Here is a 69,541-nt window from a genome sequence, read left to right as displayed (position 1 = left end):
CGGTTCAAGAAGTTGCCATTATCAAGGAGCACTCACGGACGTGCTCCTCTTCAGGAAGATCTTTCCGAAGGCAGTGGGACCACCTGCTCCTGTGCCACCCTGTAACCGAGAAGCTAAAGGTGGTGTTTTCATGGCCACCTCTTTCCATCAGCCATCTGAAGAAATAAAGCTGGAGCAGAACAAAGATGAATTAATTTGGCTGGCACCCCAAGGAGGGTGGTGCACCCCCGCCCGCTCCCCTGAGGTCTAGCGGTGGTGGAGGTGAGTGGGCATGTCAGCACCCGAGTCAGGGTCCCCTCCGCGCACCCTCACTGCGGGCACGGCAGGGCGGCACCGGCACGGCGCGGCTGGGGCTGTGCCGGGGGCCACGCGGCAGCGAGGACTGTGTCCAGCAAACCTTGCCGCTGCCTCTTGCCACCGTGAATGCAGGCAGCCGAGCCAGGGTGGGCACTGGCCAAAACACCGGGGATCACGCTGGGGACAAAAACTGGGGAGAGCTGGCCTGAGCAATCCGGCCAGGCGAGTAGAGCCGGGGGTGGCGAGGAGCCGGAGAGACAGGTTTGGGAGAGGGACAGCACCTCCCCAGAGCTTCCTCCAAACACCCTGCACAGCCTGGGCCCGTCCCTCCATGGCCACATCGCCCAGACGCTCGTCCGCGCCGTGGCCATTGAACCCACCGGTGCCCTGCGGCTGCGTGGGGGGAGCAGCAAAGCAAGAGGTGCAGCGGGGGGGGAGCAGAGCAGGGGACCCCCAGGGTCTGTCCGTCTGTCCTCCCTGCCACGTCGCCCAGCACAGCCCCAACCTGCTGTTTGCAGCGGGTGGGAAGAGTCCGTGGGCGTGCGGGCGGGAGGACACACGGGTGCCGGGCTGGTGGGGGCAGAGCCCAGCTGGCACTCGCCCTCCCTGGGCCCCTGGCAAGCCAGCGTGGCTACTGTGGCAGACATGCCGGCGATCTCTGGAGCACGGCACAGCATGCCTGGCACGCAGGTAGCAGCGGAGCGAGGGCGGCACCAACACAGTCTGGAACAACCCCCCCACCTGGGGAGGGCTGCGAGCCCCAGCCCCGCGGGTGCTGAGGCTCCGCTCCTGCGCCCTGGGGTCCCTCCCCGTGAGGACAGGAATAGCCCTCACAGGTAGAGCAGGCAGGGGGTGCACCCCAACGGGACAGGGTCCATCCCAGCGGGAGATGGTGCACCCCAGCGGGACAGGGTGCACCCCAGTGCTCTCATCCTTCACCAGGCAGGACACAGGGACACGGCAGCTCCAGGTGCAGGGATGCTCCGGCATGGCGGCGATGGGGAGGACACGGTTTTCCAAACGTTGGCCAGAAACGCGCCATTGCTTCCCCAGAGCTCACAGCTCAGGGACAGGGAGCCCCCGACGCAGTCAGAGACCCCCAACGCTTCCTTCATCCAGCGCACAACGGCAGGGGCTTGCGCCCAGGGTGATCAGCCTCCTCTTGAGAGGCAGCAGCAAAACCTTCTGCCCTGCTGAGCACCCCAGGGCCTGCATGGGGTGAGCATGGGGCTGTGGTCGGCAGCTCCGGCAACGTGTGACGGGCACGAGGGAAGGGTCCCCGGGGCGGCCGGCAGCCGAGTCACGCACCACAGGACAGGCTGGCTGTGGACTTCAAAGAACCAGGTCCCACAGTTCAAAACAGCCGGGGGGTGACTCCTCTCGGAGGGCGAGTCACCAGGCTGAGCACCCAGCAGCCATGCTGATCATCCGGAGCGGTGATGAGTCCTGGCCAGGCAAGTCATGTATCACGAAGGCTTCACGCATGATGGTGAATGGCCCCAGGCTCAGGCCTGGGGAGGCAGGAGGCCCAGCCGTCACCGGCTGAGTCACCGGCAGGTCTGAGCACCGTGGTCCTCAGCACCAGCCACCGGCTCCCCAAAGCATTGCCCAGTGCCTCCCGCCAGCACCGTCCCACCTTGACCAAACTTCTGCCTTCTCCCTGGGAATGCCTGTCCCCCTCCTCTTCATCCTGACACCCCCCATCAGTGACAGGAGGCTCCATCCCCACCGCGCTGGTGCCACGGGGAGGCTCGGGGCTGGGGTGCCGGGTGCCCGGGCAGGATCACCCTCAGCCCTGCAAGGAGCCAGCCCTCAGTGCTCGCCTGGCACCAGGAGAGTGAGCTGGGAGCCCTCTGCTCGGAGGGCCCACCTCACCCACGCTGCTGCCTCCCTCTCCCAGCCCACCCGGGGCCAGCGGGGACGCGCAGCCGTGGCAGGGCTGGCGTCAGACACCGGCACCTCCGGCCCCCGCTCAGCCCGCGTACGGGCTATGCTGGGCCAACCAGTCCCAGGTGGTTCCCTGAGCTGGTTTGCTCATGGAAACCACCTCGACCCAGGGCTGGAGGAGGGCAAAGAGCTTTTTTTTTAACCCTAAAATCCTGGGAGCAGCTGGAGGAGGCCTTGGGGAAGCCTGGCTGATGCAACCCAGGCCAGCGGGAAGGGAGCTCCTGGCAGCCCGGCAGCACTGCACAGACCACGGTCCCAAACGAGTACCCACAGAACTGATGGAGTAGGAAGAAGAGTACTTCTAGGTGTCATCCAGGGTTACCAAACGACGGAAGGGACAAGCCTGCGCTTCCCAGGGCTCGTATTGGTTTTGCTGCATTGGTTTGGACCAGGATCAAGCTGTCCACAAGTTTGGTTGATGTTTTGTGGAGGAGGTTGCAACTCACCTGACTTTAAATCTTTTATGTCGTCATTTAGCCTCTTCCCTCCCGTCCCTTCTGAGGATTAGCTGGAAAAATATCGATCCAGCCTCTTAGCTGGTATCAGCTTCGCACTGGCTTTCCAGGTTCACACTGGCTGCTCCCTGCTCTAAGGACAGCACTGCTGTCCCCTGTTACACAGCAGGGACGGACACAAAACTTGTCACGGGATGAATTAGCAATTCCATGACTTCAAACCAAGAAATACGTTCATTGTAACTAAAACTGCACACAACGAGGTGGATTCTGTATCCCTGCTGCCTTTATTTCCAAGGAATACAGAATCTAAATTCATACTGCAGTGGTTTAAAACAACATTGAGCTCCTACCATGCAAAAGGATCAGCAAGATTTGGCACACGAGCGCCCGCAGGCTCTGCCACTCCACTTCCCATGCCCCGCAGCCACCTCCACCGTCTGCAATAGCCCACATAGTAGGAATCCTCCGTGGCCTCTGTAGCGTGCAGCACTATACACCTGCCCTTCTCCCACATTCCTGGGGAGGGACAAGGGGAAAGACAGAACAAACCCTCAGGCACCTCCACTGCGGTGCCCCGGGCTGGGTCGGGGTGAGGGGCTGATGCCAGGAGAGGACAGGTCTGGGGTGGACCTGATGCTGCAGGGAAGCTCCGCAGCCGGGAAGGTGATACGCAGAGCTGCTCTTCATAACCCACTTTGCCTTTCAGCCTCTCCTTGCTCCAGCTGTTACAGACCTGCCTGTTTTTCTTTTGCTTGAAAAGGAGGAAGGAGACGGGGCTGCCAGCTGCAAATGCTTGGCCTGTGTCCTTGGGATCCTGGACCTGACCCAGCCTTTTGGTATAAAGGACTTGAAAGCCAATATTCTACTTGATCAGAACAAACACCACGTGTTTGTTATAAATGAGTGAATCTAGAAGATCCACAAGTACATTCAGTTGCAAATACTGTCTAGAATACTGCAGATCTGGCTGTAAATTTGCTGCCACATTAAAATTGCTATTAGGCTCTTTGATGTATTAAAATCACAGAGATATGCAGAAGCCAAAGCGCTGAATGCACTTAGCAGAGCAAAGACAAAGCGATTGCCTCCAGCAAGGAGAGGGGAGGGAATCGATAGCAACATGTTTGATTACTCTTTCGTTAGCCAGGTTCATCTGCCACCAGGGTGCAACCAATGTCGTGTCCCAATGTGTGATCCCGTTGTCTGGGAAAGCATTAACAGCTTCAGGCCTTCCCTAAATACAACAGTTACAGCAGCAACCTAAAAAAAATGTTAAAGTGACAGTTAATCAAGAAATCTGTGAACACCAGAGAGCTCTTGAAAGGTCAGTTCCTAATCAAGGTTGGCTCAGTCACTGCAGAGCTGCTGGCTACGAGAGCGAAGGGCCTCCGGTGAGGGGTGGCAAGGGGCCGGGGCTGCACTGACCCCCCTGCTTTGCTCAAAAGCTTTTCCAACAGCCTCACTGCTGGCTCCCGCAGTCACCGGCACCCACAGCAGTCAGACTCCTTTTATTCCTTTTTAAATCTTTGGTTTTCTTCTTTTTTAATTACAACAAGATGTTGTATATCTTCAGGCAGCCCAGCTCCTTGCTCCCCTCTGAACAGGCAGTTCTGGCCAGAATTTGTCTTAAATCTTGAAAGAAAGGGTTTGAGCTGTCCTTGGCTAGATTCTCTCTGCATCTGGGGCTCCTGACGACATGTGGGGGTTGTGTTTGGACTAATCCCTCTATACCGAGAGCTTCAGCTGGTCTCAGCTCCAGGCTGTGGTTATGGCAATGACACATTAACCAAACCTTGTTCCAAACACAGCTTTGTCGAGACTGGATCACTAAATCTCAGTTGCTTTTATTTTTGGCTGCAGTCTGAGAATTTTGAAGCCTGAGCCTCTTCAGTTTGGGTTCTGTGAACAGTGAGCATTTGAAGGAGTAATCAGTGAAGGTGGTTGTGTGGTTCGGAGCTGCTGACCGGCGAGTAGATGACCTGGACTTACGCCAGTAGCTGGTGGGCAGCTGGAGGTGGAAAAGCTTCGTACCGTCTTTATTGACTTCTTAGTCAGTGCCTCCACGCAAAGGAGGGGAGACAGAAATAATTCCATGTCACCGATGGGTTTCTCACTGCTAACCCCCATCCCCCGGCCTGGACGGTGTGAGCATCGTGGTACCATGACATCTTGGCCCACTGAAATTCCCCACTAGAGAAGCATCCATTTTTTCCCCCGAACCGCAAGGTTCAGCGGGGAACGCTCAGTATCCCCACCGCTGTTTTAGGAGCCCTGGTCTGCCCCTGTTACCTTCACCTAGACTTCAAGATTGAGGCAGAGGTTAAGTGAAGGATTTGAGAGGTGCTATGTGAAATGGGCCCCTGCATAGCAAGATCTTTGCTAGCTAGGGAGACAAAAGAGGTGAGATTTGTGGGCTCAGCACTTTTACACTGGTTGTTTAAAAGAAAACCTTTAATTGCTGGGATTTTTGTGCAAATGTCATTGTTTGAATGCCTCCGCTTCACGGTTACACAACCTCTGGTTGTGATGACTGGCGCAGCAGTCATCTAGACCGTACCTAGAGCAGTGCAGTCCCGCGTATTACCTATTGCTCAAGGCCTCGGATGGCTCTGCACGAAACGGAGGATGTGAGACCGCTCCAGACAGGCAGCCTGGGAGCAGAGAGCCCGCTGCTCTGGGCTCCCTCCAGCGCCTTGCTTTCTGTAACGGCTCACATCTTGTCCCCGGCCTCTGGGACAGGTCCCTGCTGAAGCACACGCTCCTCAGGCGGCTCTCCGTGAACACACCTCTCTGGGAAGGCAGAGGTCCAGTGCGCTGGCGAGACCTGCCAGCCTCACCGGTTAATGGTGCAGACAACCCACTGCAGCAAACAGCCGAATTTTAAACACTTGCATTCTCTTTCCCGACGCTTAACGATTTCCTTCTGGCTGGACTGTTCCCAAAGCTGAAAAGAGACAGAACAACTACACATAATTCATCCAAACCTTGCCGACAGCAGCAAACACCCTACCTGGGATTCCCCATTGCAGTGGGGATGTTTGTGCTCCAGCATATTACTGCGGTTGGAAAAGGTGAACTAGGTACCGTGGCACGGGTCTGGCAGGGGAAAAGACACTGCTCCTGCAACCAGCAACGCACCCTGGAAGCGGTCAAGTGAGAACACAAGAGAAACACAGAGGAGGGTGGAGGGCAGCGACCTGGGCAAGGGCTGGTTTGCAGAGTCTCGGTAATGCACGGATAGATCCCTCTTCACTTCTTTCCCATCTGATTGTACCGCAGATCCCAGATGGAGGTAAACAAGTTGGGTTAGATCTAACTGGGAAAAGCTGACAAGCGTCCAGGTGCACAGCGTGTTCTCTGAGTTCCCTGATCTGCCTGTTCCCGTTCCTCGAGTTGAGTGAACAACGCAAAGGAAAAAGAACATCCAGTTTTAACAACTGCTTTTCCATCCATCACACCCCGTTGGCTTCAGTTCTTTCACCGAGTTCCTCACAAATGAAGAAAATCACGTTGATTTGGAAATCTCTATTGTCAACTGGGCAGCGCGCACACACGCCCCGTACGTTCCCCCCTCTCCCCTTTCTGCTCCTCCTTTTCTTGAGCCCAGCCGGCGGGCGCGCCTCCACGGCCGTGGGGGGCTCTGCACCTGGGGCTGTGGCCTCGGTAGGCTCCGCACCTGTACCAGACCGTAACGCCGGTTGTGACAAACCGCGCGCAGCCCTGAGCGGCTCTGCCAGCCGGTGTTGCAGACCGTCCTCAAACCCTCTGAATGAGCAATACTTGGAAAAGTAAAGCACTGCTGAAATGCTGGTACGGAAGTACTCTGAACTGTTAAACCTGTGACCTATGAACTCATCACACCTGAAGTGCGTTTCATCGTATAAAAAAAGACGTAAAGCACCCACTGGTCTGCAAGCCCAGAGTAACCTCCGGTCATTCCTCAGACTTGCCAAGAGAGGTGCGAAGCAGACGGCTCTGTCAGGCAGCCGCCAGGATGAGAAGTGAACCCCACAACCAAATCCAGACGCCTGCACAAGTCTGACACGAACAACCATCGCTGCGACCCGGCAAGGGACTGTGACCAGGGCCCTCCCCAGAAGAAGGGCGCCAGGTCCATCACGATGTTATTGCTGGGAGCTGATGGCACGCCCCGGCGGCGCAGCCCTGAGTCGGCTGAGGGGAGCGACGGCAAAGCCAACGCCAGCTGATGAGACAGCCCGTTTTTTCAGATGCTGCTGTCAAGGTAAGCAGTTTGTAACGCTCTGTTTAGACAAAGCCCAGAAGCTGAACAGCGCTGCTTGTCAGACCCTTTAGATTCATCTGTCTAACTTCAGCTGTCCAGAGTTTCGGTGTTGAGTTCAGGTAATCAGCTTGGCCCTTCCCCACCCAGGAGAGGCGTCTGAAGTAGGCTTTTAGCTCTCTGGACAAGCCCATCCCTCCCTCGTGTAGATGACGAGCTTCCACTAGATGATTAGTTGGCTTCGGTTAGCTGGCAGGAATTACAGCTTTCCTCTTTGGGTATTTTTATTTTTTTAACATTGCCATTTAAAACTCACTCTGGAAACTGTTCAATGTGGCACCAGAAATGCAGTCTTTCTGGGGGCTGAGAAAAGCTGATTTCCTTTCTTACAAAGAGATCTGTCTTTCAGGTGAAGGAAGTTCCTGGCACATGAGGCCACTCAGGGAAATCTGAATTGCAATTTATTCACTCCTCTCTCCGAAGCCAAAGAAGAAGAGCTGATCACTCGGGCTCCATTTTTGAGACAGACCGCTGCTAACCTCCACAAAAGACCATAAAGCCCATGCTGTTTTCTGGCAGCCAGCAGCAGAAAGACTGGGAGATACCTACAGTACCGCTATTCCAGCCTGCTAGGAAAATCTGTTGTTTTCCAAGCTAGTAAATAAAAGGCAAGGACCTTTCTCCCAGTGATTTATAAAAACAGCAATACCCTTCAATTTAACAGCAGTTTTAACTCAAGAATCCTGAAGAAAAGTAATGAGAACTCATTTTGCCCACACAAATTAAACGCATATGCACTGGGAAGGGGGTGTTTTTTCAGTGGCAAACCCAAAAGCTGGCAGGTGTTCTAGCCAATAAACTCCAACAGGAGACGACTTGAAAAAGACGAGGCAAAAGCAACTGAAGTGTTTTGTCAATAAAGGGTCCTGGTATGTAAGATAGAGTACGTAGAGTGGACTTCACAGGAAAACCAAAACCACCGAGGAACAGTAATGACTGCATGGCAGCTATTGCTGTGTAAGGTCCGTGGTAGGGAAGGCAGAAGAAGAGAACATGGTGTAGCACTGAAGTGGTTGTCTCTAAGGAAATAAAACGTGACAGCTTGGCCAAAATAAACGGTGGGTGAAGATTATCCCTCTGGGACACGGGGATGGGGTGGAATAGATCCCACTGGAAGAGAAAGCATCTCTGAACTATGAATGCCATCGCACAGGGCCCTAATGAGATCTCAGTTAGAATAATACATATAGTTGTGGTCTCCCAAGTGCAAAAAGATTGAATTAGATTGGAAGAGCTGCCAGGAAGGGCTGTAGGGTGCCTAAGGAATCAGAACACCTATTTTATGCTATGAAACTAGAAAAGGAGTGGCTTGTTTACCAAGAAAAATGTCACCATTGCGTAATTCCAACAGGGCACACAAAAAGTGCCCAAACCAGCATCTGTTTGCAGGAACAAAGATGAATCATCCCTGAATTGGCTGTCTTAAAGAGAGTGTTTTATGAAAGTTCTGTGATGCAACATCACCAGGTTGTATTCATCACCTCAACGATCAGCATGGGTGCCCCATGTGGGCAATGCGATCAATGAAGTGAAGAAGCTTCCAACAGCAGCTCTCATTTCCTTTTTGGCTCCACCTGGATCTGCGCTTTCTTGTTAGCAACAGAAGCTGGAGGCTTCAGGGCAGGCAGTGAGAGTAAGCCCCCTTCCGAGCTGCGCTCGCTGCTGCCTGCGTGGACCAACAACCCTTCACCGTCCCATTGCAGTGCTGCTGGTGGTACGGCAGTAGGAGATACCCAGACGTCAGACGGTCAAACTGCTCCCACGCGTCGCTATACCAAGCCCTCTGGTAGTACCGGCTCGCTTGCATAGCAGGGAATTTCAGGAAGAAAGGGTAGCACGTGAAACCCCTGGTGCTGCAAAAACCACCATCGGTTTGGGGTGAACACCAGGACACAGGAGATCAGATTTATGCCTCCGCTGAAAAAAACCAAATTGTTGCACGAATCAAGCAAGCCCTTATTTCTCAGCGTTTTCTGTTTGGTATCCTTACAGCCCTTTGCTGCAAGTCTCAGTTCAGCTCTGTATCAATCTCCGGTAGCCCCTGAGACCTCTTCTCTCTTGCTTCCGCGATCGTCGCTCCCCACCTCTTCGCCGCCGCCTGGGGAAGCGGCCGTCCGTGCTGTGCTGGCTTGGAGCCACACAGCGCTGCTCGGCTGCACGGTGCACGCTGCCAGATGACCTCAGACTGTCGCCTTTCCCGAACCCACACCAGTTTGGGTCTCTTTAACCTCTTCCTGATTTTCACAAAGCTTGTAGGAACCCCAAGGTTTTTAGAGGTCTCATTTGGCTAAAAGTGGGTTCAAAAGTTACTGCCAGACAAAAGGCAGCGCCACGCAGTGTGTGTGCGCTTATCGCAACTCCCTGCAGACCCAGGTCTAACCCCCCAGGTTAGTGTCAGTCTGTGGACAGATACCAAGACTTAACCCACTTATACCCACTTAACCCACTCATATTTGCCTTACATATTTGATACTTTGAGGGGGCCGAACATGTGAACTCAGCTTATGAACTTGACTCCATTGCTAGCCTCAGGATCTCCTACTGGAGAGACATTTGAGCAAACCTATGCTCCAGAAATAATTGCTGCATTTGTCATGAATTATTCTTTTGGCCTTTCTTTTTAGTTGGCTTTTGACTCCCATTAAACACCGAACAACTGTAGTGGCATGATTTCACATCCGATTCCTGGTGCCCTCGGAGGTTATGAATTTCCCCAGGGCTTCCATTTCCCTGTGCTGCATCCGATGGTGCTGGAAGGCATACGGCCCAGATCAGACTAGCGAAACCAGCACCTCGGAGCAGTGCAGCTTTAACCACACAACTGTGTCCCAATTATGCAGCAAAGTAGCGCTCCCAGGCAACTGCTGTCAATTACATTGGATCAGAACTGTCACTTGGGGAGCAATCAGAGCATTTCTGATCAGAAAACTCGGGAGGGCATTGTTAACAGCTGCAAAGAAGAAGAATCAGCATTTCTGGCTTCTTTTTTTACAGATGTCACACAAATAAATTAACTTGAACAAATCCCCTCGGATTAATCAGAGGATGTGCCAAGCCCAGCCAGTGCCCATGCGAACAGGACACCAGTTTTACCACCGCAACCCGTGCCTCCATGCCAGCGGCCTGAGAGCAGGAGGTGCCACACGACGGACGGGGCGCCGAAGCTCCCCTTGTTGCTTCAGGACCAATTTGCTGTCCCGTGGCAGCGGGCAGGACCACACTTGAGGAAACCCCTGCAAAGGCAGCAGCTGAACAGATGTGCTGCCCGCCCGGCGAGGGGGTGAGCGCAGCAGGACGCTCTGCTTGGATCATCTGAAGCTTGTTTCGTAGCATGCAGGGACTAACGCTGTTCGAAGTAGCTATGGTCTTGGTCCGGAAAGTGCATGTGATTTACCAGCTAAAGCCCAGTCTCTCCAGGCCTGGGGGGAGCACAGCTGTGCCATCTGGGCCCTCAGGGGCCACGTCCCAGAGGCACTCAGCCTTTCTCCATTCCTGCAGGTGGGTGCAAGTCTACACCATGGCTCTGAAGCTGCATAAACCCAGTGTAAATGTTGTGACCTGGACATTATCCAGCTCTTTTAGACGGCAACCCCAGTGCCGTCAGCAAATCCTATCAGCTGCTTACATGAAAATCAGTGTTGTCTTCACATACCATGATATGAAGTGCGTGTTTTCACTCTGTCCCTCAGTTTTTTAAGAGACTACCAGGTCTTCCTCCCATTTGCCTCCACTCCAGAGGAAGTGTTGTAAAGGCCGCTTTTGTGGGGGTTTGTGTGAATGGGCTGTACAGGTACCTACGGACGTGGATGGAGAAACTGCTATCGGAAAACAGCAGGAAAGCATGTGCTGGGAAGGTAGCGCGTGAAAGCCTCCTGGAACTTGTAAGCTCTGGAGACTGATGGTCCTGTTGAAACCACACAGCCTGACAATCCCCTTGCCGAGAGCCTGCTGAAATGGTACAAGGCCACCAGCACTCGCTGCCATCAACAACAGCTGTGTAGCTCTGACCATAGCCAAAGGGTGGTGGCAGCCACGTGGAGGCGGTGATTTCAGGGGTATATACACCTGATGAAACAAAGAACAGCCCGAGGGACTTTCCCAGCACCTGCCCAGAAGCCGCTGACCCTCCGCTTCCGAGGGCACGGCTGGGCTCAGCCCGCCAGCCTCTGCTCCGGCCGGGCAACCCGGCGAGCGAAGAGGCGAGCAGCTGGTGCGCGGGGGCAGAGCTGCGCCCCGGGGGCGCGCCGCAGCCCGGCGGAGCGGGGCCAGAGGAGCCCGGCGAGCCCGCGCGCGGCGTCCCGCAGCCGAGGAGCGGGCGCCGCAGGCCGCAGCCCTGCCCGAGATCGGCGCGGGGCCGCCACGACGCTCGGCTGCTGGAGCACCGGCTCCACCGAGAGGCCGAGGCACCGGGGCGGCGCAGGGCCGGGGGCGCCTTCGTGGGCAGCGCAGCGGAGGCGGAGGGCCCCGGCGCGGCCCGGCGGGCGCTGGGACGGGCCCCGGGCCCCGGCCCTGCCGCGCCGCCCGGCCGAGGCGAGCGAGGCTGACGGGGAGGGGCGGCGCGGCGGGCGGACGGCCGCCGCGGCAGAGCGGGCCCGGCCTCCCCGCCCTCGCCCGGCGGGCCAGGGAAGGCAGCCCCGCGCCTTCGCGCTCCGGCGAAGTTCGCCCCTCCGCGCCCGCCGTAGCTCCCGGGCGGCGTCGGGGCGCGGGGCCCGCTGGGATGTGCGGTCCTGCCGGCCGCGCCGCGGCACTGGCGCCGCGTTCTCCGGCGCCGCCCGGGAACTACAGGCGGCGGCAGCCGGCGCCCGCCCGCGAGGATGGCGGCTCCCTTGGTGCTGGTGGTCCTGGTGGCCGTCACCGTCCGGGCCGTGCTCTACCGCTCCACCCTCGCCGCTTTCATCTCCGAGCGGGTCGAGGTGGCGTCCCCGTTAAACGCCTGGAAGCGAGGTGAGGCCCGGCGAGCCCGGGCCGGGGCTCCGCTCCGCGGCGCGGCTGAACGGGCCGAGGCCCGCGGGGGCGGCCCGGGGCCGGGGACCCCGGGGGCCGGGAGCGCAGCTGCGGGCGGGCAGCGCCGGGCAGGGGCAGGGCCCCGCGGGGGGAGGCCGGGTGCGGGCCCGGGGCGGGGGCCGGGCCGCGCCGCTCCCGGGCCCGGCGGCGAGGCCGGTGGCGGTGGTCGCCGAGGCTGGCGGTGCGGCTGGCGTGGTTCGCTCGTACACCCCGGTCGTGTCACGGGCGTCTGTAACGTGGGGCAACGGCGGAGTCTGGCGCGGGATGCGCAGCTTCAGCAGCCTGGCTGAGTCGCTCTCCTTACGCTTTAGCTGCGCCAGCGCTGCCCGTGGGGCGAGCACGACCGCCTGGTCCCCAGCTCACGCGGGGCCGTTTGCTGTTTCATTTTCCTTGTCCAGTTTGTGGCCCCGCACGTTGTTACCAACGTGGTTCAAATTCTCTTCTGAAGGCTGAGGCACGGTTTAATCAAGGCTTTTTTGGTGGCGTTCATCTCTATAGCATCTGAGCCCGTTAGGAACCTTAACTTATTTTAAAGACAGCCCTTTGGGAAAATAATACCCAGTTATTATGCAGGTTAAATGATTTGCAATTTTGGGGTGGAAGACAGTGGCACAGAGAAACGAAGGTCAAACGCTTCAATGCGTTTGATGACCTAAGGCCTCTGCTCCACAGCATGTAGCCCTTCACGCTTCATAGTTTCAAAATACAGCTCCCAAAAATTCCCTTGCAGCAATGGACACTTTCTAAACTTTACCTTAGAGCGTCAGGGCAGGCACCTAGAGAGTAAGGAGCACAATTAGGATCACCTCAAAGTCTGGGCTGTCAGCATACAGGACCTTTGTGGCAGGGACAGAATCTGCTTCTCAGCCCATCGCGGAGCTGAGAGCCTCTTGTTGCTTCCTGCAGTCTCCTGCCCGTTTCCCTCTGCGCAGACGGACCTGTTCCCCATAGCGTCTCCCGCTGCGTACGCTGCTCAGTCCCCAGGGACCCTTTGTGCTCAGTAAGGCGGAGATCCTATGGAGAAACATGTGCGTGCGTTGCAGTGCAAGTTGTAATTACGTGATTGCAAAGGATCTGAATTAAGGCTACAAAATGTCAGGAAGTTTCAACAACGGATAAAGTTTTTAGCTTTTCCTGGTAATATGTATTCATTTCTTCTCTTTTATTGTGGTTTTGGACATTTCAGGTCTCCCTATATCTAGTTAAGCAAAATAGTTCATATTGTATATTATGTCATGATTTGTCCTCTTAGAATTAAGCATTTCTCCAGCATAGATACCATGTATCACATAATAGGTGACTTAAAATTTGTAAATATCATACATGTGAGTTATACATAGTTAAATGCAAACCATTTCAGCTATAACATTTTTAGCTGAAACAAATAAATAGATGACAACTGACCATTCTGTTACTAAAGAAATTTGCGTGGCAGAAGTAAGAAAACAATCAATTCTAGCTGGTTGTTGGCTTTGTGAGATTTTTGCGTCACCCATTCAGATGGCGATTCAATGTGAGGCTCTTATGAGCATGGGTGTTTTAAAAACTGTGGTTTTACCATCATGAGATTTTTGTCTTCCCACATTACAGATTCTAATGCGGGTGTTTTGTACGTTTCAGTGGTCGAAGGATTAGCTCTGCTGGATTTAGGAGTCTCGCCATATTCTGGAGCTATTTTTCACGAGGTCGGTATGCATGCTTTGTTTTAAACATGATATTCAAGTGGCACGTTCCTTAGCCTGACCGCGCACGGACTGGCAAAGGCTGGGGACCTGCCTTGTCCCAAAGACTGCGGAGAACTTGGAGTCGTGCAGTTGTCTGTGCAGTAGTTGTATATGTAGTGAGTAGCACAGTGAGGAAAGGCAGTTCGTCACGCAATAACTCATTGCTGCGCAGATGTTAGACATCGTAATATTTATTACTGCATAAGGAGAGTCTGAAATAGGGGAAAGGTGTAACAAGTAAAATACTCTGTTCACATCCAGATGTTTCTGTCAGCAGAGGCCAGAGCAGGGAGAGGCAGTGTCATTGTGAGTCGGAAGACAATTTTACTGGATAGCAGCATCTTGTGTTTCTGCATTTGCAGAAATATTAATGTTAGCACAAGAATGCAGTACACTTATTCCTCATCTCGAAAACACCGCATTCCTCCAAGCACTTAAGCACCTGTGGAGTTTTTGTGCCCTTAAGTGGTCTCACTGATATGAAGGTGCACTCATGCATAGTGTCACCTAGGGGTGAGGCAGATGCTTTGTATACCTCTGAAAACTTGTTTCTCTTCAATGAATTCTCCTTTAAACACCGTTTTCTCCCAGACTGTGAAATATTTTCCCGTGCCTATTTATACCATCATATTATTTTAAAAGTATTTCAAAAGAAATATTATTTTTCTCACAGTGAAGACTGAATTTATACCATGTAAAATAAATATAGTACTTCAGATTAAGCTTTTCTGTCAAAGGAATAATTCGGAAACATGCTCTTCCTCTTACCCTAGAAGGGAAAAGCTGGGGGAGTAAAAGGATGATAGGACTGTAGTCCTACTGCTTTATGTTTTTAACATGCTTTCTTCTTTTTGCTTTATAAGAGACTCGCCTAAGCAACAGGCTAAACAACGAAACCAGCTATGTAGGAAATACTTTCGAAAGTACCTGCAAACAACCTGAAAAAATAGATTGTCTAGAAAAAATCCTTTTCTAAAGCTGTTCTTCATATACTTTCCATTGTAACCCTGCCACTACACTAGTAGAATTGAGAAGTTGGAAGAGAATGTAATTTTCAAAGGTGATGGTGTCTTTTATAAAGTGTATTGAGAACTTTGCAAGGGAAAAGACCAGTAAGTGTGCTTTGTTTAATCACTTCACTCTGAAGTAACAGCGTTGTAGAAGAGGCTGAGGAACACTGCCTTTCGCAGTCTCTCATAGTACTGCTCTAATTTTCTCATCAAATCGCCAGCTGTTTTATGTGGACAGTATTTGACGAGGATTTCCCTTCTCTCTTCTAGACCCCGCTGATAATCTATCTCTTCCACTTCCTGATTGAATACGCTGAACTGGTGTTCATGGTAAGCGCTCCTGGAAAGCTCCCCTAGAAAGGTCCCATTCTGTGCAATGCTGAGTATGACTTTCCTTTTACTCCTGCAAGAATCGGGGACCTTCAGCCTCCCCGTAGTTCAGATTCCTGCTGAGCTCGCAGTTCAATTAGAAAGGCAGCTTTGCCTGTACAAACCCACGTTTGGGCTTTTCCCTTGTTGTGCATATTCCATCCTCTTTCTGAGTTCTTGGTTAGATAAGTATTCCCGCAGAGGGACAGGAAGTTGGCGTTTGTTTTCATATTTCAAAGGTTGCCTCTTTAGGGTCGGAATATTTTGTCCCCCAGCCTAATCCCTACACTTTAGTGGTTCTCACTAAAACCCACGGCCAAACCCCAGGCCTGCAAAGAGAGCACAAATGGGTTAGTCCTCCAGCTGTCTTGTAAACTATTCTCCGAGTTCTGCATAATTGAGAAGGACAGAAATCGTACAGCTGGCTGCACATGCCGCCTGTGGAGCCGCTCTCCCCAGGTCCCTGCTGGGCAGGTCTCGTGCAGAGCTAACGGCCACCTGCGCCGTGCTTGTGCCGAGGGTTTGGGTGACTGTACTGCTGCCTGCTGAGCTTGGGACGGCTCAAGGTGCTGGCATGCTGGATTATGGACAGGTGAATTTAGCCAGCTGGGCACTGCCCCAGTGTTGCCTGCACTCTAATTAGACCAGTGATTCTGTTACCCTCGCATGCTTCTTTCCCCTTTATTCCCCATTCTTTTGTTTTGTAAATATTAATATCTTCGATACAGCCCGTGGCTTCAAGGTTAAGCGGTGTTGTGTGAGCACAGTGTACAAATCGGCAATCTTGTGTTTTTAAAGCTTGTTTTTTCTTCTTGTGAGCTGAGTCAGATCAGACTCCTTATTCAGCATTGCAATACTGTACAATATCTTTTTCTCCATTTGTTTATTTTGCTTACAGTTAAGTCTGTCTATGCCTTGCTTTTTTAGATAACTGATGTGCTAACTGCTGTTGCCCTTTACTTGGCCATTCAGGACTTCAACAAAGTTGTGGTAAGCTGACTTGCCAGCGTTGCTGATCCTCTTCTCCCAGCAAGTATAAATGTCTTGTACCAAAGAAAACACATGCCAGAGGATGCGGTATCAACCAGTCCTTGTTGCAGTAAATCTGATCGTATCTGGATGATCAGTAAACATGGGGACTGAATGTGGTAAACAGCGGAGGTATTTTAAGTTTTGTTGTGGCAGTATTATGGTATGAAACAATTTAGTGCCCGCAGCTACCACGCTGCACTTGAATGATGATCGCAGCAGCGTAGATTCTTTAATCCAAAAGGAGTATACAGGATTTGAGAGATTTGTGAGAATGCAATAGCCAACGAAATGCAGACAAGTCTAGGGTCACGGTACGCAAGATGGGATGTCGGATTTTAAAACGTGTGCTGAAAACCCACCTTCAGTTGTTGTGGCAGTTTGCAATATGCGGAATTTAATTACTGGACTATGGATTTGGGAAGGCTTTTGGCAAGACTTGAGCACTCCCTTTTCTCACCTCTGCTCCTGCTGCAGTCTTCTGTACGTTTTGTAGCTAGAGCCTGGAATGTTTCATCCTGAACGTGGCTTGTGTTTGCACACAGCCTGAGTTAACACACAGACTGGAAATGTGTAAAGGAAGGAATAAACCTTCCAAGGATGCTGAGGTGGCATAAATCACTCTACTGAGCAAGGTGCAAGGACACCAAATATTATTTGTTCCCTTCAAATGAATTATAAGTAGATGTATTTCAAGGTGAGTGGTTCTTCCCAGCTCTCTCTCATAAGTAGCTCAAAGAACATTGTGTGTAAGCAGTGCTGTGCGCTCTGCGATCCTAGAGGGGCCGTGATTCAGTATCAGCATGAATAGGGAGGCTGCATTTTCTACAGCATCTGTGGTGGTCTCCCACCCAGCAAATACTTGCTCCTTGTCCTCTGACTTTGAGGTTGAAGAAATAACTCGTGATAGAACTGCAGACGTGTAAAAATCCTGTGAGTTACTTTGCTTGTTGAGAATTTATTGCCAGCATCTCTGTCCTTCTGTCTCACTGTGATGTAGTTCAGTAGGTTCATAATTCAGATTTCTCTTTTGTCTCCATAGAGGGCATCATAGAACAAAATAGATTAAAGAGAGGGGTCTTGGGTCCCTAAAGGAGATTTGGCATAGAGGTATCCATCTTCGAAGTAGCAAACACCACATACTTCTGTGACTTGGTTTCTTAGGGGCCTGTATGTTGAAGAGTGAATGTATAAATTCAACTTTTCATTGGAAATCCAGCTAAACTTTAGGAAGATTGAAAGTATTAAACTCTAGTGTGGTGAATTCACTGTCAGCTGTGTCGAGAGTTAGACACAGGTAATTAAGGAAGTTCAAATAAGTAGATTATCCGCTTTCTCATGACTTCTGCCTCAGTTGTTAAGTATTTAGGAAAAGAAAGGGGTTTTTTGTTCTGTTTGTACAACACCTCACATAACATGAGTTTTGGCTCACGCCTGGGGCTCGTATGTACTGTTGCACAGTAATGGAAATCCTGAGTGATAAGGAATAATGACTTTCCTCATCTGACAGTCTTTGGTCATTCTCCCTTGTTCAGTTCAAAAAGCAAAAGCTCCTAATAGAACTGGATAAATACGCACCAGATGTGGCTGAACTCATCCGGACACCCATGGAAATGCACTACATCCCCCTCAAGGTAGCACTATTGTAAGTATTGCTTCTTGTAGGCTGCTTTGGTTCCTCAGCTCCCGCTGGGTTTTATTTGTCTGATTTGGGGCTTCAGCATTTGTTGAAGATTCCCCTCCCCTGAAATGCTGAATTTCCTATTATACATAAAAATCCCCCCTGCTCTGAATACTCGGTTTGAAACGAAAAGCAGATGCTTTTCCAAACGTTTGTTGCTAACAAGTAAGTTCACTCAGTCCCTCTAAGACAGGCTCAACAGCATAAGGTCATTAATTTGGTAGCGAGAATACTGTATCTGCACAGATCACATTCCCATTTATTTTGCCTGTATGCTAATGTCATCAAACCTGGTTTTATGCCGCCCAAGTGTCTCGGGTGTCTTTTCTGAAAAGTTAGAAGAATTTTTGAGCAGTTGAACAAAATGCTTGCTGAATATCACAGCTTGAACATCCTAGAATTGCTCATAATAATTCAAAGATACTTTCAGGTTGTCATCTTAATAATGCATGTCTTGGTGTTCCTCTGTATCCTAAACTTTTTTTTATTTCAGAAAGCTTCAACTAAAATAAATAATATACAAGCAAGGTACTTAATGTCAAAGAATTATTTTTTATTGGGGTTTTGTTGTGAATAAATTATCTGAATTATTCTGTGTGAGAGTTTTCCATAGGGGAAGCTGTTATTTTTTCTTATTTTTGTATGAATTTTGTAAAATGGTGAATTCCCCAGGGCAAGAAGGGTAGACTCTGTAAATTGCAGACTGTTTTGTATTTAACATTGTCGCACATTACCGCAGCGAAGTTGGCATGAAGTTGTACCTATCCTGCTGTAGGCTGTCTCTCTGGAAACGCAGAAAAAAGCCAGACTGGGACTCGGAGAAGTAGGAAAAATCTTTCTGTAAAGAGATAATTAGGAAATCGTCAGCCCTGTCTACTCACTCTGATGATTTGATTTAGTTATTAGCAGGCTGATTGATACATTGTCTTGCTTATTGTATTGGTGATCCTTCCAAACATTTTTCTGTGCTTTTGAGGTTATTGTAATTCTCATTTCCAAAAGGAGCTGGCATCCTTACTAACTAAGGTGTGGCTGCATTCGGGAAGGTAAAGGCCTTCAGAGTTTGCTGTCTTTCCAGAATTCCAGTTAAAATACGCCAGATTTTCCTAGCTGGCAGATTTTGTGCTCAGGTCGTGTCATGGTGAACGTGAACAATTGCTCTGCCGTAGCAGGAGTGCGCGGGTGCAATTGGGTTGGAGGAAACTCTGCTAATGTCTCAGGATTTGTTTCCATCTTGCTATCTTCTTATTTTTATTACTTTCTCAGAGTCAGTAGGTGTGAGTAGCAGAAAGTTTATTTTGGACCCAATATTCCTAGGTCTGACTAAATTCACAATGTTTCTGCAAAGCAAGGAATGTTTTTAGTAGTCATTTTCTAGACTAGAACTTGCATTTTAGACGTCTTCCCAACTGTCTCCTTTTCTCCAGCGTGCCCTGTGGCCGCTGTGTCCAAGGCTACAATCCAAGGATCTGTTTTTTGCTCCAGACTAAAGAATCTGTTCAGCTGAATTAATTCGATGATGAGAAGATCCCATGAAATATAAATAAACAAAAAGAAATGGCAAATTGTATCTGTTTTTCCTGCGAATGTCTCTCTGATTAATGGTATCTCCTTTGAATGCCATGGATGTAACTCGAGCTTTGCTCTTTTTCAGCTATCTGTTAAACCCCTACACTGTGATGTCTTGTGTGGCAAAGTCCACCTGCGCCATCAACAATACTGTCATTGCATTCTTCATTTTAGCGACAATAAAAGGTAATGCAATGAAGAAAAAATGGTTCATTATGTCTTTCTATAAAGATTAGAAAATTAGCAGAAATTAAATCAAGGTGGAACTTTACAAATACGATTGCTACAAAGATCTCGGTGAAACACATCAGAAACGGGGAGTGGAGCAAGGTCAAAGTCCTACCTGAAAGCACAAGAGATCAAGGGACTTTATAGTCAAGTCAAAACTTGCTTGCATCTCAGTGTACGTAGGAGTTTAGCCTCTAACTGATTCCTTCTCCTGGATGACTTTGAATAGTTTTCTGTTTATAAAGAAATGCATGTCTGTGTGTAGGAGGAATAATGCTCTGCTGCTCTTTCTTTTGTACATGAATATGCACTTTGAGTGTTGTAGACAATTTATTTTCAAAGTGTATCTTTGAACTTTTATTCAAAAGCAAGCAGTTGCCTGCAGCTGTTATTTGGCTTTCGCTCACAGTTGTAACCTTGGTTTGAAATTAGCTAATTGAGCTTTGGGGAAGCAGAAACCGTAACCAAAGACCCATACTGGCACAGTTGAATAGATTATGACAGAATAGCTGTTTCATTCATTTTGTGCATAAGGCCAGGTTTCTGTTTCTTTTATGACTCCCCAGTGCTAAAGTCTTTTAGCGTATGTGATTTGTACTAGTTGCGTAAGCTTTAGGAGTCCTGGGCTGGATTAGAGGAAGGGTCAGTCTGATCTCTTGTCTCCAGCAGTGGCCAGGCCCTGACATTGTGAAGAAAGCTGATACAGATTCTTTCTATTAGTGTTTCCAAAAGAAAGTTTTCCTCCAATTATTGACTAATTGAGGCAGGAGGAGTTTTGATTCAAAAGCATTTGCAAAAGCAAACGAGTGGGGTCTGTTTGGTTAAACTGCTTTTTAACTGTTCACTGATACCAAGACGAATAGCTCAGTCACGGACAAAACCGTAGTGGCTGTCCCCTGTGTTTTCTCCCTGGCTGGGAGCGGGGCAGCCTCTAGGTTTTAAAGTGGGCAAAGAGAGGATATCCTATTATGCCTATGATTTCTGGGTACCAGTTCTTTAGATCTGTGCAGAAGGATAGGGAGGTTTGTGTCTAGCAGAGTGTAGCTGAAGAGTGGAGAAGGCTCATCACCAGGTAGCCCTGTATTTTTCCCTTTCAAAAGGTGGAAGCAGAGAGAAGCTCACCGAGTGTTTGGTGTCGGTAGGCTGACAACTAGTCCAGCGCACTGAGTCAGGATCCTTGCTGTCTAAGCTGGATTTTTACAGATGACTTCCCTCAAGTGACAGCAGACTGAAAGCTGTAACCAGGCTACTGCACTGGGTGCTTGTGTTTTTATTGTTTCACCTGGGACCTTTTGGACTTGATTTCTGGTGCTGGTAGCTGGGCAATGTGAGTACTCAGCACTTAGCTCAGCCTGAGACACCAAATAAAGCTTCCTCAATAAAGGCATTCATATTTTTAACACCAGTTGAAAAGATGTGCTAATCCTTTCTATGCCTCAGTTTTGGTATCTGTAAAGTAGGGCTAATGCCACTTCATTCCTTCAGCTGCAGGCTTCCCCTTGCTCTCTTTCACAGAGCTTTGCTGAGGGCCCTGGCACGTCTGGTGACGAGGTTATCCAGCATGCCCCGTCCCGGTGTAACCGCTGTTTCATGCGGATATGACTGAAGTGAATGCATTCCCATGCATAAACAGCAGCCAGCATGGTCTATGTATAGACTGAATTACATGCATCTCTCTCTGTAGTGAGTGATGGGAGATATAAACCAGTCAGCAGTTCTTTCTTGTGGGTATGAGTCATTCTCTGTTCAAAATGTAGTTAAGAAAAGGACACTCTCCAGACACATTCTGCTAAAAACACCTTTAAGTGGTGTTCTCATGTTTGTAAAGCCCCTGCAGAGGGTTATGCGTGCCTTCCCGTTTGGACTTCTGCCTGTAAGGCTGTTTATATTAAGTGTTCCTTACAAATGAACATTTTTTTTTTTTCTTTGCAGGTAGTGCCTTCCTCAGTGCTGTGTTCCTGGCCTTAGCAACATACCAGTCACTCTACCCTCTCACCTTGTTTGCTCCAGCACTCCTTTACCTTCTACAGGTAGATGATTTCTAACTGTTTGTACCTGTCGTCATCTTGTAGCTGTGCAGGGACAGTCCTCAGCTCAGAGAGGGGAGTTGGGCAAGTCCGGAGTTTCAGAAAAAGTGACTCCTCAAGCCATGGGAAGTTTGAAGCCTTAATGGGGATGCCTGCGCATAGAGAGAAGGGAGCAGAAAGTCATCTGGCTGGTGTTTAGCTTGCCTGAAATAAGTGCTAGTCTTTGTGTCGTGTGAAGAGCAATGAGGATTTTGGACCTGGAGAGGAGGAATGAGGAGCTGTATGTTTGAATCCCTCAAACTCGGAAATGCCGATTTGGAGTTTGATGGCAAAAGGCAGGCGCTTGTGAAAGTGGCTGGTTGCCCTTGTCTTTTCTCCCTCCCCAGTAACAGGACCCCTGAATTCCGGCAGGGCTGAACTTGGTCGTTCATGGGTACACAGTGCCTCAACAGACAGGCGCTGCTCCAGGCGAAACGAGCCCAGCAGGAGGCTGGTAGGCAGATCTGCGGGCAGCAGTAGGGTTTACTAGTCTTTGCTAGTGAGTGGATTCACCGCTGGTTTGCCTGCACGCTTCCTGCTGGTCTCTCTCTTAGCTCTTCTGCTGATACTGTAAACAGTGACTTAACTGAGAGTCTGGATTATAATGCGCTTAATGAAAACTGATCATTTGCTAGTCTTATTCTGATACAGGAGCAAGGTGAGGCTGTGACCGCTAGCAGAGGACTCTTGTCCCAGTTCACAGATCACTTGGTGATCGTTTTTATTATTTTTGCCATTCTGAAAGTCCTGCTGTTGAGTGTTTCACTGGTCTTTCTTGGTTGCTTCCGTCTTGTCTCCTTCATAATTCTTATAACTAATCCTAACTATGGGTTCATTACAGCCTATTCTCAAATCTCTGAGCTTCAAAAGAGAAGGCAGAGTCAGTTCTAGTCCATTTTCTTTCCCTGACTATCTGACATGAATGTCTCTTACTTTTTTCCAGAAATTTTATTATTATTATTACTCTTTGCAAGACAAGGACTTCTGCAGAGTCAGTGTTGCTTTTTCAGTTTGATAGTTTTTAGGAGTATTTACTTTATATATTTTCGTCTCGTTTGTTCTCTTTTAACTTTAGTCAAAGTAAAGTGGCAGTAAAGTACAAGCATTGTGTTCACAAGCAACAATAAGCGCTTTGATATGTGAATGCCTAATTTGCAACTTTTAAAGGGGATCATGCTAGTGTGTGTTCTTTTATCCAGGTTTGTAAATGAACTTTCCTGCATTCTTTCTACAGAATTAAATAGCTTTTCTCCAGCACTTTCCAATCTGTCCTGCCAAAAATCCCTGGTAAACTTGCTTACGTTCTTCCAGCAAGTGGCGTTAACACCCTATGACTGAGAAAACAGAGCATGCTTTACGCAGAGCCCACATCAGTTCGAGCTGGCTCTCTGTACGTCTCCTGCCAGTGTAAACCCTAGCACCAAATGGAAGAGCTGCATTGCTGACTTGGAGCTGCAGAACTCTGAGCAGTTTCCAGAGGCGTTTGCCCCTGTGTGTGTATTTGTCTTTACAAATGCAGACAGGGGACCTCTTGGAGTGAGATACCCGTATGTCGTGTTACGTGACAAGGGCTTGTGGCTGACCTGTCAGGACACGTGGCAGTGGCAGGACTGCAGCAGTTGTCTTTGTCTGAGGAGGCAACCTTTCAGAGGGGCTTCTTTGTGCTTAGGAGCCCACGGTATGTCCTGTGTCCCTGGTTTCAGCAGAGCATGAGTGCCAGTCCAAGTGGTGGAGACCTGGCGTCACAGGGTGGTGGGTCATGGAGCAGGGCTCTTGGTCACCCAGTTGGTGTGGACTCCTGCAGTAGAAGGCAGGCAGCAGTACCGTATCACAAACATCTAAGATACCAGTGTAGCTGTGAGGAGGTATGTGTAAATCTTAAATGGAGCACATGAGACTTGACTTGGTGCGAGCAGAAATGCCCAGTGTAGCTACTGTATTTTCAGGCACAGTTCTGGAAATATGTGCAATGTGTATAACTTAATTGGCCAGAGTGAAGAACATCAAGCAAATTGTGCTTGAGAGCTGCTCCTTCCAGTGCCATAGTGCCAGTGTTTGATGCTTGCTTTCATCAATTTAAAATGATGCACTGAACACTCAGGCTTTCTTGTGGCTTTTGGCCTGATGAGGGATATCTGCCTGCTTGTATTTCATTTTCAGCGTCAGTTCATACCAATAAAACTGAAAAGTAAAAGCTTCTGGCTCTACACCATGCAGTATGCAGCCCTGTACCTGTGCAGCCTGGTGGTGATCATCTGCCTCTCCTTCTTCCTCCTCAACTCCTGGGATTTTATCCCATCTGTTTACGGGTTTATGTAAGTATAAAGATTCTTACTGTTTTTTTTGTCTACACCCCCCCCCCCCGTTGTTTCTTGTGCATCACACACAGGTGCCTCGCTCCCTGTCCTAAGGAGTGCATGATCAGTGATTTTACTGCCAATGCAAGAAAAGAGTGTGTGGAGGAGAGCAGGCATTTAGCCAACTTCTGTTAATTAAGTAATAGCAAGAATTAGAGAAGATGGGAGATGTTTTCCACTGAGTTGATTGGAAATGGATTTGATCATTCAGCTACTGTGGCTGTGAAATTTTCTTCTCTGGAGAAATGTCTGCTTGGGAAAGGTTTAAATCCTGCTGGGGCATAGGGAAAGATTAGTCCCTTTTCTCTCCAGGTTTTCACTCTTTTGGTTTCTCTTCCATGGATTTAAAATATAGGTCCTCCATCCAGTAACACACAATGATTAACTAATGTAACAGAAGCAGGGCAGTTAAAAACAACCATTTAAAAATGTTACCTTGACCTTTCTTTTCAAATTTCAGCCTTTCCGTTCCAGATCTGACACCCAATATTGGCCTTTTCTGGTACTTCTTTGCAGAGATGTTTGAACACTTTAGTCTTTTCTTCGTATGCGTGTTTCAAATCAATGTGTTCTTCTACACCATTCCCTTGGCAATAAAGCTAAAGTAAGTATGTTTCTCTGCTAGTATTTTTATTCTCAGTTGTCTGGTGGAAGCTTATAATGCTGGCGTCAGATGTCTGGATCTACAAGCCTGAAAAAGATAGGCTGTGTTAAAAAACCTATCTTCCTCATTTCCCAAAGTTTCAGTCTTTATTACTCTTAAACAGAGTGAGCTGGGCTCTGCAACAGATACAACAGGCATCAAAAGAGGGAGCAGGAGTTTAGGCTATAGAGGTGCCGGCTCCCTGCCAGCATAAGCCAGTGTAGTCAGAAAGCAAGAACTCTTGGCTGGAACTTCAAGTTCTTTATTGTCAGAAAACAAGTGAAAACTTGGGGGCATTCCTAGTGGACTGCACTGACAACGTTACCCTTCTTTCTGATAAAAACACCCGCTAACACGCCTGGATTCTCAGTGAGCTTATGCTGTTGACTTGGAATGGGTACAGACATCATGGCATACCAGAGGGATAACTATGGGCTTCTCCAAATGACCTTCAGAGAGGAGGTGCTGCTGCTTTTTGGTGAATAAGGCAGAGCTGGGGAGGAGCAGCCCCGGTGACCAACTGCATGAATGTACGTTGAGCTGAGGCACAAAGGTTCCGTGTGAGGGCAGTGAGCAGATCTGCATCCCCTTACGCCGCTTCGCGGCGGAGCAGCTCAGTCTGCCCCACCTGGCACTCAGAGGCTTGTTTGGAGGGAACAGGGGTACGAGAGCCTCTGTGAGCCTATCCCACAGTACATTTGTGCCCTTCCTAATTTTTATTTCCAGTTTCCAGAGACCCTACTGCGTCCTCTTATCCTTTGTGTCTTATCCTTTCTAGGGAACACCCTGTGTTCTTCATGTTTGTCCAGATTGCAATCATTTCTATCTTCAAGTCCTATCCCACTGTGGGAGACATTGCACTGTACATGGCCTTCCTTCCAGTCTGGAGCCACCTTTACAGATGTAAGTTCTTTGTGTTTGATTGTTCCTTATCCAGAATGGGAAAGGGCCCGTCCAATAATTGTCATCCCTAAACCAAACCAGGCCCATGTCCGCAGGCTCTTGTGGCCTCCTTGGGGTGTCTGGAAGGAGGCTTGATTTTTCTGATGATACAGTCTCTAACGTGTCTTTAGGACTAGGGTTGAAATTGGTCGAGGAGGGAATTTTCACTTGTAGAGGGAGTGGGAAGATAGAGTACAAGTTGTTCTGAAGATGAACTTTTCTGTAAGAACCTTTTACAGTCCTGCACAAGGGGTGTGGCTTATTTAAAGTACATCCATCCTTCAAATGCTTCGCTCCCAGTTCAGGCTGTGTAATTTGAACACTGCTTCTGCAACTGGTGAGTCCCCCAGCCTTAAAATCCTGCACCTCACGGTGGTTCTTTGCTTTGCATCTGCTTGTTTGCTTAGAGTGAAAGTTACTGAATCACTCCAAGCAGTTGTCCAGTTTTTCTTAAATGCTTCATAAAGAACCTCTTTAACTCTTCAAATCTTCAAACTCAGTCTCTAGCACCTGCTACACTGGGGGGATTTGGAAGCACTGGGTTTCTCCTGGTGTTTCTTGCTTAAACCAACTGCTCTGACCAACCCTGCCAGGTTGTCCCGGACTTTTACTGCAGCCTTCTCTAGCCCAGGCTGTGTTTATGGACAGCTAGCCTGCCTGATGTCAGGAGACAGAATCAGGAGGCAAGAGACTCGGAGACTATATCTGCTCTGTTAGTTTCAGACTGAGGAAAGCTAAGGCCAAAGCAGCTGTGATAAAACAGGGCAGAAGCCCCAGGCTTGCAGCCGTAGCGGGTGATGTACTTCTGAACTCCTGACCCAGCGTAGTTCAGTTGCACGTTCCAAGCATGCAGCTAAGGGGACCGTGACCAGTGAGAGGGACAGCTGTCTGTCGCATGCTCCCACCCCACAGCGAGTGAATAGACCTGCTGAACAAGAAGTTTTAAAAGATAGGGGTGAACAGGTTTGGATGTGACAGTGCTCTTAAAATGCCAGATAGCTTCCTCCAGCTGCAGAATGATCAGGAGCCTTTTGGTTACCTTCAGGGACATGGACTGAGCTACAGCCAAGCACAGCAGCACGGGTGCTGGGGTGGATATAATCCTGCTGCCAAAGGACAGGCATAAATAGTTCATAAAAACAAAATCTCTTCTGGCCTAGTGGCTGCTAGCTCTCTTAGACAAAGTTGTGCTTGGTTTTTGTCCATCTGACACACACTCATGCAGGCTAATGGATTCTGGCTACACTGGCACCTCTCGAGGGCATGTGTTTGTCAACGCATTTGGCCTAGATGAGCTTCCTCCTTTTATGGTGCTTTCATTTCCTTACCACCTCCCGAGAAAGTCTCTCTTTGGCCCACAGGTTCAATTTTTTCCTTTGTTGTCAGCTTGACGAGGCTAGGAAATCGTGATGCTGGTGGAAAGGCCCTTCTCAAAACAGCTAGTTTCTGCAGTGTAGACACCAAAAAGCCAAAGTCCTCCGAGGAAGAGTGTTTGGAAGCAGGACCTAGAAGGAAAGAGCTGCAAATGAGGATTTCACACTCAAGCAAAGACGGAAGTATTTATTTTAAAGGGAAATATAGTGTATTTCTTATGAAAGCTAGCCAGGAAATTATTAAAGCAAACTGTGAAAGATTATCGGAGAGAAGTGTGTACTGGCAAGTGCCTCTCCCCCACTGCACATACCCTAAATACCATTGCTGGTTGCGTGATCACGGCTGCTCAATAATGCATCATTTTAACAGCTTGGTTTTCTTTTGCAGTCCTCCGGAACGTCTTCATCCTGTCGTGTGTGCTCATTGTCTGCTCCCTCCTGTTCCCCGTTCTGTGGCATCTATGGATTTATGCAGGAAGTGCCAACTCCAATTTTTATTACGCCATCACGTTGACTTTCAACATAGGGCAGGTTAGTAGAGCAAGGAAGACAAGGCGGCACTTTGGGTAGGTTGCTGGCTCGGGTGTCCTGTCAGCAGCGGTGAATTCTGCGGGATGTGTCTGGCTCTCTGCATCCTGCGTAGTCCTGCATAGCTGTTCCTGCCTCTCCTTGCTCCAGCTGAGATCTGCCTAGGCCTCACCTTCTGGCGCACTAATGGGAAAGAGTTCTGGTCATATTTGAGCTATAGCTTAACAATCCAACTAGACTGCACTGCAGGTTACATCGTCTGTTGCTTGATAGCAGAGGAAAAGCATCTTGGTATGGCAGGAGTATGGAGAAGGGGAGCTAAGAGGGGAAACAGAGAAAGACATGGGGCAGCAGCAGTGGGGCCAGACAACAGGCAAGTGAGAACTGCCCGTACACGGGGACACGGCACCGCTTTTTCTGAGCGTTATACCTCACTGAAATGTAGGGTTGTGGGCACGTGCAGGGTCCCAGTCGTGCCAGGGCTTGCTCTCCCTGCTTCTCCACTCTAGTCTTTTCCACTCCAGTTATGCGATGCTGTTTCCAGATGGAGGAGGTCAGCATTCCTGGGGAAGGGTGGCACTACAAGAGGCTAAATGACGAAAGGCACTACTGAGGCAGCAGGTCGCTGCCTGCGCTTGCAGCAGCTCAGCTGCCCGGCAGAGGCAGCTTGCCGGAGGTGACTGCTTAGAAAAAGCCCTGAGACCCACTCCTGCGTTCTCAGTGCCCCAGGCGAGGGAGCAGTCACGCTGTGGTGCCTCAGTACAGCCACGGCGGGGCTGAGGAGGGGAGGCACCTTGTGATTTCCATGTCACGTTCCCGCGTTCACTGTGGTTCTCTGCAAGGCACTTCAGTTGTGATTTCACACTGCAACGCAGCCGGTGGCCGTACCCACCTAGGGTATGCCCATCTCCCGAGCAACATGGGACGGTGCCAACATCGGGGTGTGTGGCAGCGTGCGCGGACCCGGGCCAGGGGAAAACCTGGGGGAAGCCAGCTCTGTTCACCTCTTAAAGGGAGACAGCGTGCAAACGTATACGCGGGGCTGGCTGCCCCACAGAGAGGGCATGGCAGCCAGGGGCAGGAGGAAGAGCAGAAGTGATGGGAGTGGCAGAAGTGCTTTTTAGCTGGTGTGGCTCCTGCGCGTTGCACTGTGAAGCCACAGCCTTGATATTGCAGCTCTTCTCTTCACCCCGTAGCCTGGTAAGTATTATTTTGTTCAACTGCTCAAGCTTCTGTTTGCTAAGGCTGACCTGGGGAGCTGTGGTATTCCTGCCGCTGCCTGCAAGCTTCTTACCCTTTCTGAGTAGAAAAGGCAGTTGAAAAACAATCACAACTGAAAAGTGCTTAATAGCAGTCAGCAGCAGGCGACTGTCGGCATTTGGGTTGAGCTGCATGACAGCGTTTGCGTGGAGGGGGTCCTGTGGGTGAGGCTGAGGTGGTCTGTAAAGCTGTGGCACAGATGGACCTGCCGTTGTCTTATATTTTGGCCAGTTTCTGGAGCTACGGTCTCCTTAGCGGAGAGGTCTGTGAGAACACACCGGTAGCACAACAAATAGATGAGTTTAAGGCTCACTTGGCTCAATGGTGCAAGGCAAAGGACAAGGAGCGTTCACAGGGTCACAGTGTCTCCTCTCACAAAGTGTGATGAACAGCCTAAGAACTTAAACCCCTTCAGGGTCCATCACAGACACATGTCCCTTTTTATTCCTTGTTCTGAAGCATCACTGATGTGTCTGAACATCTCACTTCTGCAGATCCTGCTCATCTCGGATTATTTCTATGCCTTCCTCCGGCGGGAGTACTACCTCACTCACGGACTGCATTTGACAAGGCAGGATGGGACAGAGGCCATGCTTGTTTTGAAATAAGGATTGTGCCCACCATTCCCTGGGACATGGACCACTAAGGAACGTGCAAAGCTTGGGGTATGCGGGGTGGGTGGGGAAGGTTCCCTGAGTGAGGTCTGACTTTGGGAATGTTACCTACTGAAAGAAAGGGCTGAGGTTCTTCTGGGAATACCCTCCTGAGCTGTGGGCTCAGTGCAGAGACTGTATGAGCTACAAGTAGGAGCTGCAGTGCCTCTGTTGGAGCATCTCCCTCCTTTCCTCAGCTGTGCTTTTCACTGCAACCTCCACCATTAACTCTGGGCAGTCCAGCAGGAACTGGAGGTGTCTGAGCTAAAACCAGGGCTGAATCTCTGGCCCAGAAAGAGCTCAGACCAAAAACTGTTTACTTTACTGTCACTGCTTCTTGGAGATGTTTGCTTCTCCTGGACATTTCCCCTTCGCTGCTTTGACCAGGAATGCTCCTGCTTGGCGCAAGGCCAGCTCTGGGTACCTGGTGCCTGAGCCCTGGCTGCAGATGCCATTTCTTGGTTCTCCTGCTGTTGTGGTGTCTGGAGAAAGCACGTGGGTGCTTGTGAAACAAATAGGTGACCAAGGATGAATGATGGGTTGGAAGGAGGACGGCTGAAGCTGCTGCCGCAGGTAATAATCTTGGTGCTCAGACACTAATAAGAACTGGAATTGGGGTGAAAGCAGGAGCAGGGTGGGTACTGGGTAACTGCTGTATCCTCTTGAAGCAGCACAGATGCTTTCATGTCAGGAGCGGCACAGAGTTGTTACGGGGTCTCGCTGCTATGAATGCTACTGTGGAGACAGAGTCCCACTTCCCCTTGCTTCTGTAGGGCAGCGAAGCTGGGCAGTGCAGGGCTCACACTGCGCTGTCGTGGTGCTTGGGGCAGCAGCCTGGACATGGAACGAGCACCCTGCCTGCCTGGGCTGGGGACCAGCAGGTGTCAAAATCTCCCCTTCAAGGCCCCAGACCAAATCCAGAAGGAGCCTTGGCCACTGCTGCTGTGGAGTTGTTGGGCTCCAGGTGCTCCATGGCCACTTCATGCTGCGGGCTACGCGCTTCCCCATGTTCCCCTCTTGCACGTGCGGTGCCGTATCTCGTGGCTGTGTGCGGAGGACTCGGTTCAAGCACTGCCCCTTGCTTCTCCCACAGCTCCCCTCTGTCTCTGCTCAGACCTGCTCCCTTTGGAGCTGCTGCTGCCCCCGTCAATGTGTCCCACCGGGGCAAAGCCAGCAGGCTTCTTGCTCCGCTGGTTGGTTGTGGTACTGGGAAGCGGTCATCGCAGTGTGAAACCCTTCTCGCTGGTGTCGGCGCGGCAGGCAGCCAGCTTCCCCACCCATCCCAAGAAAAAGCAGAAGGGCTGGGACTGTGGCAACATGGAAACCAAGCTGCACCTGGTACAGAGCAACGGAGAGCCCGACATGCCCAGGCACTTGTGGCAACAGCTCTTCTTTTTTTCTGGACAATTAAAACTTTTGCCTTACTGCACTGCTATTAGCGCTTTGGTGGGGGGTTGTTGATGGGAGCCCGGCTCAGCCCCCTGTGCTCGGGCCAGGGCAGGCCCTGCGGTAGCCCAGTGGCGGGGGCACGTGGCGGCTGTGCTGCTCGGGCCGCCGGCTGCGTGGCATGTCCAGGAGCATAATAAACTGCGAGTTTTAGACACCTTGTGTGCACTCTGTGTTTGGTGGGGGGATGGACACGAGAGGGTGAGTGGGGGCTCCGGGAGGCATGTGGAGGGGTCGTGAGGGGACTTGAGAGCAAACACGGGGGTCAGGAGGGAAAACAAGTGGCCCTGGGGCACACCAAAAAGCAGACAGACATCTCTGCCGGGGCAGGCGCGGTGTCGAGGGCAAGGCAGGGGCTGGGTAGAGCACGGCGTGGGTGGGGTATGGAAGGGGCAAGGGCAGGGATGGCTACCCTGCGGCAGGGCTGGGGTGCCCTGTCGTGGCTCCTGAGCAGGGGTGGGTCCCAGGGGAGGCTTTTGGGGCCACCGCCACCTCCTGGCCCACCCAGGGCCCTGCCAGTGGCCAAGTGCCAGGCACCTGGCACCCACAACCTCCCGCTGCCATCCTGGGGCCACTGCTGCCATCAAAGCCCGGTGGGGACAGTGGAGCTGGGACCACCCACTGGGGCAGCCAGGACCGATGGGGCTGCAATGGGCCCTGCCATGGAGGTGAGGAGCAACCCCAAAAACGCCTGCTGTGGGGCCAGGGAGAGGCCATTGTGGCCATTGTGCCACCAGGCCAGAGCACGCAGAAACTCCTGTATTGGCATAAATGGGATATTACGGTTGGGCCCACAGGCTCATGGCCATGCTGGCTGGTTTTTGGGGGCATCAGTGGGAAGGGGACACACTGGGGCACCGCAGCCCCTCCCTGGTTTGCAGGAGCTTTGCCAGCAGCACCTGAGGCAGGGGTTCACTCCTCCTGCAGCCGCGGTGCCGCAGCTCTCCCAGGGCCCCAGCTCACCCGCCGGCAGGACGGCAACCCAGGCTGCATCTACCCGAGTGAGGGGCACGTGCCACCACGTCCGCCGGGCAGGTGTTGGCAGTTGCTACAACCATTGCAACAGTCGTGTTGCAAAGAGCAACACAGGCACGAGCTGCCCGTTGATCCCAAAACAACGGCTCCTCCATGGCCTTGGGGCTCCCTGCTTGGTGATCGCGATCCAGAGCCTGGCCCAGGCAGCAGCCGGGGTGTGAAGGAGGTGACGGCCACCGGGCCCCCAGCGCCTGGCTGGAGGGGGACGCCTGCCCACCCGTCCCAGCACCACGCAGGACCTGGCTCTGCAGGGGGACACTCCTCGGGCCCCCATGAGCCCGGGCAGGCTGCCAGCGTCCCCACCCGCCCGTGTCACGCGCTGGGTGCCCAGGGAGGGGCCAGGTGAACATTAACCCGGGGCAGTGTCGCGGGCTCCCCGGCAGCGCAGCACCCAGCACCCCAGCAGCACCTGCACGCCCACAATGAGGGGGCTCCGTGCCCGCTACCACCTCCTGGTAAGTAAGTCCAGCATGGCGGGGTCCCACGTGCTGGGCACCAGCTCCAGGGCAGCACCGGGAGGCACCAGCTGGGCTGGACGCGTGGCCAGGGGCTGGGGAGGTGCGGAGGGCTATGGGCGCGCTCAGGACTGGCCCCTTTAGCCCCGCTGCCCCCTGAGGATCCAGGCACCCTTGGGGCAGGAGCCCACTCTCGCATGTCCCTCTTGTCCTCTCAGGGTGTTTTCTGCCTGTCCCCCATCCCGGCCCCCCTGTCCCCGTGTCCCTGTTCCCCCCCCCCCCCCCCCCCCCCCCCCCCCGTCAGCAGGGACCCGCTGCCCACCTGCCCTTGGGCAGAGGCTGTACCCACAGCCACCCTGCGCACGTGGCCAGCTGGGACACTTGTCACCAGCTGCCACCAGGACCAGGGCACATCCCTGACCCCACGTGCGCTGTGGGGCCAGGCCAGCTGTGGGCAAGGAGGAGAGCGGCCAGGCTTTGCCCCTTCTGCTGGGGCTGAGGTTGTGGAAGCCTCCCCTGGCTTCGCTTCCTCCTCCTCCTCCTCTGCCCTTCCTCTTCCTTGGGCGGCCCCACACCCTTGACCTTCCATGCGCAGTGTTGGCATGGCCTGGCAGGGTGCCAGGGCACGGCACGGCATGGCACGGCAGGGCTGTTCGGAGCAGCAGGCAGCCAGGAGCTGGGCTGGAGGCTCAGCCCAGTGCCCATCCCCGCAGCCTTTGGGCCCCTTTGCCTCGCCCCTGGACACAGAATGAGAGCCACCCCATGGAGGGCAGGTTTGGGGATGCTGCTGCCTTGGGGCCTGCAGGGATGCTCACCTCCACCTGCCCCCAGCCCGACCAGGACGAGGAGCAGCCCATGGGATGCGGGGAGCCGGCCGGAGAGGGGCAGCCGGGCTGGGAGGGAGCCCCAGCAGCGGCCCCAGCCCTGGAGGAGCCATGCAGGCTGGTGCTGAGCACACCGAGCAGCATCCTGCAGGACAGGGAGGTCCAGGAGGTGAGGCACCCTCCTGCCACCATGGGGACCCCACCCTCACCTCTAGCCCTGCAGCTGTGGCCGCCATCCTGCCAGGAACTGGCCCAGTGCGACGCCAGATGGGTGACATCCCCCTGTCCCCAGGGACAGCGCCCCTCAGCAGCAACTTTTGGGCATGCAGGGGCAGGGAGGGTGCTCGGGGAGCCATCAAAGGGAAGCATCCTGGGAGGCTGCTGGGTGGGCCGGGAGCTTGAGGAGACTCCTTGGGAGCATGCCTGGGTGGAGGATGCTTGGGGATACCTTTCAGGAGGATGCTTGGGTGGGAGGTGGGTGCTTGGGGGGAGAGGGCTTGGAGAGATCTCTCAGGAGACTGCTTGGATGGAAGATGTTTGGGGACGTGGCTGAGGAGTGGGGAGAGGAGGATGCTCAGGGAGGGCTCCTGGAGGCTGCTCGGGGCAGGAGGAGGATGCTCCGAAGCTGCCTGCCAGCCCTGGCTGAGCCCTCCCTGCCCCAGCTGGGCCCCCACCTGCCCCCCCGGCTGATGATGGAGCAGCCCTGGCGCCTGCTGTACTGCACCCGGCGGGACGGCTTCAGCCTGCGGACCCTGTACCGGTGCGGGGCCCAGCCTGGCCGCCCAGCGCTGCTGCTCATCAGGGACACGGAGGCGCAGGTACGATCCAGCCCGGCTGCCCCATGGCGCTGAGGGCAGCGAACGCGGCATCACCCGGGGCCTGGCCACCCCCCGGCTGCTGCTGGCGGGGTGGGGGTGCGGTCTGGCATTGGGGCGCCCCACCGAGCACCGCGGCATGGGATCCCCCTCTCTCTTCCCCCCAGGCCTTCGGTGCCTTCTCTGCCACCGCCATTCGCTGTAGCAATGGCTTCTATGGGACGGGGGAGACCTTCCTCTTCTCCTTCTCGCCGGAGCTGAAGGTGGGGGCTGCAGGCTGCCAGCCGTGGGCACCCCAGGGTATGGGGGGGTCTGGTGATACCCCTGGGACCGGGCCACGCCGGGGTGTCCCCAGGGTGCCGCATTGGGGTCTGGGGTGACGTGACTGCATGGCTGTGGCCCCCCCCGCGTTCACCCAGAAGGCAAATCCCAGCCAGCCGTGCAGGGAGGGGGCTCAGGGAGGGGACCCTGCCCAGCCGGGCGTCACCGGGGACCCTCTGCATGCCAGGGCGATCGCAGCCCGGCATTGCAGGCTGTGGAGCTGGCACAGCCACATCTGCCTGCGCCGGGGCGGGGTCCGTGTGCGATGGGGCTGGTGGCATCAGTGGGTGGCAGCCATCCCCGGGGGGGCCCCAGTGCTGCTGGCAGGGATGGGCCAGCACCAGGACGGTGCCCACAGGCTCGGCCAGGTCTTCCTCCGGAGAAGCAGGACATGGTGGGGACCCCCAGCTGTCCCTCACAGGACAGGGACAGGGATGGGGACGCTGTGCCCCAGCCCACTGCTGTTCCCACGCAGGTGTTCAGGTGGACGGGCAGGAACAACTTCTTTGTGAAAGGGGATGCGGACCTGCTGATGGTCGGTGGCGGCAGGTAGGAGCCATGCTGGCAGCTTTGGCAGCCCACGGGGTCCCCAGCCCCGATGGCCATGGGGGCCCGATCTGAGCCCAGGCTGCCCCGCGGAGCCGGGTCCAGGCACGCGCCGGTTGTTTGAACGCAAAACCACCAGTGCAGGTTGTCCAGCAGCACTGGCCGGTTCATCCCCCTGCCCCTGCTGCCGGCAGGCCTGCCTGCTCCCTGCCTGCAGGCAGGATTGCAGCCCCATGGGTGGCTGCTTGTCCTGTCTCGTCCCCATTTTGCCCATCTCTTGTGCCTGGCATCCTCAGCAGCAGGGCACCCGGGCGTGCGACGGGGAGGTGGCTGGTTCCCCAGGTGGTGGCTGGGGAGGTCTCCAGGCACGGAGGAGACGGGAGAGGGGACCCTCAGCCGACCCTGCCGTTGGCACCTTCCCAGCGGTAGATTTGGGCTGTGGCTGGACGGAGACCTGCACCACGGGGGCAGCCACCCCTGCGAGACCTTCGACAATGAGACCCTCTCGCCGCGGGAGGAGTTCTGCGTCCAGGACCTGGAAGTGTGGTGCCCAGCCTGACCCCGCCACCCACACCTGGGGTCAAAGGTGGCATCGGGGGATGCTTTGGGACCGATGTCTCGCGCAGAGCTGTTCCCTGCCAGCACCCGCCGAGCCTGCTGGGATGGTGCACAGCCTCGCCCCTGCCTCCCTCCGCCCTGTCCCCACCAACGTCCCCATTTCGTGTGCCAGCAGCTGGTGGGGGCAGCGTGATGGGGACAGGCTGCAGTGGGATCTCAGCCCCCCGCAGTGCTGCTGCCACCATGCCAGGGTCCCCGGGGTGGCTGCAGGGCCGGCCCCCACCACGGCACCGAGGACCCTGCCTGGCTGGGACGATGCAGAGCCGCCCCAGGAGGAGGGCACGTGGCAGGGCCAAGCACCGCAGGGTCCCGAGATGGAGGAGCAAGCTTGGATGGCAGCATGATGCCGGCAGGGCCGAGCAAGCCCAGGCAGCCTCTGTCCCACCGGCTGCAGCCCCCGGGGATGGCGCTGCCGGGGACGGCGCTGCCGGGGATGGCAGGCAATACGGTGACGCCTCACCAATAAACAGGCAGAACCGCGCTCCCAGTCTTGTCCTTGCCGTGGAAGCAACAAATGGTGCCGTCAAGTTGTGCAAAGCGAGCGGCAGCGAGCAGGCCAGGAGCCGTGAGAGCACCGGCCGTGCCCTGTCCCAGCCCGGGACAAACCCACCCACACCGCTCCCTCCCGCAGCTGGCACCTAGTCCCCGTGGCACACACCCGCACAGGCTGTGGCAGCGCTTTGCCCAAGGCAGCCCAGGACACCGCTGCCGCGCTGTGCTGCAAGAGCCCTTTGTTGGCTCATGGTCAGCTCGTGTGCCCACCAGAGCCCCTCCATCCTCTCCTGCCACGCTGCTTCCCCGCTGGGTGCCCCCAGCTCGTCCCCCTGGACAGCAGCGCACCCTCTGCCGCCGCGGCACCCGCTCCTCCCGCCTGGTGCCATCTGCAAACCTGCAGAGGAAGGATCCTGTCCCATCACCCAGATCAGTGAGGAAGACTACTGGGACTGGACCCAGTATCGAGCCCTGGGGTACACCAGTAGTTACTGGCCTCCAACCAGACTTTGTGCCACTGATCAACCACCCCCTGGGCCCAGCCCTTCAGCCAGCTTTCAGTCCACCCCACCGTCTGCTCACCCAGACCGCACTTCGACAGCTCGGGGAGGGAGGCAACATCCACGGCTCTCCCCTCAGCTACCAGGCCAGTCATTTCACCGTGGAAGGCGATCAGGTTGGTCAAGCGTGGCTTGGCTTTTCCTTGCTCCCCTACACAACAGTCAGAGCAGCGCCTAAAGCCAGCCTGGCCCCTGTCAGGACGCTGCAGTCGGAGGCCCGCCGGCTCTGCCCAGGCACGGTGACGGCGCGGGAGTGCCGCACGGCACCAGGAGCGGCCGCAGCCTCCGTGAGCCTCCCTCCCCACGGCCCCACGCGGCCGAGCTGGCCCCGCTGCCGCGACCGCTCACGCTGCGCTTCAGTAAGCATTAATTCAGAAACCATCGCCCCAAGGTAGAAGATCTGCACCTCCACAGCGCGGCGTTCGTCCTTTAGAAACACATGTGGCTGTTTGTTAAAAACAGCCTTACTGCACAGTCATAAAGTTCACACACTGCAATTCCTTAAAAGAATAGTAAAAATCATTGTTCATAAATTTATTCTTAGTCCAGAGAGGCTCAGATTAACATGTTTGAGAAAAAGAAATGCTCTGTCTCAGAACTTAACATTAAGTACAAATTTTTGCTTCAACATAAGCAAAAGATACTTCTGGAGTATAAAGTGCACCTTTTATAACAGATTCAAAACAAACCCAAGCAACAATAACAAAATTACATTATTCTGAACAATACTTGATTTTATGCAGATAAGGGAGATAAATGCCTTCACTCTATGATGTTGTTTTTTGAAGCATGGTACGAAGTTCTTTAAAAGCTTTTACGAAGTCACAACCCCTTCTGATAGTCACCTGGTACACAGAGATCCCAAGAGCAGAGGCTGCGCCGCGTCGCCTTCAGGCACGCGAGCACGGGTACGTAAGAAAGCAGCAGAGCGCAGAACGACTCCTGGTTATTTCAGCAAACGAAACCTGAGCGAGTACCTGAATACTCACCTCCCCCTGCCCAACAGCTGCCCCTTCCCGTGGTAAAGAGGGCAAAGGAAACGTAATCAGATCGGAGGAGCGTTGTGCAGCTCTCTCACAGCAGCTTCCCATCGTGCTGGTTTTCAGAAACTGACCCAGTTACCCACGCTTGGCTCTCAAAACTGAGTGCCAAACTTTTCTTCCCCCGTTTTCGGATATAAAAACCCAACGTTCAATTCCAATCTCTGATCATTTCTGAACCTTTTGCTTTGCATTTTTAGTTCTGAGGGTGGGGTTTTTCAAGCTTTTTAGGTTTTATTTAATGAAAGCAGCCTTCCGCTTAGACCTGAGTAAAAGATGAGAGGAAAAAGGTCTTCCTCGCTCACTTTTTCAACTGGACAGACATTTAGCAACACTCACATTAGTACTGCCACTAAGGGAAAACGTAAGAACCCTTATAGTTCTGCAAGGGAGAAAAATGACACAGGAACAGCAATCCCAGATCCAGATAAATGGAAGGACGCAGGAATGGAAGAACTCCTGCAGAGCCTGTCCACCTGGTCCAGCGTAACGCAGAAACGAGGTGCGCTCGGGGCAAGGAAGAGCAGAGCCAGCGCAGCGGCCCGCGGGCGCTCCCCCGCCGCGGCAGGAACTGGGCGCATGTCCGCTGCCCTGGCAAACCTTCGGGTCGCTCTGCTTCCCCGCAAGCGCTCAAACGGTGGACGTTTTGAACAGTTTTTGCGGTTCAGTGTAAGAGTAAAAATATAACATTCAATGTATCAAAAATACACTATAAAATAATAAAAGGCTGCATGTCACTGCAATGCATTGTTACTTCAATAAAAATTGTGGTCACACTTATAGCAAGAGGCCTGCACCTTCATCAACTTTCTGAATACCAGAAAGGTAATCCTTGGTTATTAAAGATTCCCCTCTCCCTTCCTTTTATTTTTTTAAATTAAATTCGTTTTGCTATTTTTGAAGATGCCACCTATGGTTATTTCAAAGTTCTATTACCTCACCACATTTTCAGAAGCATACTTACTCCTCTCTTCCTCGGGTGCTGGGGGGGGTGGGGGGGAGACACGGACGGACAACCAAAAAAACCCGAGCTGGAAGTTCTTCTGCTAGCTCATGCAATATCACAATCATCTTAAGAAGGGATCAGGACTAGAAGGAACAGCAACGTCTTCAGCACTTCTTGTAATAACGATGAATTGCAATTTTTAAAGTTACTCTTGCTACACAGTGCCATTACATTCAAAAATAAGTGAGAATTGAGTTTGCTCTGCTGCAATAGGTTGTTAATTTTTTAAAAGTCCGGTTGGAATATGCACTTTGTTTAAGTACTTACATTAAAACATACTGTATTGTAAAATGCATTTCTGCATTGTTCCATAAATTCTTACAGTCCACCCAGCTAAAAGAGTTGCTGCTCAGCTTTACTCATCTTCCGAAGCAGCAGACTGAACAGTGCCGAAAGGAAGCGTTACTTATCAAAAGGAAGCCTTTGTCTGCAGCTGGGTTCTGAAGCTGTCCTGTGTTCATCATCTTCCACGTTATTCCAGCTTCTCTTCATTGGGGTTAGATGAGGGGCAACCACATCACTATCCTGTTATTGAAAGTCAGAAAACATTAATGGTAGTACAGTCACCTTTGCTTTCTATCCTAAAGCAGGGGAAAAGCAGCTCAGTATCAGACTTAGTAGAAAAAAATAAATCCAAGGTCCCAGAAGCATTGTAAATTAACAGACACTGAAGACTGCGCATCCCAGAGATGGAAACCGCTGCAGTCAGTGGTAGCATCTGGTGGGGAGAAAAAAAATCCCCCGCATATTTGAGCCTTCACCATTGACAGTTCACCTCTTCCTAAATTATTCCCAGCAAATCCGGGAAGATCAGCGGGCTTGTATTTTGGGCATTGGTATACGAACCACAAACACTACTGTGTTTCCTCTGACTTCACCACAGTTTCTCATTGAAAACCGTTGCAATCTACCGGCTGCAGGTGCTTGGATGTGCCTCTCACAATCTTAAAGTATGTAACGTTGGTACAGTAACTGGTATGGTTAGAGCGGCGCTCATCCTTGTCGGGTATATATGTTAATCTAGTGCTCAGGCACCGCAAACACAAACCGGAGAGCAAGGAGCTCTCTAAGCTTAGACATAAGCTGGTGAGACGCATGTTGCCATGTTCTGCAACACACCAGGGCCTGCAAGACAGATATGCCTGAACTCGAAGAACGTGCGTATAGGATACAACCACACTCTGCAAGCAGAGAAAGCTTGTTACTTGATCCACTTGTAAAAAGCCTTTCTGAAATAAACTGCTCTCAAAAGACGGATGCCAGAAGCATGACATGAGCCTTAAAACAAGTTGTTTGTGCCCATAGCTGCAGCTCCAGCACGTAAGAACACTCATCTGCTGGGTGGTCTTTCATTTCAGAGGATGTAGCTCTTTCCCCAAATGAGACTTGCAGGTGTCTCTAGCAAATAAGATGCCAAGTCAGGGATATCAGCGCACTTGATGAAAAGGAAAAAAAAGGATGGAGTTTAACAGCTAGTGAACAAGGAAGGAAAAGAGGGAAGGCAACGGAAGAACGGATCTGACCTGTTCCCTAGTTCTTTTAATCTCTCAGTGCTGTTGTAAGCCCTTGTATGAGGAAACTTGCATCCATGAACTAGTGAGTGTCTGTGTGGATACTAACTTCGTTATAAAAGCATGACTTCAAACCACATAAGGTAAAGCAATGCAAATCCATCACTATTTCAGTGAAACCGAAGCACGGCCAGATGCGAGCCACAATAAATTACCAGAAGCTAGGTTAGCGAGGAGTGGCTCTGCCACAGAGACGAGGCCTGAATGCCAAGCTTTTGAATGAAAGAGAAAGCTAATGGACAAAGGCGAAGAGCTCTAAGAACAAGAAAAAGAAAAGTAAATTTGTTACCTGGGGTTTGGTGAAATCCTTCTCTATACACCACTGAATAAAATACTGCTTTGCAGCTGAAACAACATTTGGATCCTGACTTTTACAATAAACCCGGATAACCTGCTCTGCAAACGTCATGGGTAAAAACTTTGAAACCTTTGGAACAAAAAAGAAATAAGCTTTAGTATTTCTCGGAATTTAGAGTCCACTGAACTTCAATTTTTTCATCTGAAGACAAACGGAAAGCAGTAAAAAACATCCCACTACAATCCATGAGCTTTATCCAAATCAACTGTATTTTTCTAAGGCTCCCAGTGCATTCAAGTTAAATACTGTTCACATGCAAAGGCCGTCAGGATTCCAGACTGTCATGGTACAACACACATCAAAGACCCGCAAGGACATGGATTCCACAGCCTCTCAACTCCTGCAGGAACTATCCTGAAGGACTGTAAGCACTTTCATCGCAAGCTGTGAAGAAGACGCCCTTCAGGAGCCAGTTGAGGAAAATAAAAGACTACCTGTTCTTTACTGATCTTGACTGCCTTGGAAGGATCAGCCTTGCAATAGAAGAGAACTTTATCAATGGGATTCTGTTCTTTCATTCCATAATCCATATTGATAACCTTGCACGTAAAACAAAGAAAACGGCATTTGTTAATGTTTGTCTTTGGTTTTCTCACAATAAATACAAAAGGATATGCACTATACTTCTGTAAATGACACAAATCAAATAGAACAGTAATTAACAAATGATTACTTAATGAAACAATCTGGTATTTGCATTTTATATCTTTTCTTCCACCACCTTTCGCTCTGAGGCTGCCAGGTTGATATCCACATTTACCCCAACCAACTCCCAGTCGCGCTCTGAAACGCTCCAGTTTCAAAGGGTGGAAGCAGGCTGGTCCCTCGCCAGCCCGCGCCTCCCCGACACACACAACCTGCGGAGGCAGCAGTAGAGCTTACAATGTTAAGCACGAGGTTTAGACGTTATTTACATCTGTTGGTACACCAACAGTTTTGTGGTCAGCAGAGAGCAGCCCACGTCCCCATGACTTCAATTTGTGGGACAAGGAAAGCACAGTCAAGTACTTTAAAGCTAAGCAAACCGCTACAACTTTACCCAGCCTGAAGCGAATCTTCAATGCAAGGGAGCTTTAGAAGTGATTTGTGATGCACTCTATGGAAAGCCATTCGTTAGCTCTTCCCAGAATTAACCAAGAACAGGGACTGAGCTGGCTGATACTTGCAGACTGCTCAAGCTCTCTCCTCCCCACCGGCGCCGGCTGGAGACCAAGCCGTGGCAGCGAGGTGCTTTACGCAGAAGACAAAACCCAGGAGGGGTTTTGCATCAGGCATGCAACACTAGAAGCCTGGAAGTCTCTGTGCCCGTTATCCCCGCCCTGGGGCCCGCAGTTTACTTGCCTTCATAACCCGCAGCAGTGGTTCCTAGACTGCTGACTATAGCACCCATATGCTAAACCCCAAAGGCTTCCCTGCTGCTCCTTTTCAGAGTGAGGACAGTCACGGGACAACATATTCATGCCCGGGAGCAGAAGTGCCCAGGCGACAGCCCAGCGAGGCTGCCTGGAGCCCCTGCCCCCAGGCCCTCCCAACCACAGCAAACTTCCCAAGGGGGAAGCTCATTGCTCTCAGAGCCTTGAGCTGAACAGGTCGGACAGCATTTATGAGGCAACCCTGTGGTTTTGTTTTTTCACTTTGCACATGTACTGAAACACATCTCCAGTTTTCACCGTGGTATACAAGGCCCTCCGTGATTGAGAAGTTTTTACTCTAAACCCGCTCTGAGAGATATTTACATCAACTATGAAATCTTCAGCCTTTAGCTCCACATCTGGAGGATCCTTTTCTGGCTTGGAATTAGCAATGCTTTCCGCCAGGCTATTACTCTGAAAAAAGACAGTAACTCAGATTACATTTATGCACTATCAGGTCTAGACCAAGGTAACAAAATGCATGACAGAACATGTCACTAAACTAAAGCTTTCATTTCTTCACAGCTTGACAGACTGTTCTTGCAGCAACCCGGTTGTTTGAATCCTTGTATGCCTTAGCCATAAGTTTTCTACCAATTTTTAGAAACAAAACAAGCTTATGCAATTGAGAAGACCCAAACACAGCCAGCCTGTGGAGGAAGAGTTTGATACCTGATGACAGGAGGGGAGGACGGGCAGGGAAGAGTCAGTCCGTCCAGGATGCTGAAGTCTCCAAGAAAGCAGAAAATAAGTATCTTCAAAGCAACTGTTTTACTAATACAAATGTTTTGCAATTAAGTTCCCCAAAGCTGAATGTAAATGTTTTTACTGAACTTTTTTTTTTTTTTAATGAAAGGCTGCAGGATCTCACCCTCTAATAAAGCTTTTATACCTAAACATTCAAACATATTAAAAAATCCCAAGGGACAGACAAGATCAGTAATGTCATTGACCACTATAACAAAAAAAAAACCAAACCCAAAACCAGAAAGCTCCTAGGCAAACTCTGGGGGGATGGTGACCTACTTCAAAAGCTGAAACCCACAAGGGGGCTTTGTCTGGTTTTGGGCCCGAGAGAAGATTCCCTGCTGACAGGCAGGCCAAAGCCAAGCAGAGGAGCATGGTGTGATGGAGAGCAGCTGTTCATGGAAATGTGTGAGTTCTCATTAAAAGGCTGTGGCTGGGCAGGAGAGAGAAGGTTGCCTGTTTACCTTTGTTCAGGGCTGCTATGTTCTGGGGAAGATGCAAGATTTGATGAAGCAAGATTTCCTAGGAGCAACTGAGACTCATGGGAGAAAAGCTTCGAGTGCAGCACAGAGCGTCCAGGAGACAGGTCCAGAAGAGAAGAAATTCACCTAGCAGCATCGGTTTTGCTGCTGCTTTCTCCATTGCAAAGACAGGGAGACTGCTGCAAAGAGCAGGGAACCACACGCATTGCCAGGCTGAGGCATATGTCTGGTTTGTTAGACTCAAGAAGCCGAGGAGAGGTTTAGACTGAGAGCAAACCTAGAGGAAAGAACTGCCAAGAGGCAACTGGCAGGAGGCAGCCTGGTTATAAGCTGTTCTGTTTCTATTCTGTATCAGAATGTATGTATGCCAACTTTCTCCTTTTCTTTGTTGTTGTTTGCTTGCTTATTTCTGTAAGTTACCTCTTAGAGTTTGCATTACCTGGAAACTTAGCTCTCAATTTAAGAACTCTGTAGCTGTTTGGGATGCTCCCCTGGCTCTGGCCAGCTTGAGGATCGCAAAACCGGACAGGGCTCTGAGCAACCTGATGTAGGTGAAGCTGTCCCTGCTCACTGCAGGGGGGTGGACTAGATGGCCTTTAAAGCTCCCTTCCAACCCAAAGCAGTCTATGATTCTAAACATAACGGCACTGCGGTTTCTTAAGGAGCAGAACAGACACAGCTATGTCTTGTCTAGCCCCTGCTCGCCTCCAGCACTTCAGAGGAAGCTGAGCCTCCAGCATTCCTGCAACAGGCAACTCCTGCACCACAGGAGGAAAAATTCTCCCCCAATCCCTCAGCTGAGCACCAGAAGCTGCAAAGAATTGGCTGGATATAATTCTGGCACCAGCAGTGACCCAGTCTCCCTTCAAAACAACACACTGGATACCCCAAGACTCAACGCCTCTGGCTGGATTTTCAAAGCAGGAGTTTTTCTTTTCATTAACAATCTTCTAAAAGGAACTGTTTAAAGGTGGAACTCATGCAATTCACTCTCCTGCCCATCTCCTCGTTTCTTAGGCCATCTATCCTGAACTCCTCCTCAGAAGGGCAGAAACTTGACAATCAATGTACAGCCATTTCGTGTTTTCCTTCCTCCTATTTCCTCCTGCTTTTTTAATACAGAATCTCTTAATGCTACTTTTTCTTAGGCAAAGAACTCAAGCAAACCTTCTCTTCAAACAAAAAGATGAACAGAGCAGCAAGACAGCCAGTAGTCCTTCTCTAACCTTATTCTTCAAAAGAGCTGAGTTATTTTTATTAAGGCTTTCTAGATACAGTCAGCCACTTCTGGAAATTTGGCATGGAAAATTTTAAGCATCATGGCTGAAGTTTAGAGATAATTAACTGATGATTTGATAGCATGGCTCAGCTTTTCTTGTAACGTGCTATACTATCTGAAGTAACGTCAGCTCTAACATAACGTTATTTTGAACTAAGATAACAGCGGTTAAACTGATGTCTGATGAGTGCTTTGAAAAGCAAACACTGGAAAAAACACATGCATGCTCATGATAAGTACAGAATTTAATACCAAGAAATTCAGAGGTTATTATTCAGTTTGACGTCTGTTCTCAAAGTAAAGCACACAAACTACAATTCAAAGCAAATGTGTTGCTTCTTATCTTGAAATTTTAATGAACACAAGATGATAGTAATAACCTTCTCAATCACTGGACTATAGTGGGTTTTTATGCAATTTTGTATTTTTCAGAAAACAGTTTCTCTCTGAAAATATTTCTGCAATAACCAACTTCTGAATTTCCACCTCTTGCCATTCTTCTGGCTGTTTGTAGATAAAACTCTTCCCAGTTTCCTATAATATGTTACATGGCTTAGCTACATAAAGACAGGAGGAGAACTTTTGACTCTATTTTTGGAATAGCAGTTAAGGAAAAAAAAAAAACAAACAAACCAAAAAAACCCAAAAGAAACAAAAAACATAGGGAGACAGAGAAAAAAAAAGACGGTCAGCAACTCAGAGAACATTTTACAGGGACAGAATTCAGAATCTTCCACCAATGGACATTACCTTTCCGATTTCCCTCATCGTTTCCGGTTGAGTCTCTCCTAAAAACTTGTATAATTCACGTCGTTCTATTTTACGCAAAATTTCTCGTGCCTCCTTCAGTTCTGGACAACTTGAGTGCAGAATTTCCAGGTAGATATTATCTGCCAAAGTTGCATTGATTTTTGTTAAGTATGTCACAATCCAGCGTCCCAGCAAAATGCACACACAGGGACAAAGGTTAAAGCACCAAGAAGAACTGCTGCTCCAGGAAAGACACTCACTTTCAGAGAATGACTGAACGTACTAAGTCTGACAACTGAGAAGTCACTTACAGCGTCATCCTGATTGTCATAAGATTCGTAACAGCTGTCGAGGGAAGAACTAGCTCAATTCTCACCCTTGCAACAAGTTTTATTATTTCACTGAAAGTTGCTTCCTCTCCTTATTTAGCCAATCTTGTTCAGCAGAATATCCTAAACCCCAGCGCCAACTGGCTCAGGGACAAGGGTGCTCTGTCTTGTCAAAGAATAAAGGACTTCCTTTAAACCTTCAGAATTTCTCAGACTTTGGATGTCAGCATCAAAGTCCCCCCTCCTGTCTCCACATGACAGTGAAGTATGCAGTGTGTTTCCCACCATCAATGCGAGCAGCAAGACGCAGGTTTCTCTTGATGTGGCTTCGGAGCAGAAAGGTTATTTTTGGCGGTCCTGAAGAGGCTGCTGCTGTCAGGATGCTGCTCGTCGCCACAACCAAGACAGCTGCACTCCGTGCCTATTCGCATCCCCCGGCCAGAAACACCTAGGCAGCTTTGACATGCGGAGCAAGCAGAGCTCTGCAACGCCCCACCTAGGACCGCAACCGGCTTGAGCAGCTCCCAACGCGCTCCAGAAGCGGGCTGAGCCACGTACCAAAACGCCTTGAACCGAGGGCTGTTTTCATGGACAGGGTTGATCAAAGTCAAGAACTTCTCCACAATGAACAACAGGCCGGGTCTCTTCAGATTGAGAGAAGAGACAATGCAGGGGAAATAAGCAGCCCATGAACACATCCATTGTGCAAAAGCAGCAGTGACAGGGAATGGTTTGCTGTCTCATCCTTCACTAAAACTAGGATTTTCTGTCACATCAGGAGGCAACAAATTAAAAACCAACGGTGGTTCTCCACCCATCGTGGAAGAAAGCTATGGAACTTTCTGCTGCAGAACGTCACAGAGGTTTATCATTTACAAAGATCCAAGAGGCAACCGGACAGCTTCACTGAAGCATCGCTCATCACGGACTATGGAAAACAAGCCTATTGTCCTCTCAGAAGCCCCCAGGTTGCAACCACTGGAGGCAGGGAAGGAAGTGCCTCGGTTTAAGAGGAGGAGAACACACTCGTCCTTCGTGGTGCGCTGTTACATCTGATGTTGGCATATTCCTCGCATCACTCCCCTTGCTGTTTGACTCTCCTTGTAGAGCAGGACAGCTCCGGCAAGCAGCTCCTTGCTGTGGCAGACTGTAAGAGGCAGGGAACAGTCCTGCTCTCCTTGCCCCGAGCTGTCCTCCTCACTGGGTATCGCAGGTCAGCAGGCAGTTACAACTGCACCCTGGTGCTAACTCGCGAGCGCGGCTAATCTTACAGACCAGACAGCCCGCAGGGAACAGATCCGAGCCCATTAAGGACCTAATCTCAGTGCTTGTCTTTCTGCCCAGCCTTCCACAGCCCAACATTGCAATTCATGCTCTCCAATAGCTACTGCCCCTCAAAGCCAGCCCCTTCCCCTCCCCTGGGGCAGAGGCACGCAGCCTCAGAGGGGCCAGGCACCTCCTCATCTCAGCACTCTGTGCAGCCCCTCCACCCGCTCGACGCAGCAGGTCCACAGTCAGGCTGAACGCGGCTGTGGCAGATGAAGGATTGCCAGCAGAGGACTTTAGCGTGACACAGTAACGTGCACACCATGTGCAACAGTGCCCTCAGCCTTTGTCACCTTGTCCATGGACCAAAAGGTACTCATGTTCTTTTACTTTAAAAAAAAAAAAATTCTGAGAGCTCATACCAGTTAGCTTAGTGTAGGCTTCCATGTCCTCCATTGCTGTAGAAATCTGGTACAGTTTTCCTCCAGAGCCTTCTATTTTAAAAAATTTGTCTGCTTTTTGAAAGGCTTCTGTAATCCTAGTTTGAGACAAAATTAAGACTTAAGGATAGCATCATTTTGAAACACCTTATTGCTCAAGAGTCAAAAAAGAAATGCATTAGTATGCTATAAATGGAAGAGATGAAACTGCATCCCAAGAACGCAGCAGACCCTGATCGCACTGCAATATGTCCTATCTCCATGCTGTCATTGCACATTTCAACAGAGTCTTTCCATTTACTGTAAACAGGCTCAGATCAGACCTTAACCTTCTGTCAACAAATGAGCAAGTCTGCTTTGTTCTGCTTCAGACTATGCGTTTAACATTGCTTAGATGTTTGCAGAACCCTACAAGACAGTGACGTGGTCACTCGGCTGCAATGAGGCTGCCCTACATACGACCTTTTACAGACTCGTTGCTCCAGGAGTTAACTGAGAGAATGCAAAGCATTGTAAAGGCAGAGCATCATGAACACATGGTATTTTCAGGTGGGAAAACTGATGTTCTAAAGATCAAGTTCTTCCAGAGTTCCCTGTATATTGTTTTCATCTCCGGCTCGCACACTCATTAGGATAGCCTGCTATAACTATGGTAAGCCAAGAACTAAATTTCTGGGCTGTTCTACTCCTCAAATGCAGGTACTGTCAAACCTTAGCATTTTTAGTCTGAGTTTTAGAGGATCACTAAACCAGGAGCTGAAGTTTACAAAATGAAAGCAGTCATGAATCACTCCTGTACTGTGTAATCCTCTGCATTCCTTTTTTCCCCAAATTTAGCAGATGGTTACTCGGCAGCCAAGATCCTAATGAAAAAAATATTTGGGGATACTAGTATTTCTGCTTTTCAAGAAAAGTGAAAAGAATAATGCTATAGGGAAACTTCTATAGATAAACAAGAGAGGTACAAAAATGCAGGTAGCCAGCTGAGTCCTGGTCCTGGATAATTCCTGCTGTGGCATTACATAAACAAAGTTGGGCCTCAGCGGAGCTACGCTAAGCTTGCTCATTACTTTACTCTGTTAGTAACCTTGCTCTATTAACCAGCCAGTTTGAGCATAAGCACACCCTGGTCCTATGCTGCTTCAGGGCTTTAGTAATTTTCCCCTAATTGAATTTCACATGGAAGGATGTTGTCCTCCTCTTTTTTTTTTTTTTTTTTTTTTTTTGTTAATCACAGCTTCTTTGATACTCTAAGCACTGAGCCTTGCCACAAGAATTGGGTTATATAGCCCAGTGGCTTTTATTCTATGTCACACCTTACTGATTATGTGAATATTCCAAATGGATATACAGTTTCAAGAATTTAAAAAATAAATGGAATGCAAGGAAAGGAAAGTATAATACTTGCATTATTTCAATGATGTTGCCAATCTTGTGCTGGTATGCTCGCCGGTGCAGGCAATTCCGTGTGTGGAACATATCATACAAATTTCCAACTTCCTGAATCAAAAAAACCCAATCATCTTTTACTTTTGACATTGTCTTAATAGGAAAATTAAAACAATCAAGGACTCAAACGAGTTGTCTCCTTCCCTTTGCAGCACAGAGCAGAATGGTTATTTTTCACAATTTACAAATTCTGAAACAGAGTCAGGCCGCAGAGCAGAGACCTGACAGCGACCCCAGGCAGCCTGGGCAGAGAAGAGGAGCTCTTGCTCCTTTAGCAGCCCCTCAACAAAGCCACATTCAGCTCTTGCTCGGAAGGCTGGGAGCAGGATCACGCACAGCTGATGTTTTCTGTCTGCCCTGGAAGGACCCGGCACAAGCCCTTTCAGACAGAGGCTTGCTCTGTCCCTCCCTTCCTTCCTTAAACCAGTTGCTTCTGAGAACCGCTTTCAAAGCAGCAACTACTTCTTCCTCTTGAGCTAAAAAAAGCGTCCAGGAGGCAAGCCCAGCATGCCCCTGCAATCCAGCGTGCAGCCGTACCACGCTGCCCAAGGCAGGCTTTGCCATGCCCCCTCTGTTCTTGCTGCGCTGCTATACCTCGCACGCATCTGGCTGCTGCGCGTCCCCTCAGTTCACGCACGCTGCTTACCTTGTCACGGGTACAGATATGCTTCTGGTTTTTTACTTCACAGACCCGAATGAATTTAAGTAATCGCTTATAATCAAAATTATTCTGGATTCCTAGGTGATGGCAATCCCTGAAAATATTCCACAGAGAGCGTTTAACAATGAGATCATACTCATACATACAGTAGCATTGTTTCAGTAGGAATTCATAATAAAAAACAAAAACCGAAAGACTTGTACCTTGCAAAATAATCCCATTTGTCAACGTCAATGCCATTTTTTTTGTTAGCTACTATCTCATATAGGAAACTTTTCTCCTTTTGTCGACCACGGTAGGGCCACTAACAACAGGGGAGCCGAGAAGAAAAAAAAATCAGAAACAATAAGAAATTAAAGTGTGCAAACAATGTCAGAACAATTTTTTAAAGACAGTGGGAATACACTTTGATTTTGCCTGTGATAAACATCCAACATTGAGGCAGCAAAGAACACAAAGACAATAAGAGAGCGTTCATAAGCTGTCGGGCATTAGAAATCCAGAACTAGGGCTTAAGCAGCCACCTTCCCAGAATATTACAAAGAATAAAAACCATGTACACAAGCATTTCATTTCCCATTCTACTAAAGCAAAGACTGCAGCTTTGAAATCCCAAAAAAATGCATACCAACAAGGAAGGGAAAAAGTTGGAATCACATAATCCTCAAGGAATTAGTTAAACCCACAAAACATGTCACTGTCTTGCAGTCTTCTGCAATCAACTATACAACTTTGTAGAACAGAGTTTTAAAACAATTATTTAGATGTTTTAAACAAAAATTGTTAAACAGCCAACTACTTAAACTCCTAACCCACAAGGAGAATTCAGCCATGAGGCAAACAGGAAATCAATGCCAAAACAATGAGATACAAGTTGCACATAAACATTATTTTCTTGAAAATGTAATGATTCTTCAGCTAAACAAAAAATGCCATAAAATGGTCCTGAAATTCTGAAGGCAGAAAACATTGCATACAAACAGATAAATGGCTTTCATGTTACCTGCATTACAGAAATATTAAAATTTATATGAATAAGAACGGAAACGTGTGTAAGCAGCAGGATAAGAGCATATCATAGATAAAAATATCCTGTGCTGATCACAAAGAGCTCTGCTACTGGGACAACGTTCAGGATACCGTTTACGTTCAACGCACAAACCACCCATGGCTTGTGTCAGGACCAGCAGGTGACGGCATCATAGCACAGATGCCTCAGAGCAGCGGAGCCTGTGCTCTGGTAAGACCACCACAGTACAAACGACTGCCAGGGGAAGATCCCAACACCAGGAGAGCGGCAAGAAGGGTGCCACGTATCATATATGACACTCCTTTTCCTGTTATCCTGCTGGAAAACAGGCACAGGATCCAAACAAGGAAAAACAGATGTCGGGTGAGAACCTGGCACAAGATCAATGGCAGCGGCAGGCAGCAAGATTTGTGTGCAAATGGGTAAAAATCAACTTGCAGACTTTGTAAATGAATATCCCCTTCCTATAAGATCTCAGACTGAATTTTACTATGCTAAGTTCCCTCTGTTTGTCATCAGAGTGCTGGAGCACACATGGTAGAACTACACACTACTACAGCAGAAAATAATGGGTAAGTGCTAACATTTGTGGGTGATTTGTTTGGGACAACATACAAATTCTGATTAGGACCAGATTGTCATGACAGATCTCCCACTGACAGGTTCTTAATTCTGGTAGCAACTGAATGGGTGTCCTGGAAGAGATGACAAGAGCTCTGAAGTGTAAAGTGAGGAGAGAAGACAATTCTTTCATAGAATTGCAAGGATTAATAATCACGATCTCTTCTTCCTTGCCTCTTGAGGCAACACATTTCTTCAAGTCTTATCCCTGCCTCTATGTTTGTTACTGCGATAAATCCAAGCATTTTCCTACTGTCGTCAAAGCTGATGCGGCTCTGGCACTTGGGCCATGCTTTGCATTGCTCATTGCCTCATCTCTGCCAGTTCTCTGTTTTGTTGTCCAGTATCAGCTTGTTATCCTAAACTATCTCCACGTTTTCTTCATACGGCCACCTGAAAACACGACCTCCCATCACCACCGCCTTCAGGCATCCAGTGTTTACTGGATCCTAACCTGGTCATTTAAGGTTTCCGTTAAACATTCAGTTCTATCAATCCAGTTACAGTGAATTAGGTTCACCAAATACATATAACATTCTTAAGCTTTCCTCTAATCTGAAGAGTTAGAGGTAAGAACTTCTCAGGAAGAGGTAAGCACATCTTCACATCACATAGTGAAGCTACCACCTCTTGCCAGCACTGCGAGAAACAAACACCACACTTCTCTAGCATCTCTTGTGCCAGGATTCTCAGAATTTCATTGGGCTAAAAATAAATAATAAAACATAGTAGAAGGAAAAATTATCTACTCTTTCAGTAAAATTAAAGACATTTATGGGGATAACCACAGGAGCAGTACACTGACTCACCGATTTCTCACAAGCGGCTTCATCTATAGGCCCTCCTATTTGTTCCTTGATGAAGTTCATGTCTTCTTCCAGGACAAGACCATACGACTTCATGACTTCTTCTAGTTTATTGGAAGTGATCAGGTGCTCAAACATTTCAACAGAGGCAGTTTCGTGCTGTGAAAAAACCACCCAAATGTTGCATTACAAAGTTTAAGCGTCTTTCCTGCAGCATCACAGCCTTCTCCTAACCCAGCAGCACTGCCCAGCAGGGCCCGAGGGCACGGCGGCGTGGGTGCAGCACTGGGGGGATCTGCTGCTCGTTTGGTACCGAACCAGCCAGGAAATCAACCAGCCGCAGAGTCCAAACACGCCCTTCAGCAAAGAGCTGTTCCTTTTGTATTTTAGCAAACAGCAGTAAGACAGTTACAACGCTAAAAGACAAAATAACCAATTCTGCCTGCAGAAGATTAACAAGCTTACTCAGCTGATTTTGCTTAGCACTTACAAGCAGAGAGGCCTGAAAGGACCGCGTTACATTTCAGTCACAGCAAACAACCCTTGAAACTCTGTTCAAAGTTTCTCAAAGTCTGAATTCTAAACACTGTATTAAATATCCTGGCCTTGAACTAAAATCTTAAACTGGAAAGGAAGCTCCCAGTTGGTATTTTGCATCTGTAAAATGTATACTGAAGAAAGCTCGCAATATGCATTTTAAGGCACAGTGCTGGCTTAAAATGATCAGTGCGGTCCTAATGAATTCCGCTTCTTCAGAGTCACGCTACAGGCATTGACAAGACCGAGACATTTCATTTCTCCTCTGCGTCACCCAGCGTGACACCTGCAGGACAGGACACGCGTACACATCCGCACTTTCGGGAAGAGATGCTGGTGACGAACATCTGCCCTGGCTTCTCCCCACACCTCTTTCTGCTTTGCTAGTAAGGCTGCACCTGCTCACAGCCACGCCGAGGGGACTGGCGTTCCCCAAACAAACAGTTAAAGAGAACAACAAGGAAATCATCACAAGGTTACAAGACAACATTCTGGTTTTTAATTATGCCATCAAAATGATGCAATTAGAAAAGGCTAGATGATCACTATATTCTCACAAGCACTGGCAGTCTTTAAAGGTGAATTACTGCCCCTTTAAAAATTTCAGTTTTCTATTTCAATAGTGAACAGCTTACCTTCCACTTCAAATCTGGACGAGTGAGTGGAATAAATCTTCCATCAAACATGTGTGAAAATGGCCCATGACCTTAAAAATAAAGATTACACAGGTTTAATCTGAGACATGGTTGTCAGCAAAAATACTTTGAGCCAGCTAAGGATCTGGATTCTCTTGTATTTGACTCAATCTTGACGTCATCTATGAGGAAGATTCACCTATAGCGAGTACACTTTCCTAAGACACCTTACGTACTACTGCACTTAAGATAGCCAGTTCCATTACCTACACAAGCAAATACTGCAGTAACACTAAGAACATTAATTACTCTGTGCCAGCTCTGAAGAAAACAGGTAGTTATAAGATATAGCAATTTTTGAAAGGGCCACTAATTTTCACTCTGAAATGTTTTAAGAGCCCTGAGGACGTCACAAAAGGAAGCGGACTTCAGCCACTGAGGGCAGAAGTCTAAACACCATATGCAAACAAGACAAGAAACTAGCTCAAAGCGGCTACAGATTCACTAAGTGGAGTTGCCTCTGCAGATGTACTCCGGACCAAACAGGAACAGATAAATCCCGTCTCAGAATATGGCCGCGCACTGAGCAGCCCAAAACAGCTCTCACAGTCTGATCTCGCAGCCAGCTTTTCATCCAGGTTAGCTTTCAAAGAGCAACAAGCCATCTCAAGTGTTGCTTACCCAAATCATGACAAAGCCCAGCAATTTCTACACAGAGGATATCTCGCTGGGTTATATCCAGTTCTGGTTGTCTCTCCTTCAGTGCACGAACCAGACATCCTGCTAGGTAGCCCACCCTGTTGCAGAGAAAAAAAAAATGTGAATATAGTAGTGTTTTAGGCTGAACAGAAAAAGAGCAGTTCACCTGTTCTATTTTGCTCCATTAAGTCACTGCCCTTGTCCGAGAGGTAGCACACAACAAATACTCAAGCCCTGACCTGCAAGAGAATCAGACAAACTATTTCCTGCAGTAGAGTTTCAGTCATCAGTAACACATTTGAAAGCAAAAAAGCATGAGATACCATGCCCCAAAAACAGAGACAACAGCATCCTGCAGTATTTCGTAATGCACAACCACGGAGTAGCTAAGTGAACAGCAGTGCATTATGGACAGTGTGCATCCTGAAGCATCACAGCTTACACATCATCCTTTGACTTCCAGTCAGTGCAGCTGCAAAGGTCCGCAACAGTCACCAAAGCATTTTGTTCTTCTTTCAGACTGCTATTTTAACAATAGCTTACAACAATTATTTCTATTCCTTTCATTCATTTTAGATTTGACATTTAATTTCACTGAATGGGACCCTCTGCTCTCATGATACGAAAACAGCAGGAACAACCATATGGCACATACTACAAACTGTTTACAACCTCTACACCAACTTCTTTTTCTACTTGCCTCAGCAGTCCCCCTTGCAGAACATCTTAAAGCAAGACAAGGTTTTGTATGACAAGGTAGTATCTTTTATTAGACCGAATTTTACTGTTTGGTGGTTTTTTACTAGACCAATAAGCACACAAACCTCACTTCTTCTATTTTAACATTGTAGAAATCTTCAAAATGATATACAAGTTGAGAACCACTGTCCTAAGTTTAACTACCTAGATTAATTGAACCGTTTAAAAGAAAAGGTTGTTGATACCACTGGAGTTTTCAGACTCCTGTTGTGAAAGCTTGGTTTATATCCCTCACATTTTTGTCTTTTCAGGTTTACCAGATGCAATCACTTCCAGCTTGCCTCACTGCCTTGACCCTTTTGCAATAGCCATTTGCATCTTGTTAGTGTCAGGAAGCAGGGGCAGAAGCCAGAATTAACTCCACAATATTTCAGCACTAACAAAAACAACTTTAGACTGGCCAGATCACCAGAATAGAAACCATTGACTAGTTTAATTTCTCTGCACCTTGGGATATTCCTTTAAAACAAGCTTAAATTTGTCATTAATGAGCTTCTCTGCGGAGTGTGAACGACCTCACAACACTCTGGGAATCCTCATGTCCATCATCTGTTTCTGTTTAACTTATATTACAGCTACCAGCCTGACAATCTGCCATCGTTTGCATAAAGCACACAATTACAAATGCTACACTACAGATAAGATGGGTTTTAGCTGTGCTGGACAATATAAGGGGATTACAACTGTTTGGCAAGTCATTTAGAGCAGCCCCAGCACCCCTCCCAGGTTTACACTTTAAAATTCAAATTTTGACCAGGGAGAACATAAAGCATGCACAGTTTTTAATTAACATTATTCTTAGAAGAAGAAGGTGTGGGGGGAGGAAATCTAACATTGATCCGTCTTGTAGGTTTTTTTATCTGTCTTTATTAAAAAAAGTTCAAGGAAACAGCCCATAATCACACAGGATAACCAGGAACATTTGTGAGACCAAAAATGCCACCATAGCAGTTTTCACCAATGCTCAAAGGCAGCGATCGATGCCCCTTGGCTGGCACTCCGCGTTAGGGGAGCCAAACCTGGGGGGATCCAAATGGAAGACGACATCACCTTACCCTATAGAGTGCTCAAAGCGGTTGTGAGAGGCTCCTGGAAACACTAAGTAAGTGCCGCCCAGCTGCTTGATGTATCGGAGGCGCTGGAACTGAGGCGTGTCGATGATTCGGACAAGAAGGGGATGTATTTCAATGTGCCCATGAATCGGATCGTTAAAAACCTACAAAAGCCAAACAATAGTGTAATTAACATTTCACATCTGACTTTGAAAAGAAACAGGCACCAAGGCAAAGGATATATAGAATGGTCAGGTACTTGGCGGGAGAGGGTGATTGTCTTGTTTTCCCCTGTAAAACAGCCGTATCCTGCCTACCCTATATCAAGATTTATCTTGCAGAACTACTGAAGCTTGACATCAAAAAAGACAAAGCTGCACATTTCAGAGGGCAAGGGAATTAAAGTCAAAATCTCTAAAAACGTTATCTGCACCTGAGTAATTCCAGGACTTAACACTTGAGAGAACCGCTGTCTTTATTAACCTGCTATTCCAGTTAAAGCAGAATACTGCAATACACGTCTGAGATATCCAATAGGAAGCGTTTGGTTTGCCATTGTTCATGTGTTTTGAAATTTTGCAGAGTGGAAATTATGATTCTTACTTTTTTCATAAAACAAAATGCAAAACCCAAGATAACTGAAACATGAAAGAAGTATTCCCTGATCATCCCTAAGCACGCGTTTTAAAAGACACCTGAGTAACTACGGTGACTTACCAGAGAAGACACACAAACTTAATCCTTGCCTCAAAAGCAGATAAAACCATTTCACCACACACATATCTTGGTAAAATACTGAGGCAAATAAGGCTTTCCTGTGTTTTCTCTCCTCTGGGTCACTGAGCTGACAGGGCTCTGGCAGATGTGCAGACTACTAAGGAATGTGTGCAGCCCTGGCCCCAGTTAAACCAACATACACCACTGGGAGAAACTGTTGGACCCAGCAAACAGTGGAAGTGAGGAGTCTGTTAACCCAGGCCTGGGGCTAAACTAATAAATAAAAAACCCAAGGGGAGGCTCTACACACAGCGATGTGAAAGGGGAGCTTCTCAACACATGTCAAACAGCTCATCTGCTCATTCAATCTCTCACAACTGCCAGGTGCCCACATAAAGCTCTTAGCTGGTGATTTTAACAATTTTTCTGGTTAATGTGGTTTTTCCCCCTGGGTAAAAATGTGGGTTAGGCCACCCACTATCAAGGAGAAGCTCGGAGTTTGCTGCTCTGCAAAGGAAAGGCACCACCACCGCACCAGCTGGCACCACCGAGCCAAAAGGAGCGGAGGCAGAGAGGCAAGGAGAGAGACAGCGCTGCGAAGCGCTGGCGAGGCCCTGGAAGCGGCGTCCTCCCCGCGCGGCACTGGGGCTACCTTCATCACGTCCACGTGCTGCTGGCGCAGGTTGTTCAGGCAGGCCAGCACTTTCAGTCTCTCAGATGGGAGGCTAGAAAGGAAAAAAAGACATTGAGAGCAAAGTTTGCAATGCATTTCCCTTTACAATTTGCAGTACATATGGAATTACTTGTGCAAGTTCATATTACTCTGATATTCATTGACTCTTTTATGGAAATACGTATTTCTGCAGCTTTTTCAGAAAAATATTGGAAGCATTTATCCTTCTGAAGTCAAGTATAGAAGGAAGAGAAGAAATAGCTACAGAAGTTGTTTGTAAAGCAGTGCAAGCGCTGAAACTAAAATGTCAAAGTCCCAATAAACAATTTTATAAAAATTTCTTTCAGTTAGTCAACTCTGTATTAAAAGAAGGTTAATTTTGCCAAATTAACTTGAATTTTACATAAATTAATTTCAATTCCAACAGCGAAACCAGAGTTTAAAGGATGCTCTAATTTTGTCGAGAACTGGTTCTTCTATTTCATAAAGATATTTTGCTGTCATTTTTAGTAAGTTATTAAAGGTCCCCTTCACAACACACACGTGAACTTTCACCGCAGGTGCTCTGCTGTGGCCATGGGAGCCCAAGAGCACAGGCAGGATAAGACTGGAGGGAGAGATATTACTATTACACTCTATTACACCCACTTTATAATAGTAATATTACTATCACTCTATTACACTCACTTTTATTAACCGTGTCTGCAAGCCTTGTCCTTGAGCAAACTGGTTTCAGCCTCAGTACGACAGCAAACACTTTATCATGACAAAGTCTGATTTGCTACCTTTTACGCTCCTCAGCAGTTAACCACCCTGAGACCAGTTTTACATCAGTCTTTCAATTTAAACTTTAACAGAAAGCAATACTATAAAATGTCAACTATTAGCAAAAGATACTGCTTGATGCACTACATATTTTCATCCGAATCATTTAATAATTCACAAGCCATAAAATATTAAATGCATATGACGCCTGAGCTGCTGGTGAGCAGCTTTTCTCTTAAGCACCTGGCATCCCGGTCCCTAACAGGGAGCTCCTGGGCTGCGGCCTCTGCCGCTCACAGGCTGCCACAAGTCTTTAGCTGCCCCCACTCGCAGGCGAGATGAAAAGCACCAGTGGCGATGCTCAGCCCAGCGTGTTTCTTCACATCCCAAGCAGCTCCCTCTCTAGGAACAGTCACAACCCCCCGGGTACTTACAGCGGAGCTCCTGAAAGAGTCCGCTCTTTACAGGGCAACAGAAAGCAGCCAGCACGGAGGACAAGAGGAGGACCGCCTGCATCCGCCCATCCTTCCTGCTCTCTGCTAAGAGACGATGAACTTTGGCATGGCGCAAAAGCCGAGGAGCCCTTCTGCAGCCAGCAAAGCAGACGCTTGTGCGCACCCGTCCTTACACTCTCCAGGAAAAGCAACTGCTCTTTGAGGTCTGTCCTGAAAATTGGACCAAGAATATTCAACTGCTGCTTATAAGAAACACGTAACCTTTCCAACCACAGCTCTCTACACCGTATGATACATCTGCTGGAGTCACCCCCGGGGCGGACCGGTGCTGCACATGGGTGAGAGAGCAACAACAGGAATAGGCCCGACCCGGGGAGGCTGGGAGGTCCCCGCCTGACAGCACGTCAGTGGCCCGCACACCTTGCCGTCTTGCCCTGCCTCCAGGAACACCAACCCTCCTTTTGGGTTTGGCCTCCAGGTGAAAAAGCACATTGTCAATACAGTCCTGGCGTGACCGATCACCTGAACGTCACGCCACAGAGAGCTCTCTGTATCCTTCTTCAGAGAGGAAACAACAGCAGGGGATTTTTCACCTGGTGTCTACACGGTAAGACCGCCTCAGCCGAGAGATTACACACAGATCATGTGTTAGCGTGGTGTGGCTTCCCAGGGCTGTGCAGGCACAGCTCCTCCAACAGCCAAAGCAGCGATCCCGCTGGCTGCCTCTGAAAGGGTGAGAACCGGCCCTTCCCCACCCGCCCCTGCTTTGCCCGCACCCTCCCTTGCGCCACAGGTGACAAGGACGAGACCCCCTTTCCTGCACCCGTTAGGAACTTAACCACCCCGGAGAGGTCAGCCAGACAGCCCTACTCATCATCCGTATTTAAGACGCAGCGTGCCACACGCCACGCAAAACATCCGCTTCCAGGAACGCGAGAGCACATGGGAAACCCATAGCCCTGCCTCCAGGCCCCCGTGTCCCGAGCTCTCCCCACTGCATGCCCAGGAATGGCAGGGAACTGAATATACACATTCATTACCGGCCTGCCACAGAGAAACAATCAAAGTTACTGTAGGACACAGCGTGCAGTGGAAAGACGCGTGCAAAGGGATCATTCTTTAGCGCGAAGTTGAGATGTTTTGAAAAAGCAGAAGGCTCTAGCAATTTCTCATCCAACTCACAATATTTTCAGCTTAACAGAAACAAGATGTCAGATCTCACCGAAGGAAACAACTTATACAGGAAACCCCACGAGCATGGCATTCCATCCCCCCAGCACCACCCGCTCTCCACACCAACCCAGAGCTCCTCGCAGCCGTTTGACTCCGCCGCCTGCCCACGCCTCAGAGCGACTCCCTCCTGCCCCGTCCCGCCTGCCTGCGTCCCGCACTGACACGGCCCGAGACCCGCAGAGCGGCCTGCGTGTGTCCGGTGCGTCCGAGCGTCCCCACGGGCACTTGGTGCTCCGACAGCCAGCGAGGTACTAAAAGCAATCGGCCTCCTGGCAGTGTCTAAACAGAAACTCTACATCCACTTGTTATTCCAATCAATTACCTCATACTTCAGAAACAAATAAAGCCTTTAGCTGCCTTCCTCATGACACCACACCATTTCTATCTGCACGCTTCAAACAGCTGCAGTTAAAACCCTTCTTCCAAAAAAACCAAAAATACCTTAACGAACCCTGCCAACATCTTACCTCCTCCAAAGCGAAACCCGTCTGCCGTGTCACCTTGAGTCAGGCCAGCTCCCCTTTCTCTACCGATGGCCACACCCAGACGCCCGCTCTTTCAACTCACCCTTCGCAAGCTGGGAGCGTGGCCGGGATGCCTCGATATAAGAGAGGTGCGGCCCTTCATCCCCAGCACGGCTCAGCTCTGGCAAGTTTCCAGCCAAGGAGCCAACCAGCACACCAAAGTACTCCAAACTCCCAGCAGACAAGCGCAGCTCTGCGCTTGCGTACGCGTGCCAGGTAACCCCGCGCCAAGCGGCCTTAGGTCCGCTACCAGCAACGTTAGCAAATAGCTTGAGCGCAACAGTTGGGTTTTGAGACTAATTTGGAGGAAATAGCATGAACAAGGTTAGCAAAGGAGTAAAGAAAAGACATTCAAAGATTCAAAAGCACCAGGAGGTATGTGGTGAGCAAGCAGGCTCACATCCCAGGGGAGGGGGGCAGAACTGGCCCCAGCGGGGCAGAGAAGGGGCAGCGGGGCCCTTCGGACACACGGTACAGCAGGATACGTTTATACTCTCTTCTGTTTCAGAAAAGCAAGAAAGTACATTCACCACCAGAAAAATTACAAGGTTTTTTGGGGATCGGTCACTTCCCTCACTGCTGGGAACAACCCTTTACACGCTTTAAGACAGCATCCAGCTTTCCTGTACTCGTGGCCGGTGACTGTTACCGAGCTGGGAGTAAGTCTTTGCCAGCCGCCGCGCCCCACAGCCAAGCGCTGTCGCGGTGGCCGCTGAACTCCGCCGCTCGCCCACGGGCCCGCGTTCCGTCGGGACACACAACAAAATCTCTTTTTCCACAACGCTCCACCCTGTTGTAGCAGGCGCAACAAAGCGCAAAGTCACGACGAAGTCCCAGCAGCTCTTACAAGATTAAAACTTCCACGCCTGGGACGTGTCCCAGGGAGATGGGTGAAACCCAGCCTCCACGAAGCAGCATCTACTCCGTTTTAAAAATCGTTACCACTGTCGTCACTAGAATCGGAGTGGCATTAACTTCAGGCTGAGGAGAAAGTTCTTGTCAAAACCCCTGGAGTTTACACTCGTGTTCCTATTAACACTTAAAATGTTATTGTGCTACCGGTGGCCTTTTCATTAAAGCTTTTAAATGCATTTTTTGGTTACCGGGCAGCTGGCTGCTTCGCCCTGGATGGCGCTGGCTGTGCTGGGACCAGCAGGGGGACCGGCAACCTGCGCCGGAGGCTCCCAGCCCGGCCACGCCGCGCCCGCCCCGGCCCGCGCTGGCCTCCGAGCGCCGGGGCATCGCGGTGGGAGCGGGCCGAGCCGCCCGCCGGCCCGGGACGCGCCTCCCCCCGCGGTTGGTGCCGCGGCGGGGCCTGGCGAGGCCGCGGCCCGCCTGCAGCAGCCGCCCCGGCCCGCAGGCGCGGCGAAGCCCCCGGCCGAGCGCCCTGCTCCCCGTTCAAAGGCGAAGCGGCCGCCCCAGGGCCGGTGACGCCTCACGGGGCTGAGAGCCGGGGCCGCCGCCCCTCCACCCCCCCGGGCCCGCGGGGGCGGCTCTCACCAGACGCGGGTGACCTCGAGGGCGCAGGCCGGCAGGTCCAGCAGCATGCTCCCGGTGACGCCGCTCTCTGCGGGGGCAAGCACCGCGTCAGCGGCGGGGCCCGGCCGCCCCGAGGGGCTGCCCGGCCCCCGCCCCGGCCCCGGCCCCGGCCCCCGTTACCTCGGAAGCGGCGCAGCAGGCTGGGCTCGCCCACGCCGCAGTGCGAGAGGTGCTGGCAGAGCCGCTCCGTGTCCCACAGCCGCGGGTCGCAGCGGTCGCTCCCGGCCCCGGGGCCGCGGGGCCCCTCGGGGGAGCCCTCCCGCCGCGCCCGCTTGGCGGGAGCCGCGCCCCAGCCCGCGCCCGCCGCCGCCGCCGCCGCCGCCGGGCTCCCCATCGCGCCGCCGCCGCGCAGGCGCAGCCGCCGCCCGCGCCGCGCCCGGGGGCACCGGCGCCGCGCTGACGTCAGCGCCCACCGCTGCCCCCCGCCGGCGGCGGGACCGGCCCGGGGCCGGCCTGGGCCTGGGCCTGCGCCTGGGGGTCGGGGTCGGGGCGGGCCTGGGCCTGGGGGTCGGGGTCGGGGCGGGCCTGGGCCTGGGGGCTCGGGGCGGCCCCGCCGGGGTCTTTGCCCTGGGCGCTGGGCTGTGAGCCCCGGGCCGCGGCGGCGGGGCTGGCCGGGAGGAATTCGGGAAGCAGAGTCCGGGCAGAGCTCCCCGGGACACCCGCGCCCCCCGCCGCACCCGCGGCAGCAGCCCAGGCCCCCCGGCACCCCCCCACAGACGCGGCCCCAGACACCGGCGCCGCCGATGCCGACACCGGTAACGCCGGCAGCCGCCGCCTCAGGCCGCCCCGGGGCACGGGGGCACCCGGGGATTAGGGACGCTGAAGGTGCGGAGTGGCTGACAGGGACCTGCCGCCGCCGAGGCCGTCGCCTTGCATCCCATGCGGGAGGCCGCTCTCTGCAACGAGCCGGTTTTCACATGAAAGTGCCGGTCGTGCCGGTGGAGCCGCGGAACAGGCAGGGCTGCTGCAGCGAGATGAGCGATGCTCCCACGACGGCAGGTTACTGAGAGGGACTCGGACGTAAATACCTGGAAAGGAGCACCACCGAGGCCCGATCATCATCCCAAATCCCAGCTCGGTCACACACATCAGCCTCCACGAAGGCGCTCCCAAAAGACATGATGCTGCAACGCTATTGCCCTCGAGCAGCGCTGCTGAAGACACCCAAAGATGACTTTTTCAAGATCTCGTTCCCAAGATGTCACAGGCAATGAAACCAGCTGCACCCCAGCTGCCAGACTCTCAGTTGCTCACAGCCGTGACAACCAGACGCCACGGCTGTCGCAGATGGAGACACGCATGCTGGTTTCCAGATAGCATGTCCATGAGTAACGTCCCAACATCCATGAAACCAGCTCTGCTGCGAAAGACCTGTGCATGCCCCAAAGGCCCCAGAAGGGGCCTGAGACTTTGACCCCACAGAGTGCAGCTGGCAAAATCCCTGCTGCCTCGATCCATCCCTGACAGCCTTCTCAGAGATCGCCCGCCACACGTGAAGCTCACACCTTGGTGCCCCGATGGACTGGATATTTGCACCAGTGTGGTTTTGGGGGGGGCCTACTCACCCGCTCGCTGCTCCCAGCGACCCCACAGACGGCGGTTGTGCCGGGCACCTCCTCCTTGCAGACAGCCTGCCGTTCCGCTGCCGTCACCAGCGCCAACAGGGACGTCCCAGGAGATCCAAACCCCCGTACACCTCTCAGCTCCCGCCGTGCTTCAGCAGTTCTGCGATGCCTGGCACAAGCTGCGCTTACTGCGATGCTGCACGGGCTCCCCGGGGGGAAGGTTACGCGTTAGCCCTCAGCAGTATGCACACACGTGTTGGGTTTTCCTGACAAGGTTTTGGTAGCAGGGGCTGCAGGGATGGCCTCTGTGAGACGACATCAGAAACTGCCCCCATGCTGGGCAGAGCCGGCTCCAGGATGAACCCACTGCGGGACAGCTGCAGCTGGAGAGAGAGGAGGGAAAATGTCTGACCCAGCCCTGCAGGCACCAAGGTCGGAGCAGAAGGAGGGGGAGGAGATGCTCCAGGCGCCGGAGCAGAGATTGCCCCGCAGCCGGTGGTGAAGACCATGGTGAGGCAGGCTGCCCTGCTGCAGCCCATGGAGGACCATGGTGGAGCAGAGACCCACCTGCAGCCCGTGGAGGACCCCATGCCAGAGCAGGGGGAGATGCCCTTCAGGAAGCTGCGGCCCATGGAGAGCCCACGCAGGAGCAGGCTCCTGGCAGGAACTCCAGCCCACGGGGGGACACCCCACGCCGGAGCAGGGGCAGAGCGTGAGGAGGAAGGAGCAGCAGAGACAAAGTGTTACAAGCTGACCCCAGCCCCCGTTCCCTGTCCCCTGCGCTGCTTGCAGAGAGAGGAGGTAGAAAAGTCAAGCATGAAGCTGAGCCTAGGAAGAAGGGGGGGGGGGTGTTTTTGGTTTTTTGTGTCTCATTATCCTACTCTATTTTTAATTGGCAATGAATTAAATTAATCTTCCCCAATTCCAGTCTTTTGCCCATGACCATAACTGGTGGGCGATCTCCCTGTCTTTATACCCATGAGCTTTTCCATCGTATTTTCTCCCCATCCTCCTGAGGAGGGGGAGTGAGTGTGCGGCTGGGTAGGCACCTGGCAGCCAGCCGAGGTCAGCCCACCACAATGCATTTCTGGGAACTGCTGTGTTCTCGGCACAACCCCACCACCACAGTTCAGACATGTAGAAAAGAAAAAAAAAATCATCATCTTAATAACAAAAAGCCCTTTCTGGTTTTCCCCTGAGGTCTCCGTATGGAGCAGAGCTTACATTTTCTACTGTCATGCTACGGTAATTTGCTTTTGTAAGCGAATATTCTGCTTTCTTACTTCTCAGCTCTTGTTAGGAAGGTGCACTTAGTGCTTGCTGCCTGTTTTTCATTTGGCTGAGAGTCTTTCTCCATCCCCTCTGGGTCTTTCCGAGATTTCAATCAGCACTGTGCCCTCACCATAGGAAACAAAACTGGCTGGGAGCTGGTCCCACCCATTTAGAGGAAACGCTCCTCTTCTCGGAAGGAGCTTTTGGAGGCAAGACCAGGCCAGATCCATTAAGGAACACAACAGCATAGCCTCACACCTTCCCCCACACAAGTGACACCCAGATGTCACGGGTGCTTGTCCTTTTAGGGAATAATTCACCACCTGTGCATTCCCTACCTCTGCCAGTGTCAAAAACCGCCCCGTATAGCTCAGCACCCCGCTCATACCTAAGGAGCTCTTCGGGAGGGGACGTAGCCGAAGGATGTGCAGCCTACCCACAGGCCCAATACATCTGGAGCACTCATCCAAAAAAAATTTAAAAATTCAAGACGGATCTCATTGCATTCTCATTGCATGTGGCCTAAAAACAGCAAGGGAGGAACACCCTGAAACGGCAGGGCATCCTTCTCAGATCAATGCAAAATCTGCTGATACTGCACCACCAGACGGACACGTGGCGTAGCAACAGGAGGGAGGGTTACCAGCTTCACCCGCAATAGTAAGAAGAAAAAGAAAGTGCTACAGTAGGCAGGGCGTCGTTCTGAGCAGCACAAAGACCCCGGTAACCAAACAAAGCTCGTGAAAGAGGGGGAAGGGAGGGAAAAGGGTTTGTTCAGCTTTGCACTCTTTCTCCCCCGCCCTTATCACAGCCAGAGCCCGGCTCTGAATTGCAAACGTGCAGCGACATCCCCCATACCCAAAGTACCAGCACCAAAAGCTGTTGCTGGTCCTCAGTGATTCTTGGAACCCCATTCACAGCCCCACAAACATGATGGCTCTGCGCTTGCCTGGCACGGTGAAGGTCCCAACGCTCTCTCCCCCGCCCTTGTTACAGCCAGAGCCCAGCTTGGAAACTGCAAACGTCCAGGGATTTCTCCCACACCAAAGGTGCCAGGACCGAAAGCTGTTGCTGGTCCTCAAGGCAAGCCCATTCACAGCCCCCACGCACGGGGGCTCTGCGCTTGCCCATTGGCGAAGGTCCAACGCAACGCAGCGGGGCAGCCTGAGCGCCCTCCCAGCCCCTCCTGCGGCTGCGGGCACAGCAGACCCCGGTTTAGCTCTAGGCACGGAGCTTGGCACAGCAACCCAAAATGAGCCCAGCAGGCCCCCCGGGCTGGCAAACAAAAAGCAGGGCACGTGTTAAAAGTCAGGCTGAAGAGGGATTATTCCTGTGTAGGGTCTCATTTTATTTTTTACCACTTTACATGTTTCCAGTAGCACTTTCCTGGTTTTGCTGGACTCCGTGAAGCAGCACTACGAACTCGCTGCTGGAAGGTAGCGCTGCCGAGGAACCGAAAAGTTCGCAGCAAAGCCAGCCCTGGCTTGGCGCCAGTTCCTTCCACAACCTCCTCTGCCTGAGCCCCATATTTACACGTTAACTAACTGAAATTCTTGTGACTAAGCTCTCGCAAAGCTGCTGTTCTGTTGCTGGGAACCATGACGGATGACAGGTAAGAGGAGGCAGAAAGGATGCTATTGCAGCTTAAGTTCACGGTGCCTGAGCTGAGAGGCAGCACCGGATTCGGGGAGCGCTGCTGCGGAGCGCACACGAGGGGTAAACGGGGCTCCCCTGACCCGAAGGTTCCCCGTTACTCGGGTATTAACCTCCACGACGAGGCACCGCGGGAGCCCCGTGCCCACCAGCTCTGCCCGGCTTTCCGGCCCAGATGGAGCAGGGCGGCCGCGAGCCCTGGCTGCAGGCAGCTTGGGAACCGCAGGCGTAACCCACCGCTGATTCACCGGCCGCCGAATACACTTCTGGTTGCTCCAGGAAGTTGCAAAGTTTTACGACTTTGGCACCCTGTTCATCTGACACCTGTTTTTCCAGAACTGCTACTCGGGGCGTGAGTTATGTGCTTATTGTAAACTCCGGAGGTTACTGTAAACTCTGTTTCTGTGGCCTTGAGACAGATTTAGACACGTTCGGCTTTTTTCGTCTGAGATTCCAGCACTTCTTACACCCTTGCAATAGCACCTCCTTTTGCATCCCCAGGTTCACTTCTTATTGCTCCTCGGGTACCGAAATACAAACACCCTCTGCGAGCCACCCGACGGGAACAGGAGAAGAGCATTTCCTAACAGGAAACTAAATAGAAAATCAGTTTCGGTTCCCCACGCTGCTTAATTGCACTCTAACCACAAATTTTCTTGAGGCCGCATCCTATTACAACGCTTAGGATGTGGCAGCCTAATATTAACATATTGCTTGTAGGTAAAGTGCTAGCAGATTTATGGTGTTCTCCCCAGTGGCGTTAATACCTTTTGATTGTCTGGAAAGCTGACGCGTAGTCAACATGAGAGCTCTGAAGCCCCTTCAAGCAGCGTTATGGAGGCGCTGGTTTCAGTTGGAGAGTTAGTGGAAATCTGTCTGGCTGGGGAAAAGCACTGCGCTAGCAGATAGGACGCAGTGTGCAAGACTTGGATACCACAGCCTCGCTGCCCGCGACGCTTTCCGCTCACGGGCTGTCTTACCCCCAAACGGAAGCTTTCAAAGAGAAAGGCCAGCCACGTTTTCACAGCCGTGCCCCTCAACATCCCCGTGGGTTGGTAACTACAGTTTAAGTCTTTGAAAACAAAAGCTCTGGTATCAAAAAAGTCATTACAACCGAATCCACACAAATTGGGGGCCCACTTCTTTTTTCCCCCTAGAGCAGCTGCACAGCAAGAGCTATTTAAAAAGCTCCGAGTTCGTGCCAGCTTTAGGCTTATCCGTAGCAACAAAACCAGCGTGGAGCCGGCCGGTGCAAAGCTGGACCTGCAGACGCGGGAGGCCGGGCAGCACGCAGCGCCCGTGGCTGCGGGCCGCAGGCCCAGAACGAGGAGCCCACAGCGAGGCCGAGCTCGGCTGTGCTGCAGTCGCGCCTCCCGCTGCGGGCGCAGCGCCTCCCGCTGCGGGATTTTCTCCTGTTTGGTGTTTTTTGGTTACTTCAGGTAACGTATTACTCACCTTCTCCTCCCAGAAACTGCACCTGACTGAAACGCAAACAGCGCAGAAACCTCAGGAGGGAACTTCAGCCAGCTCGCGTGAACGATGATGAGTTTAAGCTGAAGAAATCCCAAAGAAATTCGAGGGAGCACAAAAACGATTAAGGCCTTTGACGTTACAGAAAACGCAGACAGAAGGCATTGTTTAATGCATTACCACAGAAAGACCACAGGAAACACAGCAACGCAGATTAAAATACTTTTTAATTGTTTATTATAAAATACATATTTACACTTGAAGGCACTTTGAAACTGTTACAAAATGTTCATATAAGCTATTGTTTTAGCTGTTCAACAAGTCCAAAAATATTTTTTCTATCATCACCTAAAAAGGTGAAAAAATCTGAACTGCATCCAGTTGTAGTACATTCATTTTTCTAATGAAAAACCACTAACCCTAATGACAACTAGTAAGGATTTTAGCACCATCGGTTTTCTACAGTTTCAGAGAACACAGTAACAGCGCGGTGAGCGGAACGCGAGAGATCTGCACACGACGTTGAACTAAAACCAAACCAGGGAAACTCTCGCCATACAGTATCGCCGAAGGACGCGCACCGTTAAGCCCGACCGGGCGCCTCGCAGCCAGAAAGGCTGCAATCCTCTGTGCCAGTAAGGCAGGCTCTGCCCAGCGCTAAACCAGGACTCCCCCCTTCCCCCAGAACCCAGGCGGCTTTTGGGGACTGGAGTACGTACAGTGAACGGTTGTAGTTGTAACAGCACCGAGAAGCAGGTCAAGACAGAAAGGTTTTTTCACTTGTACTTTTTATCTCAAGATCTGAAGAGAAATATTAAAAATTGAATAAAATTAAAGGAACCGAACAGAAGGATCTACATGAAACCTAGTCCACTGTGTGGCCACTTCCTCATACTGCAGCTCTCTACGGCCAGACCTTTCAGAAATAAGCACCTTTTTTGGAAAGTAAAAAAAAAATAAAATATTTTAGTTAATAATTCAAAACCAAGTTACGGAATTTGTAAACTTTCTGCTCACTGCTGAGCAGGGTCCCTGCACACGTACACTTTTAAATACATTTTTCCTCCATCACTGCTGGCCGGATTAATGAGCTGAGACTGCCTGGAATCGTCGCGGTGCTCTGCCCTGGGACCGTGGTACAGCAGGTACAGTACAGCAGCATCTACTACACGAACCAAACAACCAAGTGAACAGAGCTCCTTAAACAAGTCCTATGTAATCGTTCAATTTTTTTTTTTTCAGTTCAATATACACATAAACTGAAAAATACAGTGCTGAGAAGTTTCTCTATGGCTCTAATCTTAAATGCAATTATGAAATAAGATCAAGCTACTGATTTACAGTAATGAATAAACCTTGACTTTTTTTCCATTTTGGTAAAATAAACCCTACCAGATCCCTCAGCGTTAAAAACTTAGTTACAGGAACTGGATGCTGGAATTTACATATTTCCAAATCAATCCAAGCCTTTAATAGCTATAAACCCCCATATATACAAACATGCCTTATCTGATGGGCTTACATTCAGTGTAGATACTACACAAGAGGCTAAGATCTTCAGGAAAAAATAAAACAAAGAGATACAATTTGTTAAATGAATGCGTGCATTTGAACGGCTGTGGGATGGCCGAAGCCCCGGCTGCTTTTCAGCTGCACCCAGCTCGTACTTCTCTGCGGGCAAGCTGCAGTAGGTGCGAAGAGCTGCTACAGCAGGGCTGCCGTCAGGCTTCCCACGGGAAGGGAGCAGCTCCCGTGGCAGCATCCACTGGCTCGGGAGAAAGGTAATTCCCACTCCCTGCACCGTATCTCGGTGCTTTATCAGACGTCAGCGTCCAGTTTAAGTCACTGCTATTCCTACTTTTTGATTATTGCCTTCGTTATTGCAAAAGCCGTCTGATCCACGCCATAACGTTCACTTTTACTGAAGTTCTGGCAGGAGATGGAGCACAGCACAAATCACACAGTTCAAACCTGCTCAGCTCTTCCTGAGGCTAAACGATCAATTTGTTCTCCACTCCAGTTACTCCACAGTAAAATAATGCATAAAAATCCACATTCTTTTAAAATAAGGCACTTTTAAAGTTTCTTCCCCAAATACCAAAAGCTTGAGGAAACTTAACTGACTTCGCTCACTTCCTATTCCAAAAATAAAACCAGCATTACTAGAAGCCGAGTTACACTCAGAACTCGCGACGC

At 50.7% G+C, this 69,541-nt stretch overlaps 4 protein-coding genes across 11 annotated transcripts in view; 2 read left to right on the top strand and 2 right to left on the bottom strand.

Moving 5' to 3' along the window:
• Nucleotides 1-11,737: 11,737 nt before the first annotated feature.
• On the top strand, nt 11,738-29,465 carry PIGU (phosphatidylinositol glycan anchor biosynthesis class U). Of its 2 annotated transcripts, XR_014229633.1 has the most exons (13): nt 11,738-11,946; nt 13,627-13,691; nt 15,011-15,070; nt 16,037-16,099; nt 17,674-17,783; nt 19,474-19,574; nt 21,549-21,646; nt 23,843-23,997; nt 24,500-24,643; nt 25,461-25,585; nt 27,386-27,528; nt 28,050-28,725; nt 29,280-29,363. XR_014229633.1 is itself a non-coding variant. In XM_082325563.1 (12 exons), the coding sequence occupies exons 1-12, from the start codon at nt 11,817-11,819 to the stop codon at nt 29,391-29,393; spliced, it is 1,308 nt and encodes a 435-aa protein (XP_082181689.1). In that variant the 5' UTR covers nt 11,738-11,816; the 3' UTR covers nt 29,394-29,465. The 2 variants fall into 2 exon arrangements, 1 of the variants encoding a protein (XP_082181689.1); XM_082325563.1 differs by lacking the exon at nt 28,050-28,725 and having other exon boundaries at nt 29,280-29,465.
• Nucleotides 29,466-32,341: 2,876 nt separating this feature from the next.
• Nucleotides 32,342-35,439, top strand: TLDC2 (TBC/LysM-associated domain containing 2; the record flags this gene model as incomplete). The annotated part of the gene is made up of 6 exons (XM_082325676.1): nt 32,342-32,374; nt 33,206-33,367; nt 33,861-34,016; nt 34,181-34,276; nt 34,810-34,883; nt 35,304-35,439. 6 exons carry the CDS (start codon nt 32,342-32,344, stop codon nt 35,437-35,439), a joined length of 657 nt encoding a protein of 218 aa, XP_082181802.1.
• A 3,272-nt stretch (nt 35,440-38,711) lies between these two features.
• SAMHD1 (SAM and HD domain containing deoxynucleoside triphosphate triphosphohydrolase 1) lies at nt 38,712-61,719 on the bottom strand (the record flags this gene model as incomplete). Its single annotated transcript, XM_082325675.1, has 16 exons — nt 38,712-39,121; nt 40,457-40,594; nt 40,960-41,064; nt 42,262-42,351; nt 45,196-45,335; nt 47,213-47,328; nt 48,639-48,730; nt 49,326-49,434; nt 49,544-49,644; nt 51,801-51,956; nt 52,970-53,040; nt 53,651-53,766; nt 55,483-55,643; nt 56,849-56,921; nt 61,347-61,413; nt 61,506-61,719. 16 exons carry the CDS (start codon nt 61,717-61,719, stop codon nt 38,999-39,001), a joined length of 1,872 nt encoding a protein of 623 aa, XP_082181801.1. The 3' UTR covers nt 38,712-38,998.
• A 5,895-nt stretch (nt 61,720-67,614) lies between these two features.
• RBL1 (RB transcriptional corepressor like 1) overlaps nt 67,615-69,541 on the bottom strand; it is a 25,489-nt gene continuing 23,562 nt past the window's right edge. For all 7 annotated transcript variants that reach the window (XM_082326281.1, XM_082326277.1, XM_082326279.1 and 4 more), the window contains one exon: nt 67,615-69,541. This exon is cut by the window's right edge and continues 465 nt beyond it. The gene's annotated coding sequence lies outside the window, so the exon portion shown is untranslated.

This window comes from Platalea leucorodia (genome assembly GCF_965183815.1).
Source record: "Platalea leucorodia genome assembly, chromosome: 13".
Classification (NCBI taxonomy): domain Eukaryota; kingdom Metazoa; phylum Chordata; class Aves; order Pelecaniformes; family Threskiornithidae; genus Platalea; species Platalea leucorodia.
The sequence above is the reverse complement of the archived record's forward strand: the minus strand, read 5'-3'. Positions and strand labels throughout refer to the sequence as shown.

What these genes read in the sequence shown, in the direction of transcription:
- PIGU (XM_082325563.1), top strand. Translation starts at nt 11,817, where the DNA reads ATGGCGGCTCCCTTGGTGCTGGTGGTCCTGGTGGCCGTCACCGTCCGG. An exon ending in CTGGAGCTATTTTTCACGAG is followed by an intron (nt 13,692 to 15,010) that starts GTCGGTATGCAT and finishes TCTCTCTTCTAG; the next exon opens with ACCCCGCTGATAATCTATCT. An exon ending in CTGGAGCCACCTTTACAGAT is followed by an intron (nt 25,586 to 27,385) that starts GTAAGTTCTTTG and finishes TTTCTTTTGCAG; the next exon opens with TCCTCCGGAACGTCTTCATC.